The sequence below is a fragment of the Camelina sativa genome, chromosome 4 (genome assembly GCF_030686135.1).
Source record: "Camelina sativa cultivar CO46 ecotype springtype chromosome 4, ASM3068613v1".
NCBI classification, from domain to species: domain Eukaryota; kingdom Viridiplantae; phylum Streptophyta; class Magnoliopsida; order Brassicales; family Brassicaceae; genus Camelina; species Camelina sativa.
The window spans coordinates 18,340,215-18,408,828 of record NC_141883.1 but is presented as its reverse complement, the minus strand read 5'-3'; the positions used below and the strand labels follow the sequence as shown (position 1 = coordinate 18,408,828).

At 38.4% G+C, this 68,614-nt stretch overlaps 10 protein-coding genes, 1 long non-coding RNA gene and 6 pseudogenes across 13 annotated transcripts; 14 read left to right on the top strand and 3 right to left on the bottom strand.

Moving 5' to 3' along the window:
* Nucleotides 1-7,259: 7,259 nt before the first annotated feature.
* LOC104783848 (receptor like protein kinase S.3) lies at nucleotides 7,260-8,557 on the bottom strand. The gene has a single exon (XM_010508950.3). The coding sequence runs from the start codon at nucleotides 8,470-8,472 to the stop codon at nucleotides 7,483-7,485; it is 990 nt and encodes a 329-aa protein (XP_010507252.1). The 5' UTR covers nucleotides 8,473-8,557; the 3' UTR covers nucleotides 7,260-7,482.
* Nucleotides 8,558-8,963: 406 nt separating this feature from the next.
* Nucleotides 8,964-10,745, bottom strand: LOC104780490 (uncharacterized). Its single transcript, XM_010504993.2, has 5 exons — nucleotides 10,581-10,745; nucleotides 10,177-10,497; nucleotides 9,582-10,081; nucleotides 9,290-9,500; nucleotides 8,964-9,196 (listed from the first exon to the last, which is right to left on the bottom strand). The coding sequence occupies exons 1-5, from the start codon at nucleotides 10,681-10,683 to the stop codon at nucleotides 9,153-9,155; spliced, it is 1,179 nt and encodes a 392-aa protein (XP_010503295.1). The 5' UTR covers nucleotides 10,684-10,745; the 3' UTR covers nucleotides 8,964-9,152.
* A 518-nt stretch (nucleotides 10,746-11,263) lies between these two features.
* Nucleotides 11,264-14,890, top strand: LOC104780489 (protein TOC75-3, chloroplastic). The gene is made up of 7 exons (XM_010504992.3): nucleotides 11,264-12,576; nucleotides 12,905-13,126; nucleotides 13,227-13,334; nucleotides 13,462-13,653; nucleotides 13,732-13,980; nucleotides 14,069-14,323; nucleotides 14,424-14,890. The coding sequence occupies exons 1-7, from the start codon at nucleotides 11,377-11,379 to the stop codon at nucleotides 14,661-14,663; spliced, it is 2,466 nt and encodes an 821-aa protein (XP_010503294.2). The 5' UTR covers nucleotides 11,264-11,376; the 3' UTR covers nucleotides 14,664-14,890.
* A 1,230-nt stretch (nucleotides 14,891-16,120) lies between these two features.
* Nucleotides 16,121-19,089, top strand: LOC104780488 (putative disease resistance RPP13-like protein 3 pseudogene; annotated as a pseudogene). Its single transcript, XR_015596823.1, has one exon. The product of XR_015596823.1 is annotated as a putative disease resistance RPP13-like protein 3 pseudogene (transcript).
* Nucleotides 19,090-19,886: 797 nt separating this feature from the next.
* On the top strand, nucleotides 19,887-21,180 carry LOC109132494 (UDP-glycosyltransferase 76E3 pseudogene; annotated as a pseudogene).
* Nucleotides 21,181-32,516: 11,336 nt separating this feature from the next.
* On the top strand, nucleotides 32,517-35,121 carry LOC104780487 (putative disease resistance RPP13-like protein 2 pseudogene; annotated as a pseudogene).
* A 612-nt stretch (nucleotides 35,122-35,733) lies between these two features.
* LOC109124909 (UDP-glycosyltransferase 76E4) lies at nucleotides 35,734-37,482 on the top strand. The gene is made up of 2 exons (XM_010504988.3): nucleotides 35,734-36,402; nucleotides 36,484-37,482. Exons 1-2 carry the CDS (start codon nucleotides 35,925-35,927, stop codon nucleotides 37,338-37,340), a joined length of 1,335 nt encoding a protein of 444 aa, XP_010503290.1. The 5' UTR covers nucleotides 35,734-35,924; the 3' UTR covers nucleotides 37,341-37,482.
* A 1,614-nt stretch (nucleotides 37,483-39,096) lies between these two features.
* LOC104780484 (UDP-glycosyltransferase 76E4) lies at nucleotides 39,097-41,173 on the top strand. Its single transcript, XM_010504989.3, has 2 exons — nucleotides 39,097-40,100; nucleotides 40,172-41,173. Exons 1-2 carry the CDS (start codon nucleotides 39,620-39,622, stop codon nucleotides 40,540-40,542), a joined length of 852 nt encoding a protein of 283 aa, XP_010503291.3. The 5' UTR covers nucleotides 39,097-39,619; the 3' UTR covers nucleotides 40,543-41,173.
* On the top strand, nucleotides 40,546-41,173 carry LOC147945932 (UDP-glycosyltransferase 76E4 pseudogene; annotated as a pseudogene).
* Nucleotides 41,174-41,681: 508 nt separating this feature from the next.
* Nucleotides 41,682-43,273, top strand: LOC104780483 (UDP-glycosyltransferase 76E6). The gene is made up of 2 exons (XM_010504986.3): nucleotides 41,682-42,162; nucleotides 42,240-43,273. The coding sequence occupies exons 1-2, from the start codon at nucleotides 41,682-41,684 to the stop codon at nucleotides 43,112-43,114; spliced, it is 1,356 nt and encodes a 451-aa protein (XP_010503288.1). The 3' UTR covers nucleotides 43,115-43,273.
* LOC104780486 (uncharacterized) lies at nucleotides 42,261-48,676 on the bottom strand. Of its 2 annotated transcripts, XR_002037704.2 has the most exons (4): nucleotides 48,492-48,676; nucleotides 43,268-43,328; nucleotides 42,702-43,119; nucleotides 42,261-42,529 (listed from the first exon to the last, which is right to left on the bottom strand). It is a non-coding gene; the product is annotated as an uncharacterized LOC104780486 (long non-coding RNA). The 2 variants fall into 2 exon arrangements; XR_015596822.1 differs by lacking the exon at nucleotides 42,702-43,119.
* LOC104780485 (UDP-glycosyltransferase 76E4-like) lies at nucleotides 44,386-46,036 on the top strand. Its single transcript, XM_010504990.3, has 2 exons — nucleotides 44,386-44,942; nucleotides 45,019-46,036. The coding sequence occupies exons 1-2, from the start codon at nucleotides 44,465-44,467 to the stop codon at nucleotides 45,894-45,896; spliced, it is 1,356 nt and encodes a 451-aa protein (XP_010503292.1). The 5' UTR covers nucleotides 44,386-44,464; the 3' UTR covers nucleotides 45,897-46,036.
* Nucleotides 46,077-47,929, top strand: LOC109132676 (UDP-glycosyltransferase 76E11-like). The gene is made up of 2 exons (XM_087510295.1): nucleotides 46,077-46,830; nucleotides 46,911-47,929. The coding sequence occupies exons 1-2, from the start codon at nucleotides 46,353-46,355 to the stop codon at nucleotides 47,051-47,053; spliced, it is 621 nt and encodes a 206-aa protein (XP_087366421.1). The 5' UTR covers nucleotides 46,077-46,352; the 3' UTR covers nucleotides 47,054-47,929.
* LOC147945931 (flavonol 3-O-glucosyltransferase UGT76E12 pseudogene) lies at nucleotides 47,422-47,929 on the top strand (annotated as a pseudogene).
* Nucleotides 48,677-53,732: 5,056 nt separating the features above from the next.
* LOC104780482 (UDP-glycosyltransferase 76E6-like) lies at nucleotides 53,733-55,338 on the top strand. Its single transcript, XM_010504985.3, has 2 exons — nucleotides 53,733-54,237; nucleotides 54,328-55,338. The coding sequence occupies exons 1-2, from the start codon at nucleotides 53,766-53,768 to the stop codon at nucleotides 55,209-55,211; spliced, it is 1,356 nt and encodes a 451-aa protein (XP_010503287.1). The 5' UTR covers nucleotides 53,733-53,765; the 3' UTR covers nucleotides 55,212-55,338.
* Nucleotides 55,339-56,551: 1,213 nt separating this feature from the next.
* LOC147945930 (uncharacterized) lies at nucleotides 56,552-57,070 on the top strand. The gene has a single exon (XM_087509413.1). The coding sequence runs from the start codon at nucleotides 56,552-56,554 to the stop codon at nucleotides 57,068-57,070; it is 519 nt and encodes a 172-aa protein (XP_087365539.1).
* Nucleotides 57,071-57,112: 42 nt separating this feature from the next.
* LOC147945929 (uncharacterized) lies at nucleotides 57,113-58,376 on the top strand (annotated as a pseudogene).
* Nucleotides 58,377-68,614: the final 10,238 nt, after the last annotated feature.

Genomic DNA, 68,614 nt, shown 5'->3' with positions numbered 1-68,614 from the left:
GAAACTTTATTACAAAAAGACACAACTTACTAAAATAAAAGTATTAAATGACTACGCATATAATATATAGTAAGCTTCAAATTGTTCATCCCTTTTATAATAAAACGGAAGTACACAACATTGTTTTGTAGACTACATAATTTTAATAAGTTGGTTACAAATAGGTTATACATTAATGATAGATTAATTAGTTACAAATAGGTTATACCGAAAATCTTAAAGAAAATATTCTAAAGAATCATATCATCTAACTTACCATATTAATTTCCTTTATTAAATTATTCATCAAATAAAATCTTTTGATATCTAACTTAACATATTAATTTGTTAATTATCATTATACTTCACCTCTCATTTTTATATATTAGTCTATTTTGTTAAACAAATAAATTATCATATTATTTATTATAATTAAAAAATAGTTTTATTTCTGGATATACCATAAGTTGAATTTTTAAAAACAAATATAAATTGTTCAATCTATAACATATTCAAGCTTTAGTAATATTATTCTTTAAAAATAATATCTATTGAATTCAAAATTTTACTGAGTAATGGTCAAAATTTGAATATTTAAATTCAATTTCATTTTTTTTGTTGAACTTTATAATTTTCTATAATATAATAAACTTGAATTAATTTATTTTGAATTATTTTTAATATATTGAAACTTGATATAAAAGTTAGAAACTATAAACACTCTAAATTGATTTGTTATAGCAATGTCAATAATATGTCACTATAATATGAAAAAATTCCAAGAAACCAAGTATATTAAACAAAAAGTATAACAATATATTAAATTACTCATAATATAATAACTTGCTTTTTAAAAACCAAATTTACAAAATTATGTCTTATAATAACATTTAAGTCATGATGTAGAATATACATTGTTGAAATAACTTCACATATATAACCTAATACAACATATTAAATTTTTATTTTAAAATATAAAATATACAAAATTTTGTATAAATTTTTTTGTCCAGTGTTATAGCACGGAGTAATTATTTAAAATCATTAACAATATAAAACTTACAAAATATGTGTTTTTTTTCAAGCCATCATATTTAGCATATGCTTTTATTGCATAATGTTTTATCCAAAAAAACTTTTAAAAACAATCACGTAAATTATATTTTATATAAAATTACAATATAAATAAAATAAATTTCAACGAACACGGGTCTTAATCTAGTTATGTTAATATTGAATTCACGCAACGTGTGGGACTAAATCTTTCATCCGAGGCCAAAACGTCTGACACTTCAACATGATTCTGCATCTCCATATCTATGTTTGCATTTAGAAGTATCTTGTTTTATTTCGTAATAACATAAAATCTGTAAAGATTCTATAAAGAACTAGAAGACTCTCAAAAAGACACTTTAAATCAATAAAACTTATAAAATAAGAAAAAAAAAACTCAAAAATGATGAAAACATTATATACATCAACACTCTCTCTTAGCACTTGGGGGGATCTTTATGACAATCATCGAGAAGGTGAACCGCATGGTCTCTTAGCTCTCGGTGTTTAAGGAACCTACACATACATTTTTTCTCGAACAAATACGGAATCTGACAACATTGTCTATACATACTATATTGGCTAGTATTCATCAACCTTTCGCATCTTCGAAGGTCTCTGTCACAACTACCCACAAAAGCAACTTTGACCGGTGTTATAAATGATGTCAAGAGTACGAAGAAGGCGAAGGCGATGGACATCAATGTAAGAGCATATGCACCGGCGTATATATGCTCCGTCCTTCAGAATTATTTGATTTTATTTAAATCAAAATGAAACAATTATGTAAGGAACGTTCCTTCATAGGGGACGTTTATTTCTCCGTCCTTCGTTACACGTGGCAGTTTCATCGTCGAAGAAAGGAGCAGATGAAGACGATGCAGAGTCGAAACAGAGGAAGAGATTAAAAATCCTAGCTCTCGATAACCAACTGCTCTCTGATTCTCCGGCGAGCTTTTTTTCTGATTTGTCTTTTCCACTCATCGATGCTGCTTTTGCTTCCATGGTAACGCTCTCGGTTAACTTGATGATTCTCTCTCGAGTACAGAGTTTCTCCGACGACGTAAAGAAGAAACCTCACTGGAAACTCCGATGAAGGTCGTGGCTTTAGTCAGTGGATGCAAAGATAGCTTTATGCTATGATCAAGTGTATTCAATACGGCCACGAGGTCCGTTTTCTTCTCTTACCTTGTCTTAGTTTTTTTAAAAAGTTTATGTGAAATTGCCTCTTCAAAGTTTGATTTTTTCTAAGCTATACCAACTCAAAATCTTGATTTTGTGTTTCCACAGATCGTGGCATTGGCTAATTTGTTACCGGTTGATGATTCAGTCGATGAATTGGACAGCTATATGTATCAAACTGTAAGATTCTGCTGCTTATTCCTTGTCTATCTATCTCTAGTTCTATGTAAGAACAAGGGCTTGAAGAAAGATTGAGCCTTTTCTATCTCATTTATGTGATTTGTTAATCTGGTTGTTGTTCTTGAGAAGAATAAGATTAGATATTTGAGAGTAAGAATGATATTGTGAATCCTAAGTTCTGTTCTTTGATTGGATGCACTCTTTGTTCAGGTAGGCCACCAGTTTATTGTGGGCTACGCAGAGTGTATGAATGTGCCATTGTTCAGAAGAAGAATCCAAGGATCTTCGAGGTGAGAATCGTTAGGCTTTCTTCTGCCTTGAGATTTCAAGGCATGATTTAATGAAATAGTTTTGTTTTACAGGCATCAGAAGCTTAGCTACGAAATGACTCCGGATGATGAAGTGGAAGATATGTTTTTGTTGTTAAGTGAAGTGAAGAGACAGATACCTTCCATCACTGCAGTCTCGTCTGGTGTTATTGCCTCGGATTACCAACGACCGCGGGTGGAGAGTATTTGTTCAAGGTTAGGCCTTGTTTTCTTTGGCATTTTTGTGGAAACAAGATCAGACATTGCTTCTTCGAGAAATGGTAAACTGTTTCAGGATAAGAGAAACCGAAGAATCAGATTCAAGTCTATTTCAATCTCAATTTATGTTCTTTTTCTTCTTCAATTTTTATTTAACTCTTTTCTCGTTTACTTGCAGATAGAAAATGGGATAAAAGCTATTTTACTCAAGGTAACAAGGATTGTTGTTATATTTTCCCTGCTTTTATTAACCTTCAACTTCTTCTTATAATTATGGGTAGTTTCACCTTAACAGGTCGCGGCAATAGATTCTACTTGCCAACGAGATAATGGAGTCGTTGATCTAGTTGAGCACACAAGTAACAGACTTCACATATCAACGACTGAGAAACGCAACACATTCTCCATCTGCTGCTGGTTGGAAGAAGAGTTAGAGGGACCAAAATCAGAGGGACACCAATGTTAATAACAAACTTAAGAAACTCTGAAACTATGAATAAAATAATTGAAGGACCAAAAAATGTCCTTGACCGATGCAGATGCTCTAATGATCTTCATATCTGATATAATAGAAGATGGTGGAAAGTCCCGATCAAAACAAGAACTATTGAATTGTTCTATGTTGTTAGTTATTGTGTTTTACGTGTTTAAAACTTTAAATAGAAAATCGGAAACAGTGATACATACAACGTTGGAATCATGAAAGGTGGAAATCGATTCCTATACACAAGGGAGGACAATAATTCTATTTTTCTTTACAAAGTAAAACAATGGATTCGCTGAAAAGAAAACCAATTCAATAGTCCTTTTGGTAATTAAGTTATTGGCAATAATGCAAAATCAGGTGTCTCCTTAAGCAATTTGAATGCAAGGAAAAAAAAACACTTATAAGTTATAAATTATAAAATGCAAACAACAAGTACTTAAAATAACAATAACAAGCATTCAAATACAAAACCAGAGTTCAACTTGAAACTAAAAACATAAGTTGAAGTTACGGATATTTGCTCGAGCTTTCTTTCAGACACGGTTATCAAGACACCTTCCGCAACCAAACTTCCCGACGCCGCTGAGGCTTTTGCCCACCGGTGTCGGGACAAAATCGATCTATCTCTCGCTCAGCTCCTCTCTGCTTTCTCTAGTGTAGCTCTTTCTAAGTTTTTTTCCCAATTTGTTATCTTTTTTAACCTTTTTCAAACCCTAATAAAATCTATCTCAAATCACACCAGCGAAAACCATTTGTGTCTGCCGATCTGCCACTCATCGGAGAGAACCTCTCCACAAAGTTCAAGCACCAAACATACTCTTTCTTTACCGTGGTTCTTTCAAGCGGAACTAGGATCTAGGTTCCATTGCCGATCCAAACCGAGGTCACCGGCTGTTCCCGCCAATCTTTCAATCACCGGAGTTGCGCTTTGCAGCACAAACCCCTCCATTATTCTCGGGAAGCCGCCACATCTCTGATTCAACTTGGCAATCGGTTCCAAAGTTAGGATTTTCCCCAGTGGACCTAACTACCAATGGCGATTTTTACCACGGATACCGCACAAAGCCCCTGTTCTCTCACTCACCGGAGAAGTCTCCTACACCGCAGATCTCGCTGCAGCTCTCGGACGGCGACCTTCCTCGATAACCTGTGCGGCTCCTCCTGCTGAAACTAGGGTTTTCCCTAGTGGACCTAGTCTTCAGCGTAGGCCCATTAAGCCAAAAAAGCCCTGAAGCCATCCAAACTTATCAAATAGGCATCAATAGCATCTCAAAGCCCAAATCCTCACCGCCTATGAATCGTCATTGTCATGATCTGATCTGCTTCCCGATAACTGATGGTCGAAGACTCCATCGGCGAAAGGTAACACCAGCTTTGCTTTGGCTACTCATACATCCTGTACAGAACCTGGCTTTAGATGTTTTTAGGGGATTGCGGTTTGAGTATAAATCAATATGGTTCCTTAGTTTATGCTTCTCGATCTGTTCTAGCACTAGTGATAAGCTTGGCTTTGAATTCTTTATGTTCATTGACGAGTATCACTTAAGCTAGTCACCTGATGATCCCAAGCATCCTTTGCGCCCCACTCCTACCACTCGGATCCCAGACCAACTAACGTTTAGTGCGAATTATTGATATGATCCAATCCTTATGCTTTGTTTGGTAAAGCAATACTGTCCCGACTACAAAACCATAGTCTCCCAGACCTTCGCTGCACTGTCACTGTGGATACTCTTCCCGGTGGACTCCAAAGCAGCGATTGGTATCTCAACGGCTCAGCGTCTTTTGACCACGACCAACCAACCGTCCATCGAACTTTTCGAGGGTGGCCTATCGACTTGCCATGATCTCACATGTGCTAAGGAGCTTTCACGCTCTGTGCTCACAGCTCTCTTGGAGTTACAGTTGATGTACTATCTTTTTAGTCCTTTGGCATTGGGGAATGCTTTTGTCTGTTTTGCTTTAAACCTTGGAACCTTTTGCTGTTTTTTTGTTCTTGTATTTGTGACTACATTGAATGAATGAAAGCAATTGTTTGACAAAAAAAAAAGTTATAAATTATAATCATACACGTATTTTATTAAATTACTTATTGAATCTGAAAGAATTTAGAATTCTATATATATATATATATATATCAATCTAGTGTTATTCAATTATTTAAAGAAATATATTCTTTTAAATTCTACTATTATTCAAGTTATTGGTTTTAGAATTCTGTTAAATGCAAGTGTTTTTCAATATTAAGATGGGTCTAATAACAATGTGATTTGATTATAATTTAATAGAAAACAAAGACAAAAACGTGAAGAACCAATTCTCACATTTTGTGGTGTGATTTGGATAAAATTTATCAAATACTTTAAATATTTGATTTATCTATTCATTTTAATTCTTTTAATTTCATTCGTTGAATAATTCCTCCTAAAGTACTATGATCCACTTGTAAGAATGATCTAATAAAAATATTTGGAGATATGGATAAATACTATTAGGAAGTTTATTGGTTCATGTATTTTTATTGTTTTAAAATATAAAACAGATGATGTGTTGTTGGATATTTAATTTTAAAATATATGCTGAGAAGACACCAATCACAAAACAATTTGTATTTTTTCGCGTTTTCCAAAAAGAAAAAAAAATATTTGCGGATTGTCCAGTGAATAATAACATATACCACTTTTCAGAACAACAATGGTCTTTAACCAGCGATTTTTGGACCGCACCAGATAAAACTATTATTTTATGATATTTTTATACCTTCTTAAGAGGCAAATAAACAAAGAAAAAAAATATCTATCTTTTGTGTTCTCATTTTTCCTTCCTAACTCACCATTCCATTATTTTTTTTATTACTCTGATGTTTTTTTAAAACACTTTCATAATAGTTTTGTTTAATATATTTTCAAATGATCTAATACAAAAATACACTTTCTAAATGATCTAATAGATATTAAATTATAAAGACTAATTTAAATGCTTAATAAATTCAGTTTCAATGGAAGCATGTTAACACTAGGTTTCACCATATATTTTGATATTATTTTATTGTGTTTTTTTTTATGATTGTATTTTTTTAATTCATTTAGCAATATATATTTTTCATAACAATTTAGGTATCTAAAGTTCATAATTGTATGAAAATGTTTCTTCATTAAAAACAAAACAAAAATAACAATTTATCTATCTATACTCATTATTAATATATTTTCTAACATTTTTATTAATGGTACTCTGCATCGTTTTTTTACCATTCAAATTTTTAATTGTGAATTGCAATATTATTTTTACCAATCCAATTTTAATTTTAAATAAAATTTGGAATTTAAAATTCAGAAATTAAAACTTTATTTATTATTGAAAATGAAAATAAAATAATATGAATTCCGTACCGCAAATTGTTTTTCATCAATCAAACATTATTTTGTATCACTTATTTTGAAATAACCATACTTGTCTTGCAAATATATTTGTCCCGCACGTATCGCAGTTGAACTGTACTGCACTATTAAATTCTTTGTTCCGCACTATTAAATCTGCTGTTACTATTCATACCCTCAATAATTTACTGTTAATGGGTTTGAAAGAAAAAAATAGAAGGGTGTCAAATCCGTGAGTAAACCATGTTATTTAAAATCCATCTGATTTAAATACCATAAGTATTTTAAAAAGAGAAAACTAATTGCTTAGATATGAAACGAGATGATTTACAACAATACTTCCCCTACTGTATGGATGCAATATAGAGAAATAGAGCTGCTTAAAGCTATATTTTGAGAATCTGCTATTGAAAATTACATAACAATCAACTCTCTACTTTGTGACATGATTGTAACCCTTTTGTTAAAAACTTTCATAGCATTATAACATTACAACAAGGTGGCCGGACCATAGGCACGTATTTGATCTTTCAATGTATACATAGTGGACACATGTAAAGTTGGAAAAACTGTTAAAAATTTTGCGAAAACTATACCGTTCTTCCAATGATGTTGTTTCTTGGTTGTGCGCATTTTTGTAGCCTTTTGAGAGAAGTGGGCTGTTCTGCCTTTCGGGGCACTAGACGAAGTGGTGCTACGCAAGAACTTCATTGTACGGTGTTGGAATACTGATCCCGGGTGTGTCTGAAGGCATCTCAGGCAAAACATCATTCCCTTCAAGATAGTTTACCACTTGGGACATACTAGGCCTGTCCTCTGGATTGTATTGTGCACAGAGTAGTCCAAGCTTCAGTACCAACTCTATCTCCTTGCAGACGTAATCTCCTTCCAATCTGGCATCGCGGGCGCCAGCCAAGTTCCCTCTTTTCCAGCATTGACACACCCAGCTGATTAAGTTAAACTCTTCAGGCTTCCCGGGATACTCTATGAACATTCTTCCACACGCAAACTCAAGTAGTAATGCTCCGAATGAATAAACATCTGCTTTGGTTGTTGGCATTCCTGTTATGATTAGCTCTGGTGCCACATACCCTACGCTTCCAAGCATTGGATTCCTGTTTGTGCCGAACCTAGCTAGACCGAAATCTAGCCGCCCGTTTAAATCCTCATCCAAGAGTACATTTGCGGCTTTAACATCTCGGTGGAGAACAATCTGTTCGTGCAAATAGACAAGTGCTGAAGCCACTCCTTTGATGATGTGAAGCCGTTGGGACCAACTAAGGTTAGGCCTTTCGTCGTTAAACAAGAATTCGTCGAGGTTTCCATAAGGCATATAATCATAGACCAAGAGTAATTCACCTTTTCTTCTGCAGTATCCTAAGAGCTGCACAAGGTTCTTGTGCCTTAACTTCCCAATACCAACAATCTGAGAAACCAGGTTCTTGGTATCTTGTTCTGCATCCAAAGAAACTTTCTTTACAGCAATATGTGTATTGGAAGAGAGCTTTCCTTTGTAGACTGTACCGTTTGCCTCTGTACCGATCAGCTCGCTCTCTTTGAACCCTTTGGTGGCTTTGTAGAGAGCTTTGTAAGAAAACCTCTGAGGGCTGTAATCTTCCTCCCATTCTTCTCGGACTTCTTCGTACTTGCTGTTCACATACATTGATCTTAATGCTGCTCCCATTCTCAAAAGATATACTTAATATCTATTGTCAGATTACTGCAGGTTCTCAAGAAAGCTTTTAACTGATTTTGTGAATGCCATTCTTGTGTCTGTTGCAACTTTGTCAAGCCGTATCTGTTATTTGGTGATTTGTGTGTTGTGGGCAATGAGTTGCAGACCACTTACTTTTCAAGAGAATGTCAACTGTTGTATCAGACCGTCCGTTCTTGTTCTTTAATGGTATAATTAATCTCTTAAATTGGTAATTTAATCATACTAGTTGCGTTCAGAAGATTTCAGTATCATTGAATGCAATTTATATTGCAACAACATTGAACATGTTCATCTGTTTGATCACCTGGATAAATTTAATATTCATATATATAATTTTTTTCTTTGCTGAAGATGAAATATTTTTTTCTTATTACAGAAGTCAACTACAGTACAAGAAGGAAGGAAACAAAAACCAAACAAATTTTTTTTGTCTCCTCAACATAGAGTAGTAAAAGAAAGAGCAAAAAAACAAAAAGATGTATTAGAATTTTGAATCTCTTATGTATACAACATACTTCAGCTAATATCAATCTTGGTTTTGGTATGATAACAACATTACTAATAGGGGGAAAGGGGACCTGTATATATAGAAAGCCTCTTTCTTACATAGAGGTTTGAAAAAATGATACAAAGACTGTTATTTTCTTTTAGTTTGGTTGAAGTATCTTCCCATGCTTTTCTTCTTCAACAACTGCAGCAGAACAAATGCATCAGTATAAAAATTTAGGTTTATCAAACTATTATATCAAATTTGTTTTAGTTGCTGCCTAAGATGAGAACTCACTTTCGTTCGTGTTGACTAAAAGGGGGGCTTTGTTGTCTGCTGAATTTGGAGCAGGTAAGGAGGTTGTGGCTGCACCAAAACTAGTAGCCTGAGAAGAATCTTTACGAGGACTGATAGCTTTAGATATCACTCGAGAAAGTTCTCTATCGTCTTCGCCAGGCTCAAACTTCTGGGATATGTACTCCTTCATTGATACTCCTTTGTCCCACACCTGGTCACCACAAACACAAGATGACTGACTGATGCATTTACCCTAAAGGGCACAAGCACATATATAAACAAGTTATATCACCTTAGTATTGAAGCCAGTTGGCTGGTTAGTTCCAGCAGTGTTTATTTCTGAAACATCATTTATCTCTTCTTCTGTCTCTGTCTCTGTTGATTCTGGAAAAGCCATATCCTGAATCTTCTTGGTTATAGCGTTAGTTGCGTCAGAGACTTTGGCATAAGCAGGTGCTAGCTTCTCTGTCACGGTTTCTGTTACGGTTTTGCTTGGACTAATCGGTTCTTGGCTTGTGCACTCTTTCTCTGTCTTCTCAGCCATGGATCCTCCTGTTAACGTTGTTGTGTCTGAATTATCAGGCTTCTCTTGCTTGACATCAGACAAGACATTCTTCTCAGAGATCACAGGATGTTCTGTGTTGGATCCAGTACAGTCTTTTTGCTCTTGCTCAGCGTCGTGTTTGGCTGGGAGAACAGACAAGACATTCGTCTCAGTGATCACAGGGTTTTCCCGGGGATGCTGCATAGCAGTCTTCTTTAACTCTTCAGGTGCCTTCTTTGATTCATACACTGGAAACAACACAAGAAGGTAGATCAGTCTAGAGGAATGTCAAAACAAAGATGGAATCGTTGTTAATTATGAAGCTTTGCTTAATTTGATTTACTTGGGGCTCCAAGATATTCAGGATCTTCTTCTTCTTCAACTTCTCCTCCTCCTTCTTCTCTGATTTTATGGTCTTTCGACTTGTCACCCGGTGAAAGTGATGCATAACCTCCTTCTCTAACTTCATGGTCTTCGAATCTGCTAAAGGGTGACATGGTTGCATCACCTTCTTCATCATGTCTCTTCTTGGTGCTGAGGCTGTGCTGCAGTTTTTTCGCTTTATCCTTCATTTTGGAGAACAAAGATTTCTTGTGGTGGGAATGTTCTCCTTCGTTTTCCTTTCTTGGTGAACCAGAAGGAGACCTCTTTGAAGCTTCACCAGCTGAAAAAACACCAAGATTATTGCGATCAAAAATCAATTGAATCACAAACAAAACGGATCATATCTTGCAGAGAACTACTTACATTGGGAACGCTGGCTAAGTGTTGAGAGGCTGGGATTACCAGAATGATCAACATGTGTTTTTAAGCTTTCTAGCTCAGCGACCGGGTCAAGTTGACGCGACATTTGATAAAAAGGCAAATTAAAAAAAAAATATTTTAGTTCTTCTGTTTGGGAACTCTGATCCTTAGAGAACAGCATAGGATAAATATAAGAAAACAAAAGTTTGTGTGCATGTCCACATTAATCTTTGTTTCTCCGAGGTTCTTGGACAGACCATAAGAAACAATGCTTAAAATAGCCACCTCCTAAGAAATTGGAGACGCCATAATAAATGGAAGCTAGACAAAGCCATGGCCTGAGAAATTGACGTTTTGAGCTTAATAATAGGACTCACATTCATAAAAGTTTTCTACAACGAAAAAAAAAAAATGGAACCAGAAATTACAAAGACAATTTTTATTACTACAAGACTGTTTCTGAACATTTGTGACCACAATTATTACGACTGTCCCAACTGAAACTTAAATAGCTCTAGGTCAGTCCAAAGCTAAAATGCAGCATAGTTGTACACTAATTTTTTTGTGTAAACTTAAAATAGCTCTAGGTCAGTCCAATTGATGCATACTTTTTGCAGCGAAAGAAAACGGCACGCAGTTCTTTTGTTACTATACAAAACGGAATGTAGTGTAAATGAAAGTATCTCTCTTTACCTGCTTAAAACCCAAAAGTAGACTTCTTTCGCCGAAGCCAAAAAGTACACTTACCTTCTTCTTCGTCTCGCTAAAACCTTATCTATCCCTCTTCCTTTCTCCGCCCATGGCCGCCTTCTCCGTCAACGGGCAGCTTATCCCGGCGGCGACTAGCTCTACCAATCCTAATCCTCTCTCTTCTCGCCGGAAATTTCTTTCGCCTTCTACATCTCGTCTTCCTCGCTTCTCCTCACCATCTCCTCGCGTCCCATCGATAAAATGCAGCAGTAGCAGCTTACCTAGCCGAGACACCGAGCCTTCTTCGAAGGATTCTCTCCTTACAAACCTAGCGAAACCTCTAGCCGTAGCCTCAGTCTCGTCCGCTGCTTCCTTGTTTCTATTCCGAATCTCGAATCTTCCGTCGGTTCTGAGCGGTGGTGGTGGAAGTGGAGGTGGAGGAGGAGGAGATGGGGATTTCGGTGGGTTTGGTGGTGGAGGCGGTGATGGAGATGGTGGATTTTGGGGGAAATTGTTTTCTCCGGCTCCGGCGGTTGCTGATGAGGAACAATCATCGGATTGGGATTCTCATGGTTTGCCGGCGAACATCGTTGTGCAATTGAACAAGCTTAGTGGTTTCAAGAAGTATAAGGTCTCTGATATTATGTTCTTTGATCGGCGGAGACAAACCACGATTGGTACTGAAGACTCCTTCTTCGAGATGGTCTCGATTCGTCCCGGCGGTGTTTACACTAAAGCTCAATTGCAGAAGGAGCTTGAAACCCTAGCTACTTGTGGAATGTTCGAGAAGGTTGATTTGGAAGGGAAAACGAAACCTGACGGAACCCTAGGTGTTACCATCTCCTTTGCTGAGAGTACATGGCAATCTGCTGATAGGTTCCGATGTATCAACGTTGGGCTGATGGTTCAATCGAAGCCGATTGAGATGGACTCGGATATGACTGATAAAGAGAAGCTTGAGTATTACAGGAGCTTGGAGAAGGACTACAAGAGGAGAATCGATAGGGCGCGTCCGTGTTTGTTGCCTGCACCTGTGTATGGTGAGGTGATGCAGATGCTCAGGGATCAAGGGAAAGTGAGTGCGAGGCTTTTGCAGAGGATTAGGGACCGTGTTCAGAAATGGTACCATGACGAAGGGTATGCTTGTGCTCAAGTTGTGAATTTTGGGAATTTGAACACTAAGGAGGTTGTTTGTGAAGTTGTGGAAGGTGATATAACTCAGCTGGTGATTCAGTTTCAAGATAAGCTTGGTAATGTTGTTGAAGGGAACACTCAAGTTCCTGTGGTGCGCAGGGAATTGCCTAAGCAGGTATGTTTCACATGTTCTGCTGTGTTAGATGTGTCATTATTTGTGTTTAGTTCGTTGTTAATGTCATTGTGATTCTGTCAGTAAATTTGATGGTCTAGTTTGGTGTAGGATGATGACGAAAGTGTAGTTATGTTATAGACTGATGAAGATCAGGAGAAATTGACTGACTTTTAACTCCAACTTGCTATTTTAAGTTTGATGGTTGTAAAAGGTTTAGCCGCTACAATGAACACATGTTCCGTATTCCAGACATGTTATATGATATATCTCATTTTTTTATGTTCGTTTTGGTGATAGTATCTATGTTTCGTTGATGTTTTGTTGACAGCTCCGCCAAGGCTATGTTTTCAACATTGAAGCTGGGAAACAAGCTCTTAGGAACATCAACTCATTAGGTCTGTTCTCTAATATTGAAGTCAATCCACGCCCAGATGAGAAAAATGAAGGGGGAATTATCGTTGAGATCAAACTGAAAGAGCTAGAGCAGAAGTCAGCTGAAGTCAGTACGGAATGGAGTATCGTTCCTGGGCGCGGAGGAGCTCCCACACTGGTATGAATCCTTCTTACTGGAACAAGTACAGATTGTCAAATTTGGATATTCCACTGAGTTTGATCCACTGAGTTTGATTGTCATTGTTTATATGCATCAGGCTTCATTCCAGCCAGGAGGGTCTGTTACTTTCGAACATCGAAACCTCCAGGGTCTCAATAGGTCTCTCATGGGCTCAGTGACCACTAGCAACTTCTTGAATCCTCAGGTACATTCTATCAGCTTACATAATTGATACATCTATGGCTCAATTATTAGATTGATACCATCTATCTATTTCTGTTGTTATGTGCTATGTACAAACCTTATGTTATTCTTTTTTTTTATTTCTTCAGGATGATCTTTCGTTTAAGCTTGAGTATGTACACCCGTATCTGGATGGTGTTTACAATCCTCGTAACCGTACATTCAAGACGAGCTGCTTCAACAGCCGCAAACTTAGCCCAGTATTCACTGGAGGACCTGGGGTTGAGGAAGTGCCACCAATTTGGGTTGATCGAGCTGGTCTCAAAGCTAATATAACTGAGGTAAGCTTGCCAATACTCAGTGCCATAGTCAACTTGTTTTTTCCTAGAATCACTTAACTGAAACATACTTTCGTGCAGAACTTCACACGTCAGAGTAAGTTTACATATGGACTTGTGATGGAGGAGATAACAACCCGAGATGAAAGCAGTCACATTGCTGCAAATGGTCAGAGACTACTACCTAGCGGTGGAATCAGTGCTGATGGACCTCCAACAACTCTCAGTGGTACCGGTATCGATCGGATGGCTTTCCTACAAGCCAACATCACCCGCGACAATACCAAATTTATTAATGGGGCAGTTGTTGGAGAGAGGACTGTATTTCAGGTTTGCTTAACCAATGATCAAATGAGATTATAATTATGAGTCATGTGTATACTCTGTAAGCTTTACACAATGTATTTGCAAATCACAGGTGGATCAGGGACTGGGTATTGGGAGCAAATTCCCATTCTTCAACCGCCACCAGTTAACCATGACAAAATTCATTCAGCTGCTGCAAGTAGAAGAAGGCGCTGGTAAGCCACCACCACCAGTTCTAGTCCTCCACGGGCATTACGGAGGCTGCGTTGGCGACCTTCCAAGCTACGATGCTTTTGTCCTCGGTGGTCCGTACTCTGTCCGTGGCTACAATATGGGTGAGCTTGGCGCTGCTAGAAACATTGCCGAGGTAATACAGCAAACACATGAAACAAAAACAGTATATTCTTTTTCTTTTTCTAAAACAGAGAAATGTGTGTCTAATTAGTAATTACTTTCACGGATTGCAGGTCAGTGCTGAGATCAGAATACCTGTGAAGAATACGCATGTCTACGCCTTTGTTGAGCACGGAAATGATTTAGGAAGCTCAAAGGACGTGAAGGGAAACCCTACAGCAGTCTACAGGAGAACGGGACAGGGTTCATCCTACGGTGCAGGTGTGAAACTCGGATTGGTCCGGGCGGAGTATGCTGTAGATCACAACAACGGAACCGGTGCTCTGTTCTTCCGGTTTGGAGAGAGGTATTAAGGGTAATGGAGAAGTAAGTTCATGTAATCCACACCTTAGGCTTTCCAATTTCTCTCTTAAGGATGTGCTATTTTTCTCTCTTTTTTTTTTTTTTTTTTTTTCTTGTGGTTTTTTGTTTCTACATCTTGTTTTAATAATTGCTTAATGTTAGTGTTTGCTGACGTTGATGAGTTGTGCTGAGAATCGGGAAAGCTTTTCTGCTTCGTAATATTCATTGTTTCGTAAAATCAGAGACACTGATTTGAGCTTTTATGATTCCTGAAAATGGTTCCTTCTTTGATATTTGAGTTTTCTTGTTTTTTTTGAGTAATGTTGCATAATAAACAATGTTACCCACTAGACAACAACATTTCACTCGGTCCCTCGTTTACTTAAAAAATACGATGTCATGTGTAGATATTTTTTGCGTAAAATTTGAAACTTTCAACAACAAAAAATAACGTATAGTTGACAAATGAAATTTGCTGTCACTTCTGCATCTGAGTTCTATAAAATTACCAACAGGGGATAGTGTCCATAGAATATTATGAGGCGTTAATATTTGATCAAAGGTCAAAAAACAAACAACCACAACCTGTGTCAAAGGCTTTAAGAAAACTTGAAATTGTTGACACTATCTAGGGAAACAAATCTTCAATCTTGTCCATATTTTGAAATCCTTCGACTCTGATTCTTTTGAGATGGTAGATGCTATTACGGGATTCATTGTGGGAAACATCGGCAACTATCTAATAGAAGAAGCATCAATGTTTTGGTGAAGGAGACTCAACGCTTTCTCCTCCGATCGGGAGTGTAAAAAGGAAAAAAAGAAAAAATATCATTTTTATATTAAAAATTACAGTAAATCAACTAATGACACGTATCCAATAAAAGGTCGTTACGAAAAGTTTTTATTTTTATTCTTGTTTTAATCACATTTGGCATAATAACTCATGCTATATCCCTCTAAGTAATCTCTTAATTTGAAATTAATTTGGAAAATTAGTTCTTGATTAAATTTGAGCATATCAACAATCGGATTACTTGGGCTACAAGAAAACGATTTGTGACTTTTTTTTTTTTTTTAACGAATGTTTCTGTGGTGTTTTATGATATCAAGGTTTCATAAATTATTACAACACAACATTTATTAGCAATAATTTATGAATTTATGAAACTGGGATATTTTAAGTGAGGGCGTTTGTGACAAAAGACAATTACTTGATTGCTTCTTGTTCACGTCTCTGAAAGAGGGCATCGGTCACTGCATCGGCTGGCATCGAAATTATCGCATCGGCTGGCGTTGAGAATTCTCAAATACATATGACCAATTCTATGAGTAGATTTTTTTTTATTTAACGAAAAGTTTGAAACTTTCAAAAAAAAAAAGTCGTAAAGTTGACAAAAGAAATTTGGTATCACGTCTTCATCTGAGTTCTTCTATAAAATTACCAACAGGGGATAGTATATCCATAGAATATTATGAGGCGTTAATATTTGATCAAAGGTCCAAAAAACAAACAACCTCAACCTGTGTCAAAAGGCTTTAAGAAAACTTGAAATTGTTGACACTATCTAGGGAAACAAATCTTCAAATCTTGTCCATATTTTGAAATCCTTCGACTCGATTATTCTGAGATGGTAGATGCTATCACGGGGTTCGTTGTGGGAAAGATCGGCAACTATCTCATAGATGAAGCATCGATGTTGATGGGAGTCAAAGACGATCTAGAGTACCTGAAGACGGAGTTGACCTGTATCCAAGGTTATCTCATAGATGTTGAAGCTCGAGAAAGAGAAGATGAAGTCTCGAAAGAGTGGACAAAACTTGTGTTGGACTTAGCATACGATGTTGAAGATGTTTTGGACTCATATATTCTGAAACTCGAAGAAAGATCACAAAGGCGAGGTTTGAGGAGATTGACCAACAAAGTAGGCGAGAAGATGGATGCGTACAACATAGTTGATGATGTTAGAATCCTTAAGAGAAGAATCTTGGATATTACTCGCAAGCGGGAGACTTATGGCATAGGATCCTTCAACGAGTCTCGAGGAGAGTGTTCTACAGATTTGAGGGTGAGGCAGCTTCGACGTACTCCACCTGTTGATCAGGAAGAGCAAGTAGTTGGTTTGGAAGATGATGCTAAGATTCTTTTGGTAAAGCTTCTTGGTGATAATAAAGAGGACAAGAGGCATATCATCTCCATATTTGGTATGGGAGGTCTCGGAAAAACTGCACTTGCTAGGAAGCTTTACAACTCGGTGGAAGTGAAGAGAAGATTTGATTGCCGTGCGTGGACTTACGTTTCCCAAGAGTATAAAACAAGAGATATACTTGTGAGAATTATAAGATCTTTGGGAGTAGTCTCTACGAAAGAAATTGATGAAAAGATCAAGATGTTTGAAGAAGATCAAGATGTTTGAAGAGGATGAGGATATGCGTAGATGATGTATGGGATCCACACGCGTGGGAATGCTTGAAGAGAGCCTTACCATGCAATCATGGAGGAAGTAGAGTCATCATAACTACACGTATTAGAGCGATTGCTGAAGGCGTGGATGGGACAGTCTACGCTCATAAGTTAAGGTTCTTGACATTTGAAGAAAGCTGGAAGTTGTTTGAACAGAAAGCATTCAGGAATATCGAAAAGGTCGATGAGGATCTTCAGAGGACTGGAAAAGAAATGGTTCAAAAGTGCAGTGGACTACCACTTGCTATAGTCGTGCTATCTGGGATTTTGTCTAGGAAGAGGACAAACGAGTGGCACGAGGTTTATGCTAGTTTATGGCGACACCTAAACGATAACTGCATTCATATTTCCACTGTCTTTGATCTAAGCTTCAAGGAGATGCGACACGAGTTGAAACTTTGCTTTCTTTACCTTAGCATCTTCCCTGAGGACTATGAGATTAATGTAGAGAAATTATTGCGTTTACTTGTAGCGGAAGGGTTTATACAGGAGGATGAAGAGATGATGATGGAAGATGTGGCTCGATATTATATCAATGAGCTGATAGATAGAAGTTTACTGAAAGCTGAGAGAATAGAAAGAGGAAAGGTGATGACTTGCAAAATCCATGATCTTCTAAGAGACGTGGCTATCAAGAAAGCTAAAGAGCTTAACTTTTTAGATGTTTACAACGAGAAGCATCATTCTTCTACTATGTGCAGAAGGGAAGTGGTTCACCATCTTATGAAAGACCGTTCCTTGTGTGACAGACGTGTAAACAAACGGATGCGAACCTTTATGTTTTTCGGAGAAAAGACAGGACTCGTGGGGAGTGTCAGAACCTCAAACTTGAAACTGAATCTACTTCGAGTGCTTAATGTGGGAGGACTTTTGCTTTGTGGTAAGCGTTATATCAGAGAATCTTTACCAGATGTGATCGGGGAATTAATTCACTTGAGGTACCTTGGGATTGCTGATACTAATGTCTGTATATTACCAGCTTTTGTCTCTAATTTACGATTTCTACAAACACTTGATGCGTCTGGCAATGCCTCGGACTCCTTCCAGTGCACGACCGATCTAAGTGAGCTCACATCACTAAGGCATGTCATCGGAAAATTCGTGGGAGAATGTCTAATAGACGACACAGCAAACCTTCAGACGTTGAGGTCTATCTCTTCTTACAGCTGGAGCAAGGTGAAACATGAGTTACTCATAAATCTCCGGGACTTGGAGATCTACGATGACTCAAAGTGGGTAGACCAGAGAAGAGTTCCTTTACACATTTCTCACTTCTCTAAACTCAAAAATCTTCGTGTCCTGAAGCTCGAAGTGGGAATCTTTAAGTTATCGTCGAAATCAGAAACCGGGTTAGTGGATGTGATCTTTCCCGGTCTTGAGTCTTTTACACTTGTCGGAACAAATATGGAGGAAGACTCAATGCCTGCTTTACAGAAATTGCCTAGACTGGAAGATCTGGTCTTGAAAGATTGTAAATACACGGGAACTAAGATGAGCATCAGCGCTCAAGGTTTCAGTCGGCTGAGGAATCTTGAATTGTCCATGGTAAGATTAGATGAGTTGCTGATCGAAGAAGAGGCCTTGCCTAGTTTGATTAAAATGAGTGTGAAGAAACAAGGAATATTACCAAAGCTGAAGATTCCAGATCGATTGAAAACGTTTGTTCGACGCTACTAAAATATGTGCTGATGACTGCAGGCCTTTTAACGGTGAGCAGAACTTAAACGCAGTGTATATATATAGAAAATGTATGGAGATCGAATAAGGCATCTGCTTCAAGGTGAAGTGGAAAAAGTAGTAGTCGAGAGAAGACAGAGTGAAAAGATGGTAAACATTACATTACGTAGCAATTCCTAAAGAAATAGTAAAGCTGGTGAACTTCATGTAACATAAAGATTAAAGATGATCAAGCTTAATCTTGCAAAAATTGTTGTGGTTTATTGTCCAAATAAATAACAATTCAACCTTAATTAAAACTCAGTTTCTCTCAAAATGAAATGATCTCTTTCAACAGTTTTGTAGTTAAACATTCCATCTACTAGCCAAAGAAGTCTTACTATAAACATGACCAAACACAAAAAGTTTAATAAACAGAAATGAAAAATTTCTCGCACTTTATACTAAACTCTATATAGTATAAAAGAGCTTTGATTTAAAACTTTTTTTTTTTTTTCTCTGTGCAAAGAAAAAGTTATTTGGAAACAGGAAATTTCCTACTCACTTCCTATAACATTAGCTTTTGTTGGAATGTTACTTTCATCACGTCATGAAAGTTAGAAGTGGTTAGCGTGTGGCACTTAAAGAAGGAAAACGAGGAACACTCACCTCTCATACACGCAAATGCTACTTATTCATACGCCAGCCTATATTTGTATACCAACCAAATATATATATACTCAATGATATGTACACCAGCCAAAAAATAGTTAATAATAAATATACAATTCTTATCTTCACAGTCACAGCCTTCGTCCACTTCATGATTTGAAAATGATTGATACTTAATAAATATACAAATCTTTCCTCGATGTTTGCATGTGTGAGGAACTTCGTTGCCAAGAAAAGAACATTCCGATCACCGAGAGAAAATAAAACCGAACAATGAGGAAAACACATTAGTTACTATTTAAAAATTAAGGTGGTCTTTTGGTAGTTTGTGTAATTCCCAATGCTAGTGGGATTTTAATAATATTTGTCGGTCACAATGATTTCTAGTAGTCTCTTATAAATGAATATATTCGGAATGTTCGAAAAACAAAATCTTTGGAGATCATCTGCGCTAAGAGAGAGAGAGAGAAATGGAGAGAAGTGTGAAGAAGGGAAGGATAGTGTTGGTTCCCCTTCCGTTACATGGACATATCACTCCAATGATGCAACTTGGTAGAGCACTTAGCTTGAAGGGCTTCTCAATTACAGTTGTTCAGGTAGAGTCCAATCGAGTAAGCTCTTGGCAACACTTTTCTAGTTTTCAATTTGTCACCATACCAGAAAGCGTATCAGTTTTTCAAGATGAAGCACTCGAACCAGCCGAGTATATAATAAGGGTCAACAAAACAAACGAGGCAGGATTAAAGGACTGTTTAAATCAGTTGTTGATACAACAAGGTAATGATATTGCATGTATCATCTATGATGAGTTCATGTACGTCTGTGGAGCTGCAGTTAAGGAGTTGAAGCTTCCCAGTCTCATCTTCAGCACCCAAACTGCAATACATAAAGTTTGCTGCTATGTTTTAAGCAAAATCAATGCCAAGAAGTTCTTGAGCGACATGAAAACATAATTTGTTTTTTGACTTTGTAGATCTTGAACTACGAAACAAGGTAGTGGAAGACTTGCATCCATTAACTTACAAAGACCTACCGACTTCAGGATTTGGGCCACTAGAAAGATATTTAGAGCTTACTAGAGAAGTAATCAACAAGAGAACAGCTTCAGCTGTTATTATTAACACGGTTACCTGTCTAGAGAGCTCGTTTTTGACAAGGCTGCAACAAGAAATCAGAATTCCGGTGTATCCATTAGGTCCTCTATACATTATGGCTTCATCGGCGGGACCTAGTTTAAAGGAAGAGGACAGAAGCTGCATGGAATGGCTGAACAAGCAAAAAACGAGGTCAGTCATATACATAAGCTTGGGAAGCATAGTTCAAATGGAAACCAAAGAAGTGTTGGAGATGGCTTGGGGATTATCTAGCAGCAACCAGCCTTTCTTATGGGAAATCCGACCTGGCTCTATCGCAGGCTTTGACTGGATAGATTCATTACAAAAGGAAGTTATTAAGATGGTCTCAGAGAAAGGGTACATTGTGAAATGGGCACCACAGATAGAAGTACTTGGACATCCTGCTGTGGGAGGCTTCTGGAGCCACTGTGGATGGAACTCAATACTCGAGAGCATTGCAGATGTTAGGAATGATATATTCACTTCCATATGTAGATTATCTTGTCAGTATTCGATTGTATATAATCTAATCTCGTTAATTTAGGAGACTTCCCTAATGTGTGGAACCTCTATTGCTATATGTATCGATGTAATTCATTCTGAATAATCAAGGAATCACAAACACTTTCATGGTATCAGAGCTTAGCATCTGATCCGACCTCTTTCAAACTTCTTTTCTTCTCTGTCTCTCTTCTCCCTCTCTTTTTCTTCTTCTCATGGCTGCTGCCAACCCTCTCAACGAACGATGCTTTGGTGTTACCAACATCAAACATCACATTCCTCTTATCCTAGATCTAGAAGATCACAACTATGATGCCTGGAGAGAGTTGTTTCAAACTCATTGTATGACGTTCGACGTCTCTGGCCATATTGATGGCACTCTTCTTCCCACCGGTGCTAATGACGCGGCATGGCACAAACGTGACAGTCTCGTAAAACTATGGATTTACGGCACTCTTGCTCCGCCTTTGTTCCGTTCGTCATTCAAGACCGGTGGCTCTGCTCGCGACATCTGGCTCGAGAACCAGTTCCGTAATAACAAGGAAGCTCGTGCCATCCAACTTGACAATGAGCTCAGAACTATGGAGATTGGTGACCTGACAATTTGCAACTATTGTCAGAAGCTCAAATCTGTTACTGATCTACTTGCTAATGTTGATGCCACTGTCAATGAACGCACACTGGTAATGTATCTCCTCAATGGCCTCAATGCAAAATTCGATAACATCATCTGTTTAAACTTAGACAAGAAGCAGAGATTGTGTTTTGTTGTCTTGATCTTATTCAGGCGATAAAAGCCAGTACTTATACAAGAAGAAGATGAAACCTAATTAAAAGAGCTTACAAAGGAAAAGACCAAAATGGGGCAAATAAATATTGACTAAACCCATTGACTAAACTCTAATCGATGTACGTAAGTAATATAAAGTAGCAATATCTTCAACATCCTCCCTCAAGTTGGAGCATGTACATCAAGAATGCCCAACTTGCCAAGAAAAAACTGAAGTTCTTTTTGCCCTAATGCCTTAGTAAGAATGTCTGCGAGTTGTTGTTGGGAAGAAACATGAGTGGTGGCAATAATACGAGCTAGAATGGCATCCCGAATATAGTGACAATCAACTTCTATATGTTTGGTCCGCTCGTGTTGAACCGGATTAACGCTGAGAGCAATGGCAGATTTACTATCCGAGAATATGCGCATTGGCTGATTATGAGAAACGCCAAGATCGAACAGAACCCGTTTAAGCCAAATGAGTTCTTGAGTGAGAAACGCCATGGCTCGATATTCCGCTTCCACCGAGGAGCGACTGACAGTGGGTTGTTTCTTTGTTTTCCATGATATAGGTGTATCACCAAGCTGCACAAAATAGCCTGTGAGAGAGCGCCGAGTGAGAGGACATGCAGCCCAGTCACTATCACACCAACCATTAAGCTGCAAATTTGAGGTTTTGGAAAGCAAAATGCCTTGACCAGGATTAGACTTTAAGAAACGAACCACCCTTACCGCAGCATCCCAATGATCATGGCGTGGAGACTGCATGAACTGTGCTAGCGTATGAACAGGGTATGACAGCCAAGTAAATCAATCTCCCAACTAAGCGACGATACCTCTCAGGATTAGTAAGCAAAGAGGACTTGGACAAAGAAAGCTTGTGATTCTGTTCCATGGGAAAAGAAGATGGCTTAGTGCCAAGAAGTCCCATCTCTGAAATAATATCAAGAACATACTTCCTTTGTGATAAATAAAAACCTTGATCATTTCTTGCCACTTCAATGCCCAGAAAGTATTTCAGAAAACCAAGGTCTTTCATATGGAAGCATGATTCCAAGTAAGCTTTGAAACGGTCAATGGCAACGGAGCACCTGCCGGAGATAATCAAGTCATCAACATAAATGAGAACATGAACATATGTACCATTTTTGTTATAGCTGAAGAGAGAGTAACCCGACAACGACTGTGTAAAACCATATTGTTTTAAAGCTGTGGAGAGCTTGGAAAACCAACACCGCGAAGCTTGTTTTAAGCCGTAAAGAGATTTATGAAGCCGACATACCTTAGTTGGATCATCACAATGAAAACCTTGAGGTAATTTCATGTAAACCTCCTCTGTCAAATCACCGTGTAAGAAAGCGTTGTGTACATTTATTTGATGTACACACCAATCACGAGCAGCCGCAACACCAAGAAACAAGCGCACAGTACTCATATTTGCAACCGGCGCAAAAGTCTCATCATAGTCGACGCCTTCTTGTTGACGATTACCCAATGCGACTAAACGAGCCTTGTATCTCTCAATTCTTCCATCGGAATGATATTTAATTTTGTAGACCCATTTGTTGCCAATTGCTCTCTTCCCAGGTGGTAAATCCACAATGGAAAACGTTTTATTGACCTCGAGAGAATCAATTTCAGCTGACATCGCATCACGCCACACCTTGTCAACCACAGCTCTGTTATATGTTGTGGGTTCCATTCCAGCAGTCACAGCAGCAAGAAAAGCTTTATGAGATGTGGAGAAACGATGGCAATCAACATAATGCTCAATAGGGTAGAGAGATTTTGAGTTTTCACCCGTCAGATCAGATTGAATACCAACAGTATTGGTAACAAAATTCTTTAGAGTTACCGGTTTTTGTTTCTTGCGATGACCTCGTCCAAGAGCTTCTTTGGTCGCTGCAATTGCCGGTTCAACAATTTTTTCTTGAAGCTCTGTAGATGTCATATCTGGAGGCACATTCGCAGAAGACGAAGATGAAGGCTGAGGAACAATTATTAGATCACTTACTTGAGGTGGATTTAACGGAGTTACTATTGGGCCTGTTTGAGTAGTAACAAGGTTCGGCCCATTAGTGTCTAGGAGCTCAATAATAGTGGTTGTGTTAATTTCTTGGCCCACATACCCCACCTCACGATCATCTTCTTCACGAAGATCACTAGCATAAGGAAAATCTGATTCAGCAAAGATGACATCACGAGAAACAAAGAATTTGTGTTCCTCCAAATCATATAGCCTCCACCCTCTATGACCATGAGGATACCCAACAAATACGCATCTCTTTGATCTTGAATCAAATTTATCTCCCTTATGATTTTGGTTGTGTGCATAGCACAACGATCCGAAAACGCGAAGATGAGCGTAGTTTGGCACCGTCTTGTAAAGCAGCTCATAAGGAGATTTTCCGTGAAGAAGCACTGACGGAGTTCTGTTGATTAGATAAGCCGCAGTCAGAATACATTCTCCCCAAAACTGAATAGGCAAATGTGATTGAAATCTCAAAGCTCTAGCAATATTCAAAATGTGTTGATGTTTTCGTTTGACTCTTCCATTTTGATGTGGAGTTCCAACACATGAAGTTTCATGATGGATTCCGCGTTGAACAAAATAATCCCGCATGCATAAGAACTATGTACCGTTATCACTTCTCACCACCCTGACATGTGTGTGAAACTGACATTCAACTAAAGCAAGAAAACTCCTCAAATGTTTCTGCGTTTCACCTTTGTCAACCATCAAATATATCCACACACCATGTGAGAAATCGTCTACTATTGTCAAGAAGTAGCGAGCACCAGAATGGGACGGGGTTCTATAGGGTCCCCAAACATCACAATGTATAAGATGAAACATTTCTGAGCTTCTATTATCACTGAGAGGAAAAGTTTCACGAGTTTGCTTAGCTCGCATACATGTGTCACATACACTGTCCAAAATCTCTCTATTACTTGACAAAATATGATTAGGTAGCAAGCTAACTACTTTGCTTGATGCGTGTCCCAAACGCCTATGCCAAAGATCCATGGAACCTTTAACGCTGGTGTGTACCGCAGCTACCGACTCCATACTTCTAAACAAAAAACTCCCTTCTTCTCTTTTACCAACTCCAGTCACCATCCTCGTAGTGCGGTCCTGTATCACAAGAAAGTGATCAGCAAGTTGGACAACACAGTGATTTTCATCCATCATCTGCCCAACAGAGATCAAATCCGATGTCAACTCCTTAACATAGAAAACTGATTTCAAAATCAGATGTGAACCTAAACGCACTGTCCCTTCACTAACAGCCACTCTCTTATTTCCATCTGCTAGTATGATCAGAACCGGAGACATGGTGCGTAAATCAGTCAACAAATCCAGCTTTCCGGTCATATGGTGGGAAGCACCTGTATCTAGGATCCAAGAAGGAAATTCAGAACATGTACCTGTCAAAGTCTCATGACCGCTGGTTTTAATATTATTCTCACCGCTTCTTCCTGCGTTTAGGAGTGTAACAACTCCACGCCACTGCTCATCAGTTAGACCGCTCATAGCATCCCTATCACGGTCTGTGATGACCCGGTTCGCACGCTCAAGCGATGTTACTCCAGTTGTTACAGCATTCGCATACGTAGGCATGGTTCTAGTTTGTCCTCCACTGAAACTGGGACCAGAGCGGCCTCTCCCTCGACCAGATTGTCCTCGTGGTCTATCACCACAGCACTCCGGATACCCAATAATAACGAAACAATTATCTGGTGAATGACCTCCTCGGTTGCAATGCTTGCACAATTTTCTGTTTTGAAGCTTCTCGGAGCCTGTATCAAAACGCGGACGAGACTGAGTAGCAAAAGCAGTAACTTCAGATCTTTCTTCTTTAAACGTTCTGTTGTTCAACATATCTTCTTCTTGCCTTACGATGTGATAGACTTCTTCTAGCCCCGGAAGAGGAACACGAGACGTCAAGCTAGATCGAATAGAGTGAAACTTACTTTCATCAAGCCCATAGAGAAATTGGTGAACCATGTCATCCTGTCTATCTTTCTCTTGTTCAGCTTCTAGATTACACACACATCTTCCACATTTACATGTGCGAAGTGGACGATAATTATTGATATTATCCCAAATCTTGTTGAGTTTTCCGTAATAAGCTTCTACCGTCATACCTTCCTGTTTGCAGTTAGCAAGATCGGCTTTCATTTTCTGATTTTTTCGGACCATTCGAAACAGAAAACGCTTACGGATGTGTTCCCACAAGTCTCTCGCCACATCACGGTGGGAGATATTTGTCAAGAGCTCTGAGTCAATCGTCATATTCATCCAAGAGACAAGCAAAGCATTGATCGTTAGCCAATCTTCCAGATCCGGTGAACCCGCTTGTGGTTAAGGAATGGTTCCGTCAAGGAAACCAAACTTCTTTCGTGAACGCAAGGCTGTCTTGAAACCACACGCCCATTCATCATAATTGTTTGTCTTCAAAATCGGATGGGAGATCACAGCTACAGAATTGTCAGCCGCTGTCAAATCATACGGCGAGATCGTCCTTCTCACCTCAGCCACTACCGGAGGCGCTTGAGCTACAGTCACAATTGGAGCTGCTTGAGTTTCAGCCATTACTTGATAGTGAAATTAGCAAAGATAGATTTAGAAAAGAAAACCAGGATTACGCTCTGATACCATGTTAAAACTTAGACAAGAAGCAGAGATTGTGTTTTGTTGTCTTGATCTTATTCAGGCGATAAAAGCCAGTACTTATACAAGAAGAAGATGAAACCTAATTAAAAGAGCTTACAAAGGAAAAGACCAAAATGGGGCAAATAAATATTGACTAAACCCATTGACTAAACTCTAATCGATGTACGTAAGTAATATAAAGTAGCAATATCTTCAACATCATCAATGTTATCAAACACAAAGAATCATTCCTTTCTTTCCATGTCGCTAAGTCAATGCTTGAACTTGAGGAGAACCGCCTCCAGAAGGTGTCTCGCTCCTTTGCTGCTCACAATGACCATGCCTCCTCCACCACGGCACTCACCGTTACTGCTTCACCACACTACCAGTCCGTGTCGACTCGCTCTCGTAACAACAACAACTACAACAACAACAACAAGGGAAAGCGGTTCAAGAACCGCGGCAGAAGAGGTCGCGGTAACCACACCACTCGCCCTTCGTGGGGATCTCCATGGGGGTCTCCGTTGTACTGGTCGTCTCCTCCACCGTACTGGCCTCAGTATCCTCCATGGACTCAGCCACATCCAGGTCGTTTCCAACCGTCGGCTCCTCCTCACCCCCAGCAGCAACCCCAAGCTAATTATGTCGAGTTTCCACAATCCATTCAATCCTATGTGACGGAGGCGCTCAACGATCCTTCCGCCTCTGATTGGTTCATGGACACCGGTGCCACAGCGCATCTCACACCAAATGCAGGTATTCTCAATTCTACTCTTAATCATAACACCAGTAGTTCCGTCATTGTTGGTAATGGTTCATCAATCCCTATCACTTCCTCGGGTAACACAACCATTCCTTCCAAACCAAAACCTTTCTTACTACAAAACGTCCTTGTTGCACCCCAAATTGTCAAAAACCTTATATATGTTCGCCAATTTACTAAAGAAAATTGGTGTTCTGTCGATTTTGATCCTTTTGGTTTTACTGTGAAGGATCTTCCTAGTCGGAAAGTTCTTCTCTGATGTGAGAGCTCTGGTGATCTCTATTCCTTACCTGCATCTTTCAATAAGACATCGACCTCCTGTCCCATCTCTCTACTGGCTTCAACACTTGAGCTTTGGCATAAGAGACTCGACCATGTTCACAATTCTTCTCTTCGTTCTGTTTTGTCTTCAAATCTTTCTCTTTGTACTATAGGACCAATTCTTGTTTCATGTGAACCTTGCATTTTGGGTAAACAAATAAAACAACCATTTTTTGCTTCTCATACCACTGTCACAAACCCTTTGAACTAGTTCACTCTGACTTGTGGACATCACCACTACCAAGCATAAGTGGGATCCGTTACTATGTGTTGTTTCTTGATCATTTCTCTCACTTCCTTTGGGTTTATCCACTTCGACGAAAAAGTGACACCTTTTCCAAATACTTTCAACATCGCCACTCAGTTCAAAGCCAAAATACAAAATTTTCAATGTGATAACGGGGGGGGGAGTACAACGACACAGAGTTTCACAACCATTTTGCCACCCATTGCATCAATGTTCGTTTTTCTTGTCCCCATACCTCTCAACAAAACGGGAAATCCGAAAGAATGATACAAACTATTAACAATGCCATTCGTACTCTCTTATTTCAAGATCGTTTACCACCGTCTTACCGGTATCTCTAAACCAAAACAGGTTCTTTCACTCATTACCAAAACCACATCCCCTCTTCCTAAAAGTCACTTGCAAGCTCTCTCTGATCCGAACTGGAACCCGGCAATGACGGATGAAAATGGTGCTATGATTAAGACTAAGACTTGGGATCTTGTACCGAGACCACCTAATGTTAACATTGTGCGTTCTATGTGGCTCTTTAAGCATAAATATAATGCAGATGGCGTTCTTAATAGGCACAAGGCACGGCTCGTGGCAAACGACAAATCACAAGAAGAGGGCATCGACTATAATGAAACGTTTAGTCTTGTCGTCAAGCCAACAACAATTCGAACCATTCTCAATGTCGGAGTTGCTCTTGAATGGCCCATTCATCAACTTGATGTCCAAAACGCCTTCCTGCAAGGCAACCTTGAAGAAACGGTTTACATGCACCAACCTCCAGGTTTTGTGGACAAAAGCAAGCCCACGCATGTATGCAAGCTAAACAAAGCCATTTACGGCTTAAAACAGGCGCCCCGGGCTTGGAATTCTTGGTTCACGGCTTTTCTTAAGATGATGGGTTTTGTGCAGAGCAAGGCGGATACTTCTCTCTTCATCTTCAAACGTGGTTGTGAGTGTGCTTACTTACTTCTTTATGTTGAAGATATCCTCTTGACAGCTTCTTCCTCTTTGTTACTTTCCAATATAATTGCCAAGTTGAAAACAGAGTTCTCGATGACCGACATGGGCAAACTCCATCACTTCCTCGGCATGAAAGCAGATTTTAACGCCACCAGCCTATTTCTAAGTCAATCTATCTATGCGAAAGACATCATCCATCGTGCTGGTATGATCGATTGCAAACCCATGGCCACACCGGTAGACCTACAGTCCAAGCTCTCGATCGATGATGGCGAACTCATTGACAATCCAACGTATTATCGCAGTCTTGCAGGTGCTCTACAGTATTTAACATTAACGCGTCCAGATATCTCATACGCTGTTCATCAAGTATGCCTCTATATGCACCGCCCTCGACTACCTCATCTTCATGCTCTCAAACGCATTATCCGATACTTGCAAGGCACCATCGACTACGGCATTCAAATGACCAGAGGGCAGATTGACACTCTCACAGCCTACTCCGATGCCGACTGGGCCGGTTGTCCTGATACTCGAAGGTCCATCTCGGGTTATTGCGTTTATCTTGGTCCCAACCTCATCTCCTGGTCCGCAAAACGTCAACCGACACCGTCGCGATCCAGCACAGAGGCTGAATACAAAGGCGTTGCCAACACCGTCGCTGAGCTCACATGGATACAAAATTTGTTGCTTGAGATACATCGCCCCATCAAATCTGCGTCCATAGTTTATTGTGAAAATGTCAGCTCCGTCTATCTCTCCACAAATCCAGTTCAACATCAAAGAACTAAACACATAGAGCTGGACATTCACTTCGTACGAGATAAAGTGGCCATTGGCGAGGTCCGTGTTCTACATGTACCAACATCACTTCAGTATGCTGATATCTTCACAAAGGGACTCCCCACTTCTATTCATCAAGAGTTTCGATCCAGTCTCACCGTTCGCAAATCCAACGATGTGACTGCGGGGGGCTGTTAGGAATGATATATTCACTTCCATATGTAGATTATCTTGTCAATATTCGATTGTATATAATCTCGTTAATTTAGGAGACTTCCCTAATGTGTGGAACCTCCATTGCTATATGTATCGATGTAATTCATTCTGAATAATCAAGGAATCATAAACACTTTCAGCAGAAGGAGTTCCAATGATTTGTAGGCCCTTTCAGGGTGATCAGAAGTTGAACGCTATGTATATAGAAAGTGGTTGGAGTGTAGGGATTCATCTTGAAGGTGAAGTGGAAAGAGGAGGGGTTGAGAGAGCTGTGTAGAGATTGGTTGTGGATGAAGAAGGTGCAAGCATTAGGGCGAGAGCCCTCAGTTTGAAAGAGAAGCTCAAAGCCTCTACTAGATGTGGAGGCTCCTCATACAATGCATTGAATGATCTTGTCAAGCACTTGAGCACAGACTAAAGATGATGAACTTCATGTATAATAAGATAGCTTTGATTAAGACAAACAACTCTCCAGATTGAGGACATGAGATTCAAGGTCAAACTTATTAGGTAAGGTAAAGTTCAAAAGCAAAGATTAACCAGCGGAGTATTAGAAAGCTGAACAATATCCTTTCTCTTCTCTTCTTTTCTTCCCTAGTCTTTTAACCCATCTTTTTTTTATCTTAAATTCTTAATGAACAAAAAATCTTTCTGGATATTTTTGTCATGCTTTTCGATAATAAATAAGACAATAAGTTATAACAAAAGTTATATTTATTTAAGCGAAAATTCGGTAATAACTAAAAACTCTTTGTAGCATATAATTCTAAGGTGTTGATTGGTTCTCCTGTTACTTTACGCAAACGTTATATTTGCGGATGGTAGCAGATCTAACGGTTGCTAGTGATTGGTGTCAATCACACAAACCGCTCCCAACCGCTTGAAACTACTGAATTTTAAAAGCTGCTTTTCGCCGGTTGCGGTTGTGGACGATCGCGATTGGATTTTTAAAAAAAAACAAACAACAAATCAACGATACTGAAATATTTTTTTCTTATATCTTTTACCTAACCATAGTACCCGTTAAGAATGAGAGAAAATGAAGTACGAATACGATCAAGTTGATTAGAAGTAAAACAATGACAAGAAAATAAGATTCCAACCAAGATCTATACTTAAGAAGAAGAAGAGACAATTACAAACATTGTCAAAATAAAAATTCCAACCAAACCTTGGCCAACTTTACATACAAAAATTTGGAAAACTTGATGTAAAGTTAATGGCACATTGCACATTGGTTCAAAAAAGTCTAAATAAAGATAACATTTCATCAGAAATTTAAGAAGATTTTTTGTTAAGAATATGAAAACAAATCACAATTGGCTCTTTTAAGCTCTCGCTTGATCATTCCTACCGATGTAACTGCAGTCCCACATAACTGCATAACAAAACGTTACGTGAGAGTCAAGAAAACTAAAAATATGTCTCTTCCAAACATCAATAGCATTGGTCTTTCATAATTAATTTACCATGGCTTTGAGATTCAATTTGATGAACTTATTAAGTGTGCGACATCTAATAGAGAAGATCTAAAATCTAAAACATATGTTTTGCTATTTATCACATTACTTGATGAAAATTTTGATGAAAACCCAAATGCATAAAGTAATAAGTATTTCAATATGAAATTTATTTGTTTTTTGAATAATTATTTTAAGTACTTTTTAATGATTTTAATTATAAATCAAGTTTAATAAAGGTTTTGGTGTTTTAAAACATTTATATAATTATATATTACATTTATTATGTATTAACCGTTATTGCACCCACTGGTCAGCTAGTCGTAAAACTCCCGCAAACGTACTCATTTTAAAACGCTAGATCAGTCATTCAAAACGTGTAATAACGCTTGAAACCACAACCGCCACTTCCGGAATCTTCTGTAACTGCAACTGCAAAACGAATGTTTCAATTATTTTTTTTGTTCTGTTTAAAGCTTTATAAATACGGTTACATAAATTGACTTTGTCCAGGAAAAAAAACGGTTACATAAATTGATTTTTATTTTATCATGCATTTAAATTTTACTTCCATTCTAAAACTCAATAAAATTTCATAGCACTTTCACTCTATACAATCTCATTTATTTTTATTTTTTTGTTTAATTAAGATTTCTAATAATTATAAAAATATAAATATGCTATAAACTTTTTAAAATATACTTCACTGCAAAAATAATTGTGTTGTTTAGGTGATAGGTTAGGTGACCAATTTAAACCAAGAGAGAACTCCCTATTTTGTTAGTAGAATATATATATATATATATATATATATATATATATTATTTTAAATTTTCAATTCATATTTTCACATTACAAAGTATTATTTATAGTTTTAGCCACGAGTGGTATCTTTCTCTTCCTACCGATGTTTTACATACGTTGTCACGTGAGTTAACAACTTTGAAAATCAAACATTTTATAAAAAAATATTATGTTTTAGATTTTTTCTTTTATGGAAAGATAAAAAAAAATTCACTAGGTGTTTGAAAAAATATTTTGAAACTTTCACAAAATATCGTATAATTACTTGACATACGAGAGAGTTTATATTGGTAGCACGTCTACGTCGAGTTCCTTAAAGTAATTACCAACTGAGGATAGTGCTCATATAATATTATGGATATGATGAGGCCATATATAAAACTTGTTCAAAATATGAAAGACAAAACATCCACAAAAGTCAAGTGTCCATGGCCTTTGATATTTAAAATTAAAAGGTTACACAAGGAAAGAAAACATACATCTTTAATCTTGTCCATACTTTGAGATTTTCAACTCGATCCTGTTGCCATGGTAGATGCAATCACGGAGTTTGTTGTGGGAAAGATAGACAACTATCTCATCGAAGAAGCGTCAATGTTTATGGGAGTCAAAGACGATCTAGAGGAGCTCAAGACGGAGTTGACATGCATCCAAATTTATCTCAAGGATGTTGAAGCTCGTGAGAGAGAAGATGAGATCTCAGAAGCAAAAGAGTGGGCAAAACTTGTTTTAGACATCGCTTATGACGTCGAGGATGTTTTGGACACCTATCTTCTAAAACTAGAAAAAAGACCACAAAGGCTAGGCTTGATGAGATTGACCAACATAAGCGGCGAAAATAACGATGCGTACAACATAGTTGATGATATCAGAAGCCTCAAACGAAGAATGTTCGATGTTACTCGCAAGCGGGAGACGTATGCGATAAGAAACTTTAACGAGCATCGAGCAGTAGCGAGTACGCCAAGGGTGAAGGAGCTTCGTCAAGCTCGATCTGATGATCAGGAAGAGTGTGTAGTTAATTTGGGAAATGATGCTAAGGTTCTTTTGACAAAGCTTCTTGACGATGATGAAGATAACAAGACATTTATGATCTCCATATTCGGTATGGGAGGTCTGGGAAAGACTGCTCTTGCAAGAAAACTTTATAACTCCAGCGATGTGAAGGAAAGATTTGAATATCGCGTATGGACTAATGTTTCTAGAGAATGTAAAACAAGAGATATACTTGTGAGAATCATAAGATCTTTGGGAGAAGAAGCATCTGAAGTAGAGCTTGAAAAGATGGCGGAGGAGGAGCTAGAATGTTACCTTCATGATATTCTACAAGGAAAAAGATATATGGTGGTGGTAGATGATATATGGGAGATAGAAGCATGGGAGAGCTTGAAGAGAGCGTTACCATACAATGATGAAGGAAGTAGAGTCATCATCACTACACGTATTAGAGCCGTGGCTGAAGGCGCAGACCAGAGAGTCTACTCCCATTACCTAAGGTTCTTAACGTTTGTAGAAAGCTAGAACCTGTTTGAGCGGAAGGCATTTAGAGATATTGAAAAAGTCGATCAAGAACTGCAGAACATCGGAAAAGAAATGGTTCAAAAATGCGGTGGGTTACATCTTACTATAGTCGTTCTTGCCGGGCTAATGTCTAGGAAGAGGCCAAACGAGTGGCATGATGTGCGGGACAGTTTGCGTATAAAGGATGACACCATTCATTTCTCCACTTTGTTTGATCTAAGCTTCAAGGAGATGGGAAATCAGTTGAAACACTGTTTTCTTTACCTTAGCGTTTTCCCGGAGGACTATGAGATCGATGTAGAGAGATTGATACAGTTACTTGTAGCAGAAGGTTTTATACAAAAGGATAAAGAGAAAACAATGGAAGATGTGGCTCGTTATTACATCGAAGAGCTGACAGACAGAAGCTTGGTCCAAGCCGTGGAAAGAAAGCGAGAGAAACTGATGTTTTGTAGAATCCATGATCTTATCAGAGAATTGGTTAGTAAGAAAGCCAAAGAGCTTAACTTTGTAAATGTTTACACCGAGCAACATTCTTCTACTACTACTTGCAGAAAGGAAGCGGTTCACCAACTTATGGACAACAACTACTTGTGTGACAGACGAGTGAACAGACATATGCGATCTTTCTTGTTCTTCGGTGAACCGAGGAGGGACATTACTTATGTTGAAACCATTACTTTAAAACTGAAGTTACTTCGAGTGCTTAATCTTGGAGGACTTCATTTCATTTGTCAAGGATATAGCCCCTGGAGTTTACCAGATGTGATTGGTGGTTTAGTCCACTTGAGGTACCTTGGGACCGCCGATACTGTTGTGAATAGTTTACCCGATTTCATCTCCAATTTACGGTTTCTACAGACACTAGATGCATCAGGCAACTGCTTTGAGAAAATGACTGATCTAAGTAAGCTCATATCACTGAGGCACGTCACTGGAAGATTCATCGGAGAATTACTAATAGGCGACGCAGTGAACCTTCAGACCTTGAGGTCTATCTCCACCTACAGCTGGAGCAAACTAAAACATGAGTTACTCATTAATCTTCAGGACTTGGAGATCTACGAGTTCCACATATTGAAGGACCAAAGAAGAGTTCCTTTGGACTTAGTTTGCTTATCCAAACTGAAAAATCTTCGTGTCTTGAAGATTGAAGTAGTGACCTTCAACTTATTTTCAGAAGAAACAGTTCGGTTCGAACTCCTTCTCGAGTTGACATTCTTGCATTGCAGCGTACAAAGACTTCCCATAGACATGGATTTGATCTTTCCCAGTCTTGAGTCCCTAAAACTTATAGTAAATCTCCAAGAAGATCCAATGCCTGCTCTACAGAAACTGCAACGTCTGGAAGATCTGGTTTTGTATTCTTCTGGCTACCCGGGAGCGAAAATTTGCATAAAAGCACAAGGTTTTTGTCGGATGAGGAAACTTGTATTGATCATGAAAAGATTAGATCAGTTGGAGATTAAAGAAGATGCCATGCCAAGTTTGATGGAGCTAAATCTTGACAATAAAGCTGGAGCAACGAAGCTGATGATTCCGGATCGATTGCGAGCATTTGTTTGAGGCTACTACACAGTATCTAAAAAAACGATGGTGGAGCAAAGAAGTTGATGGTTCCAGATCGATTGCGAGCGTTTGTTCTAGAGTATCAACTTTGTTTAATTAGTAAAAACAGTTTGTGATTTTAACGAAAGTGTCTTATGCTAATTGGATGTCACTAGCTTCATAAATATGCAACGACTTTTGTAAGAGCAAATAATCATAAAATTATTGGGAAACAGAAAAAATGTCCAAGCTTTCATTATGTCACAATGTTGTGATGAGATGATTATTGACTAGAAGGCCTGTTGGATTGCTTAGTAGTGAAAGGCACATTATGTTGCACACGTACGTCGTTCATGTATAGCAAGAGGTTAACCTTACATTGTGATGTTAACGTGTAAATCTAATACATTTTTATTAATTCGTGTTTGTGATTATGGAGAAAAAAAAAAAACAGAACATGCACATAATAAGTGGAAAGACAAAAGCTCTTTAAATGCCAGAGAACAGACCTTTCAAGTGGTGAAAACCACAAACTTCAACTCCATGTGTGCCACAGAACAAACGAACAAAAAAAACTTTTGACTTTTCTTACAATGTTACTTCTTTCAGAATCGTGGCTCTCCCGACTCTAAAACAATGGAAGGTTACTAATGTAAAATGGTATATGAGAAGTACTCTTCATTGTGGAAATGGACTTCTTTGGAAGATTGTGAAATCTCCATTTCTAGTGGGATTTTAGTAATCATTGAGTCATTTATTTACAGATTTCTACATTGAGAGATAAGGGAATAAAAACAGAGAGAAAGAGAAGACGTCTAGAAATGGAGAAGGTAGCACATAAGAGAAGGATAGTGCTGGTTCCCCTTCCATTACAAGGACATGTAACCCCAATGATGCATCTTGGGAAAGCCCTTACATTGAAAGGCTTCTCAATCACAGTTGCTCTAGGACAGCTCGATCAAGTAAGCTCTTGGCAGCACTTCCCTGGTTACCAATTTATCACCATACCAGAAAGCTTACCATTGTCTGAAGTCAAGGCACTAGGACCTGTCGAGTTCTTGATAAAGCTCAACAAAACCAGCGAGGCAAGCTTCAAGGACTGTATAAGTCAGTTGTTGATACAACAAGGTAATGATATTGCATGTGTCATCTATGACGATCTCATGTACTTTTGTGAAGCTGCAGCTAAGGAGTTCAAGCTTCCAAGTATCATCTTTAGCACCACTAGTGCTACACATAAAGCTTGTTTCAGTATTTTAAACAAACTCAATCCCAAGAAGTTCTTGATCGACATGGAAGGTATCCAAAACTAGCTTATTACCCGTTCTGCCTACCATCCTTTTGCCTAACATATCTTTATATATTTTTTTTACTTTACAGATCCTGAACTACAGAACAAGGTAGTTGAAAATTTACATCCATTGAGTTACAAAGACCTACCAATTGCAGGATTTGGGCCACTAGAAAGATTTGTGGAGCTTTGTAAGGAAGTAGTCAACAGAAGAACAGCTTCTGGTGTTATCATCAACACGGTGACCTCTCTAGAGAGCTTGTCTTTGACACGACTGCAACAAGAATTTGGAATTCCGGTGTATACGTTGGGCCCTCTTCACATTACAGCTGCTTCAACAACTTATAGTTTACTCGAAGAGGATAGGAGCTGCATTGAATGGCTGAACATGCAGAAACCAAGGTCAGTCATATACATAAGCTTAGGAAGCATATTTGACATGGGAACCAAGGAAGTGTTAGAGATGGCTTGGGGGTTGTGTGATAGTAACCTACCTTTCTTATGGGTTATCCGAGATGGCTCCGAGTCATTGCCAGAGGAAGTCAGTACGATGGTCTCAGAAAGAGGATACATTGTGAAATGGGCACCGCAGATAGAAGTACTTAGACATCCAGCAGTGGGAGGCTTCTGGAGCCACTGTGGATGGAACTCAATACTTGAGAGCATTTCGGAAGGAGTCCCAATGATTTGCAGGCCATTTCAAGGCGAGCAGAAGTTAAATGCAATGCATGTAGAGAGTGTCTGGAGAATAGGGATTCATGTAGGAGGGGAAGTGGAAAGAGGAGGTGTAGAGAGAGCTGTGAAGAGGTTGATGATAGATGAAGAAGGTGCAGACATGAGGGAGAGAGCCCTTGATTTTAAAGAGAAGCTGAAGGCATCTGTGAGAAGTGGAGGCTCTTCATACAATGCACTGAATGAGCTTGTCAACCTCTTGAAGACAGAGTGATCAACACGCTAAACATTACGTAACAATTCCTAAAGACAAAGTAAAACTGGTGAACCTTATATGTAACATAAAAGATTAAGCTTAACCTTGCAAAAGTTTATTATGGTTTATGATCCAAATAAATAACAATTTGACTATAAAACACAGTTTTCTCAAAATGAAATGATCTCTTTTAGCTGTTTTGTGGTAAAAATATTCCATTACTAGCCAAAGAAGTCTTATTACAAAACAAAATTATGCAAGAAACACATATCTTATTTGCAAAAGACCATTTATTTAAAGATTTATTACGCAAAGGAAACATAGCGGATAGAAGCTTGAGGCTTCCAGCTAGTTCCTCCCAGATACTCTTTCTTTAACGTCCCTTATGTTTCATCTTGTTAACACCAAAATACAGTTTCAAACAAAAGGATTAATAAACAGATACTGAACTTTATATTCCTCACAGAGTGAAGATGCTGAATTTCATAGAATATTAAAGAACATTTTTTTGTGAAAATAAAAAGTCATTGGGAACAGAGGAAAGTTCCAAGTTAGTATTCGTATTTGGTATGCCCAATTTATCTATAGAATAAAGAAAAGATAGAGTTTTGGAATAATAATTTCTTACGTACGTTGAAAGGTTCATTAAGGTGGTTGCTCTCCTCAAACACAATGGAAATTATTACTTCAAAAAGATACCATGACCACAACCTAAGTCCTAAAAGATGTAGAGAAGATCACTGAGATGGTCTTCTAATTATACAGCTATATTAATTTGCTCATCATGTCTACAGACTCCGCCATGACTCGGACTTAAACAGAGATGACTCAAAGTAGTTTTTATCAGGTGACGAAAATACTGAACTAAAGAACATCCAATTCACAGTTCCTCCAACCATGAAACTCAAATTTGATTTGTAAAGTCTCTCAGTTAGAGACAGATTCATAAGGTTGTAACTCTCCGAGACAATGGAAAGTTATTTCGATCGACAGAAAATGAGGAACACTTTATAACTGTCTACCTACACTTTGATGCAATAATTGCAACCAAGATTGGAGAACCATGCATTTAGCCATCAAGTAAAAGCTCTTGACATTTTTGTTGTTATCTTAAATCTCAAGACACAACGTACCCAATGTGGCTCAAAACCATCAACTACTATATGTAAGACGAAACAAAAGAAACAGGTTTTTTCTTGGAATTAATGTCATAAATTCTCAGCCAATACAAATGAGGTTTTAAGAATAATTTGGATCACTTATTTAGAACTGTTCAGGAATGATTTCTATACTAATCATGGATGATGAAGATGCAGGTATGAGTGAGCGCGCCCTTGGTTTAAAAAACTGAAGCTGAAACTAGATGATAAGCTTCGCACCAATTCCTAAAGACGAATAAACCTAGTCAACTTCATGTAGATCAGCCTTGAGATATTTATAGTCCAAGCTTGATCTTGCAAAGTAAATGGTTTCTTAGCTTGTTATACCGATGAAAAAAACGAATACAAGTTCAATAAAAGTATCCCCTTTACGCAATTTTCTCAAAACTGAATGATCTCTTTTAATGATAAGTTCCAACAAGATGTAACGATCTTCTCAGTCAAAGCAGGTATGTAATGCAAAGAACTTGTTAATTAAACAAATAAAATTAGAGGACGACTCATCTTTAAATAGAACATTTTACTATCTTAAGTACTAAAACAAATCAAAAACCTTAGCTTCTCTATAAATGTCACTGTCTTTTTTCTGTTAACTAGTCATTGGCGAGTATTACTTCAAATACAATGGAAGGTTATTGCTTAAAATAGTAAAATGATCTGTTGCCTATTAGTGAGTTACAATGAGAGCCTCTTTAGAAAGGGAGATTCTTCACACAACTAGCTAGATGTACTTGTACAATTCATGAGAACCTTGCGAAGCAATTAAAATTACATAATATATGTTCACTGCACCATAACTGCCAGTGGCTCCCCAGCACAAACACAATTTTTGGTTAAAAGAAAGAAAATGAGGAACATTTAATTTTATACTAGTCGAAAAAACTTATATGGTATGAGAGTTACTGATGTAGCATGTGTTCGGATCTTCTTTGACAAGTAAGTGATGTGTCAACCTTTATCTTCACAGCTAAGTAGTTGACTTGTTGGCACTTAAGTTAAAGTAAAGTATATAAAATTGTCTTTTCTGGAAGATCGTGGGAATTTTCTTACACAAGTGGGATTTTAATAATTATTTGGATCACTTATTGCATTGTGAAGAGGAAGAAAAAAAAAAAAGGGAGAGAAGGAGGTCAGCAAATGGAGAACAGGGCAGAGAAGAGAAGGATTCTGTTAGTTCCAGTGGCTGCACAAGGTCATGTAACTCCAATGATGCAACTTGGGAAAGCCCTTCAGTCAAAGGGTTTCTCAATTACAATTGCTCAGAGACAGTTAAAGCAAATAAGCTCTTCACTGCAACATGTTCCTGGTTTTGACTTTGTCACCATACCAGAAAGCTTACCTCAGTTTGAATCTAAGAAACTAGGACCGGCCGAGTTTCTGATGAATCTTAACAGAACCAGCGAGGCAAGCTTCAAAGAGTGTATAAGTCAGTTATTGCTGCAACAAGGCAATGATATCGCATGTATCATCTATGACAAGCTTATGTACTTCTGTGAAGCTGCAGCTAAAGATTTCAACCTTCCTAGTATCATCTTCAGCACCAGCAGTGCTACCATTCAAGTTTGCTACTCTGTGTTAAGTAAACTCAATGCCGAGAAGTTCTTGACCGATATGAAAGGTGCCTAAAAGAGCTTGATGACCCATTTCGCAATCGATCAGTTTACTCATCTTTTATTTCTTACTTTGCAGATCCTGAAATGCAAGACAAGCTGTTGGAAGGTTTGCATCCTTTAAGATATAGAGACCTACCTACTTCAGGATTTGGTCCATTGGAGCCACTTTTGGAGATGTGTAGGGAAGTAGTTAACACAAGAACAGCTTCCGCTATTATCATCAACACGGCGAATTGTCTAGAGAGCTCGTCTCTGTCCTGGCTACAACAAGAACTCGGAATTACAGTGTACTCATTAGGCCCTCTTCACACTACAGCTTCATCGCTGGGACCTAGTTTACTGCAAGAAGACAGGAGCTGCATTGAATGGCTTAACAAGCAGAAACCAAGGTCAGTCATATACATAAGCTTGGGAAGCAAAGCTCACATGGAAACCAAAGAGTTGTGAGAGATGGCTTGGGGATTGGCGAATAGCAACCAACCTTTCTTATGGGTCATCCGAACGGGTTCTATCCTTGGCTCCGATGGGATAGAGTTATTGCCTGAGGATATTAGTAAGATGGTCTCAGAAAGAGGAGGATACATTGTGAAATGGGCACCGCAGATAGAAGTACTTAGACAACCAGCAGTGGGAGGCTTCTGGAGCCACTGTGGATGGAACTCAATACTTGAGAGCATTCTGGAAGGAGTCCCAATGATTTGCAGGCCATTCCAAGGCGAGCAGAAGTTAAATGCAATGTATGTAGAGAGTGTCTGGAGAATAGGGATTCAGGTGGGAGGGGAAGTGGAAAGAGGAAGTGTAGAGAGAGCTGTGAAGAGGTTGATGATGGATGAAGAAGGTGCAGCCATGAGGGAGAGAGCCCTTGATTTGAAAGAGAAGCTTAAAGTCTCTGTGAGAAGAGGAGGCTCTTCATCCAACGCATTGGATGAGCTTGTCGAGTACTTGAACACAGATCAAAGATGCTGAACTTCATGTATTATAAGAACGCTTAATTATACGCACGAACACACCAAAAAAATGTTAACATTCCTTGGAATATTAATTTCCTTTTTATCAATACATTTAAAATTTGAACAAATTTGTTTATAAAATACAATTAAGACAGTCTATCCCCACAAGATATTTTCAATATTTTATATGTAGGGTGACTCTTACATAACATCTATCCACTACACTACCTACGCTAGTTTTAAAATTATCAAATTAGACCTTTCCATGCATCTCCTAATATATATTGTATCAATTATTATAGAGTCTTATGACTTTGTGAGAATTTACGCATCTGATAAAAAAATTATTATATTTGGAGACTACAACTAAAGCTTCTTTAACATTTTAGTTACAAATTGTCTAAACCTCAAAAGGAAAAGCCTACCCAACGTGACTACAACGTCCAACTCTTACATGAGCCAAAACAGAAACAAACAAGAAAAACGCTTTTCTTGGAATAATTGTCACTTTCTTCCGTCTATTATTGGAAGTTTATTATTGCATTAAGAAAGACTAGTTGTCACACGAGAAACACGAGAATCTAGAGTGGGATATAAAGAGAGTCAGAGAGAGAGGAGAGAGATAGACGTTAAGCAATGGAGAAAGCGGAAGCGAAGAGAAGGATAGTGCTAGTTCCAGTTCCAGCACAAGGCCATATAACCCCAATGATGCAACTTGGGAAAGCTCTTAACATAAATGATTTCTCAATTACAGTTGTTGAGGGACAGTTCAATAAAGTAAGTTCTCCTTCTCAACATTTCCCTGATTTTCAGTTTGTTACCATACCAGAGTGCTTACCAGAGTCTGAGCTCGAGAGACTCGGACCACTCGAGTTTCTGTTAAAGCTCAACAAAACAAGCGAGACAAGCTTCACGGACTGTATACGTCAATTATTGTTACAACAAGGTAATAATATAGCATGTATCATCTACGATGAGTTCATGTACTTCTGTGGAGCTGCAGCTAAAGAGTTCAAGATTCCTAGTTTCGTCTTCAGCACTTCAAGTGCTACCAATCAAGTTTCCCGCTACGTTTTAAGCAAACTCAATGCCGAGAAGTTCTTGATCGACATGGAAGGTACCCAAAAGCAGCTTAAAACCAACCACTCGTTTCACAGAAACATGTATATTTATTTTTATTTTTTTACCATGTAGATCCCATAGTGCAAGATAAGATGGTGGAAAATTTGCATCCATTAAGATATAAAGATCTCCCAACTTCAGGAGTTGGGCCACTAGATATATTATTTGAGCTTTGTAGAGAAATAGTCAACAAAAGAACAGCTTCCGGTGTTATCATCAACACGGTGAGCTGCCTAGAGAGGTCATCTTTGACACGGCTACAGAAAGAACTTGGAATTCCGGTGTACCCATTAGGTCCTCTTCACCTTAAATCTTCAGCAATTTCTGGTTTACTAGAAGAGGACAGGAGCTGCATTGAATGGCTGAACAAGCAGAAACCTAGGTCAGTCATTTACATAAGCTTGGGAAGCATAGTTCAAATGGAAACCAAAGAAGTGTTGGAGATGGCTTGGGGATTATCTAGTAGCAACCAGCCTTTCTTATGGGTCATCCGGCCTGGCTCTATCAAAGGATCTAAATGGATAGAGTCATTACCAGAAGAATTTAGTAAGATGGTCTCAGAGAAAGGGTACATTGTGAAATGGGCACCACAGATAGAAGTACTCGGACATCCTGCAGTGGGAGGATTCTGGAGCCACTGTGGATGGAACTCAACGCTTGAGAGCATTGTGGAAGGAGTTCCGATGATCTGCATGCCTTTCGACGGGGAGCAAAAGTTAAACGCACTGTGTTTAGAGAGTGTTTGGGGAATAGGGTTTCAGTTGCAAGGTAAGGTGGAAAGAGGAGGGGTCGAGAGAGCTTTGAAGAGGTTGATTGTAGAAGAAGAAGGTGCAGACATGAGGGAGAGAGCCCTTGTGTTAAAAGAGAAGGTCAAAGCCTCTGTAAGAATTGGAGGCTCCTCATACAAAGCGTTGGAAGATATTGTCAACTACTTGGAGACAGAGTGAAGAAGCTGAAATTACATTATTATAAGAGAGCTTTGAGTTTAGTAGATCAAGCTTGTGCTTAATTTTAAAATGTTGGAGTTTTGTAATTTATCTGCCCTTTTTGGAGGCCATCATGCAAGGAAAATAATTAAAAGATAAAATTTTAAGGCTTACCACAAAGACTCTTTGCCTTTTCTGTGTAGAGGCACAACCTTCCCAGTTCTTGAAGATGTCCCTTGAAAACACCAAATTACAGTTTTAACAAAAATATTAATACACGGATCTAAACTAGTGGGAATCTATGAGTATAAAGAAGATAGATTCACACGTTGCATATGCTAAGTGTTATTTGAACAACCTTCACAAATTAACCTGCAAAATAATAGATTCTGCTATAATATCATACTGACCACAACCTAAGTCTCAAAGACAACATATAACAGAGAATAATAACACAGTGATACAGCAGACGATCTTCTAAAAACAATATGGCAGTGGTGAATGCATTCTTAATTCTCAGAAAAACGTTTCCTAAGCATTTACTTGTGGTATGAATCAAATATGACACAATGAATGATGTCTAGAACTTGGTCTGAGAATGAGGATTCTAAGATGACACGAACCCAAAGTAAAGAATCAGCAACTAACAATCACACTAACACTGCTATTTTCTGAGACTAAAAATAACACAAAGTAACCATGGAACTCATATCTGTTTTTGTTCAAACCATTCAACAACTCTAATGACTGACAATTTCACAAAACTCCAACAATTCTTATAACTCCTAATTTTTCACAAACTCCAACAATCACACTAACACCATGCACCGAAACTAATCGAAATCTAGTTATCTAGCTATATAAGGACAAAAAGAAAAAGAACATTTTACTTTTGTTGAAATGTCTGTCCTTCTTTCTAATGAAAGTTTATACATTGTTCTAACAGCTGTTAGTATAAAACTGTTGCATTTTTCTATGTATAAAGATTATACGGACCTCAACCTATATAGACAAACATATAAACAAGAGGAAATTATCTCATATATTTGAAGACTATAAGCTCTTCAACATTTTAATTATGATCTAAATTCTCGTAATGCAACAACTTCACCGCACGTTAACGTATTAATTCAACAGAAGGAAGACATTCACATTTTCTTTTTGGGGGCACATGTGGTCCTTGGCGTAAGAAAATGACGTAGTTGTCACATGTGAAACACTTGCCTAAACAATCTGGCCTATTTTGGAAGTTTGTGAAAATTTCCCAATAATTGTAGTTCTATTGATAACTTATATTTAGAGTTGTTCTTCAATGAGAGAGAGAGAGAGAGAGAGGGAAACAAAGAAAGAGATATATAGAGAGGTTAAGAAATGGAGAAAAAAGGGAAGAAAAGGATTGTGTTGGTTCCGGTTCCAGCACAAGGGCATATAACCCCAATGATGCAACTTGGGAAAGCCCTTTACTTGAAAGGCTTCTCAATTACAGTTGTTGAGGGACAGTGCAATCGAGTAAGCTCTCCTTCACAACATTTCCCTGGTTTTCAATTTGTTACCATACCGGAGAGCTTACCAGAGTCTGAATTCGAGAGACTCGGGGCATTCGATTTCATACTGGAGACCAACAAAACAAGTGAGGCAAGCTTCAAGAACTGTTTAAGACAGTTGTTGCGGCAGCAAGGCAATGACATAGCATGTATCATCTATGATGAGTTCATGTACTTCTGTGGTACTGTAGCTACGGAATTAAAGCTTCCCAATGTCATTTTGTGCACTCAAAGTGCTACAAACCAGGCTGCACGCTGTATTTTTAGCAAACTCAATCTCGAGAAGTTCTTGGTCGACATGGAAGGTCCCCATTACTAGCTTAATAACCAATCTTGAAACCATTTATTTTCACTTAAAACGGATTTTTTGTTTCTTTGCAGATCCTGAGCTACAAGACAAGGTGGTGGAAAGTTTGTATCCTATAAGAAACAAAGATCTCTTGCCTTACGGACTTGGGCCATTTGAGCCACTTTTAGAGTTCCGTCGGGAAGCAATCAACAAAAGAACAGCTTCAGCTGTCATCTTTAACACGTCGAGATGTCTAGAGAGCTCGTCTATGTCATGGTTGCAACAAGAACTTGGAATTCCAGTGTATCCATTAGGCCCTCTTCACATTACAGCTTCAGCGCCGGGATCTAGTTTAGCGGAAGATGACATGAGCTGCATTGAATGGCTCAACAAGAAGAAACCGAGGTCAGTCATATATGTAAGCGTGGGAACAGTAACTCAAATGGAATCCAAAGAAGTGTTGGAGATCGCTTGGGGGTTGTGTAATAGCAACCAACCGTTTTTATGGGTTTTTCGACCAGGTTCGATCCTTGGCTTCGACGGGATAGATTCATTGCCGGAAGAAGTCAGTAAGATGGTATCAGAAAGAGGATACATTGTGAAACGGGCACCGCAGATAGAAGTACTTGGACATCCTGCAGTGGGAGGCTTCTGGAGTCACTGTGGATGGAACTCGACGCTGGAGAGCATTGTGGAAGGAGTTCCAATGATTTGCAGACCTTTTACCAGCGAGCAGAAGATAAACGCAACGTATTTGGAAAGTGTTTGGCGTATAGGGATTCAACTTGAAGGTGAAGTTTTAAGAGGAGCGGTCGAGAGAGCTGTGAATAGGTTGATTGTGGATGACGAAGGTGCAGAGATGAGGGAGAGAGCCTTGGGTTTGAGAGAGAAGCTCAAAGCCTCTGTAAGATGTGGAGGCTCCTCATACAGCGAATTGGAGGAACTTGTCAAGCACTTAAAGATAGAGTGAAGAAGTTGAACTTCAAGTATTATTAGAGATCATTGTATTGTATGGAACATGTTTGATCTTGCAAATTTTACAAAGTACATGTGTTTTGTTTTATGAAAAATAAAAAGAAATTGGAATCAAATACGAAAATATTTTTGGCAGTTTATTACTCAACAGAATTAATGCGGCAGAAAGTGACAATTTTTTGGTTTGGACCATCTTTTGATATGAAGCCAAAGTCGGCAAGAGAGATATTACAATGTCTAACAAAACATAATACGCTGTTACCTTATCATACTAGCATACACCATCTACCCACAAGCTTCACATGTGAGAATTAACGTCCACAAGTCTGAGAATCTGATATCTATATCAGAAAGAGAGTCCTTTTAATATATCTCATAGAACGGTCACAGTAAAGAAAAAAAAAATTTGAAGGCTAAGCAGTTTTTTAAGTTGTTCTTGTAGGTTTTCGAAATGGAGGAAAAAACGGCGAGGAGAAGGGTAGTTTTGGTTCCAGCACCAGCTCAAGGACATATAACTCCAATGATGCAACTTGCAAAAACCCTTCACTTGAAGGGTTTCTCAATCACAGTTGTTCAGACCAAGTTCAATCACTTTAGCCCTTCAGATGACTTCACTGATTTTCAGTTTGTCACTATTCCAGAAAGTTTACCGGAGTCTGCTTTTAAGGATCTCGGGCCAATAGAGTTTCTGCATAAGCTCAACAAAGAGTGTCAGGTAAGCTTCAAGGAATGCTTGAGTCAATTGCTGCTGCAACAAAGTAAAGAGATCTCATGCGTCATCTACGATGAGTTCATGTACTTTGCTGAAGCTGCAGCCAAAGAGTTTAAGCTTCCAAACGTTATTCTCAGCACAACCAGTGCCACAGCTTTTGTTTGCCGCTCTGTATTCGACAAACTCTATGCAAACAATGTCCTGGCTCCCTTGGATGGTACTTTTGAATTCTCTGTTCCCATTTTTCGCTAGTGTCTATAATCCGTATAACAGCATGGTTCTTGACCTTTTTGGCAGAACCTAAAGGAAAAGAAAACGAGCTAGTGCCAGAGTTTCATCCCCTGAGATACAAAGACTTTCGGGTTTCACGTTTGGCATCAACAGAAAGCATAATGGAGTTGTACAGGAACACGTTGATAAACGGACAGCATCCTCTGTGATAATCAACACAGCGAGCTGTCTAGAGCGCTCATCTCTTTCTTTGCTGCAACAACAGCTTAAAATTCCAGTGTATCCTATAGGCCCTCTTCACATGGTAGCCTCAGCTTCTACGAGTCTACTTGAAGAGAACAAGAGCTGTATCGAATGGTTGAACAAACAAAAAAACAAAATCTGTGATATTTGTAAGCATGGGAAGCGTAGCTTTGATGGAAATCAAAGAGGTGATGGAAACTGCTTTGGGGTTGGATAGTAGCAACCAACAGTTCTTGTGGGTGATTCGGCCTGGGTCAGTACGTGGTTCGGAATGGATAGAGTACTTGCCTAAGGAGTTTAGTGATATAATTATGGGTCGAGGTTACATTGTTAAATGGGCTCCGCAGAAGGAAGTACTTTCTCATCCTGCGGTAGGAGGGTTTGGAGCCATTGTGGATGGAACTCAACGCTAGAAAGCCTCGGCAAAGGAGTTCCCATGATCTGCTGGCCATTTTCGGGTGATCAAAAGGCGAACGCGAGGTACTTGGAGTGTGTTTGGAAAATTGGGATACAAGTGGAGGGTGAACTGGACAAAGGACTGGTCGAGAGAGCTGTGAAGAGGTTAATGGTGGAAGAAGAAGGAGAGGAGATGAGGAAGAGAGCTGTCAGTTTGAAAGAGCAGCTTAGAGCCTCTGTTAAAAGTGGAGATTCTTCACATAACTCGCTAGAGGAGTTTGTACACTTCATGAGGACTCTGTGAAGAATGTTTTCTCTACTAAAACACCCAAAGAATCAAGATTCCTTTTTAACTGAATGATTACTAAGTGATGCTAAATTGTATTCGGATAATAACTGACTGAAAAGTCATGGAGGCCATGAATAAACAAAACACATTTCATTTCTTTAGAGGTTTCACAATCACTCTAGTTTAAGCTAACATCGACCAATAGAATGACCATAAACTCTTGCCTAACTCTAGAAAACTATTAGAATTCATGAACATAAAGGAAAAAAAGAAACGGATCAAGTAAACTCTTGCCTAACTTTAATAAGGTTTGCAGTCTGTTTCATTCTTATCAACTTGTTGGTATTTGAACATCCCTCGAAAACTCACACCAGCAGAAGAATAATAAAGTATAAAAGATTAATACTGACCCCAACCGAAGTGAGTTCTAAAAGATGAAAACATATAAACGAGAATAACAGCAGCAGATTGACCATTATAGCTATATGCAACTCACAGTTCCTCAGGCAATTGGAACTCAAATTGAGTACGCTTAGACTAAGTAAAAGACAAGCCACGAAGGCTCTTCGGCTCTTCAATACATAAACATAACTAAGAACCAATCCACAGATTTTTACATGTTATATGCAATCATCAGTCACTAAGTTCCAATTCCAAGAAAGTTCAAAACTTTGTTCTGACTTTGATTGACTTCATCAAAAACAAACTATAAAGTTTACCTCTTTTATCTCTCTATGCGGGAGTCGTTGACTGAGACTCTCTATCTCTCCGGCTTGTTCTTCTTGCTACGGCGGTTCAAAACCACCGCAAATTGTGGCTGGTGGGTCTGGTTTAGTGCAAAACCGATAAAGGTGGGATTTTGTTTCGGATGAAGGCGATGAGATTCCTCGAACCGCAATGTCCCGTTTTCCTAAACCGCTCCGCTAGATTATTAACCAGTTCCGGTTCGGTTTGTTTAAAAGAAACAAAATGGTTTATTATGAAGGCGATGAGATTCCTCGAAAATGGTTTGATTCGGTTAGAAGAGAACCAATAATTATTTTAATAAAAATTAATAATTAATTAGGATGATAAGGTTAAAATCGGAATTTTGAATTTGTTTTGAAAATGTGAGTATGAAAATAGCAACATTTATATTTTTGAGAATTAATTCGTTGGTTTTAATTAATATAGGTATTTTTCTTCCGATTTAAAAAAATTAGGTATTAAACGTCCAAATAAACACTTATCATAAAGAAAGCAATACTTAAATAGTATACAAAATTGGGCAACAAATTAGGGTTTTACAAATTAATCAATACAACAAAAACACAATAGGTTTCTCTTTAATCCTCACACATTAGTATTTTGGTGAAATATGGAGCTTGTACATCAACTTATTTGTTTACCAATAAAATTATTCAACTTTATTTTTTTACACGTCATCAAATGAAACCTAATTGGATCTTTGCTTGAAATGTAACTTGGATCTTTGAGGAGTCTATACTATAAAAACAGTTGATAAATTATGTTAAAAACTGAATTTGTATATAACTCACAAATGATAAATAATTTTTTTTAAAGCCAATTTATCATTTTTTTTTTTTAAAAGCGTTTATACGCAGTGGACATTTCTGTGTGGCTTTGGATTAGAGACAACTCTCTCTATACACGAGGTGGAACAAATGAAGAAAAAAATGATAAGTATCATTTGGAATTGAGACATGGAGATATATTGGAATTGTTTGTCCATAAAAAAAAGAGAGGATATATTCGACTAGCTACTGATTTATCATTTGTTATCTGTTTTCCTCTACAATAATTAGATAGTTTATTTCTTTTGATACATGACATATGGAGTAGTGTAGTGTATCGGGGAGATTAGCAGGGGACCGTGAGTATAATATCTGCTTTTCCAATTTGTACTGTGAATTAGACTTCATGAAATTTATAACCAATAAGCTTTCTGAATAGTACTGGAATATAATTCTTTTTTGTAGAAATTGCTTAGTTTCAGTTCCATATTGTTAAAACTCTTGAACTTGGTAGGGAGTGGCTGCCAAGAAGTTCCTTGATCAAAATTTCACCGAAGAAGCATAGTTTGCGCTAAAAAAAAGTAAAAAACTTAAGAGAATTTGTTTTTTGAGACATCTTTTTCAAAAATACTTTTTTTTTAATATTTTCATTTTATCTTCTTTTATATAATTACAATATGTTAAATTAATTTTTATAATTTTTTTATGTTTGGTTTTTTATTTTATATTTACGGTATAGTTTTTAGAGATATGGTTTAATATTTGGAATTTAGGGTTTAGAATTTAGTCATTTTATATATTAAAAAGGGTATTTTTGAAAATAAATACCATGAAAGTGATATTTTAAAAAAAGTGACTTAGAAAAAGAAGTATTAATTAAGTTATGTGACTCTAAACAATTATATTAAATTATGATTTAAAAAATGAGAAACAAAATATTATATAAAAGAAAAAATAACTAAAAGCAATCCCGCAATGTAGGACGAGTTGAACTTAGTACATATTAAGTTTAGGATACTAAAGAATTTTTTTTTTTTTCTTTTTTTTTTGCCGTTGAACTCACAATCTATATCGAAAAAGTCTATCTTGAATATCCTTATTGTATAAGTTGTGTCAAATATCGCTAGTTACGTACAAACCGTTATTCACTTAAATACTTAAATCGTATACTGTATACACCATTACCAACCCTTAACTGGATCCAATCATCCAATAATTGCACCCTTAAGTGGAGAACCATACGCAATGTTTTTAAAACCGGACCGGAAGCTGAACCGAAAGTCTTCCGGGTCACTGGGTCAACCAGTTGGACTGGTTGAACCACGGATCAATTAGTTTATTGGTTTATTTACATTTTATGAATATAACATCTATTTTCCTATAAATATATGAACAAAATATACATAATTAAGTACTAAACAACTAAAATTAATCTTTTAAATGATTAGATAAAATAACTAAGTGATTTTTTAATAAATAACAACGTTTATTTACAATATGGTCTAAGTTTGAAGTGTGATAAAATAAAATAGGGATTTTGGCCAATAATGTCATTTTTTGCTTAAAAACTTGTCAAAGACCATTTTTTGGGTTTGGGAGAGATGATTAAAAACGAATTTACCTTCAGCTTAATAGAGGGGAAACATTGGCGGGCAATTCAAACGAAAGGCTCACATTATTGGCGATTGGACATGAATTAATGGGAGTGAAGCTATGGTCCATATGGTGCTTCATAGGTTTAAGAAAGAGATAATGGTAGTTAAGAAAGAGATAATGTTCTGGCATTTAATTTGGGCACCTGCAAATTCCCTTGTCTGTTGTCAAAGAAGGTTTTTTGGTGCAGGAACATTGTCTGTTGGAGATGGCTTTGTGATTGTCTATCGGAATTATAATGTCTATCGGCATTAGATTTTCAATCGGAATTCAAATGTCTATCAACATTAGAATGTATATGGACAAGTCTCATTTTAGAGATGACAATGCAGTAGACAAAAAAATACTGCATTAGTAGTACATTTATATTAAAGATAGACAAAAACAACAAGAATACATGTCCATCGACTATGATAGAGACAGAAGAAAAGAAAGGGTAGATAAAAACTTCTAAGTAACAATTTCCACCGCATGAGACAGAGATACGCGGGGAGGTAGACAAAAACAACAGAAAGACATGTCCATCAGTATTAGAATGTCTATCGCCAGTAGATTGCGTATGGACAAGTTTAATTAAATTGGCTATGATCATATTGTAATAGAGAAGTGACAATAAGGTAGACTAAAAAACACTGCATTAGTTGTACAACTTATTAAAGGTAGACACAAACAATAAGAATACATGTCCATCGACTTGGATAGTGGTAGAAGAAACGGTAGACAAAAACAGCAGATATACAATTTCCACCGCATAAGACAAACATTAAGTGTTGTTTGTACAAAAATAGACTGATAATTATTGTGTGACTTGCGAATGGTCCATCAGCGAGTGGACTTCTACCTTGTCTGCTTGATTTGGTCCACCATGGCCACATCATTGTCAGTGAGTACCCCAACAACATTACTACAGTACGAGAAATGAATATGTTAGTTAATCGATAGACAAAAGGGTTTTGAATAACAAATTTTCACAATCAACAATGGATGACCAAACATATATGAATATGTAAATGTGGACATGGTTGTGATGGACATGAATCATACCTATTTAGTCTAGTCCACCTAAAACGAAGACATAAATAGGCATAAATGGGGGTGGATATACTTTGACTGCTGTAACTGGTCCACCTGATGTATTATAGGTCATGCGCTTTCGTGGTCAGCAGACCTGCATTAGGGACTAGACTGTTGAAACTGGTAAACAGTGGACACCTACTGAGTCCGTTGAATGCTGAAACTGAGGAAACTACATTTCGACAGACCTTGACTGTTGAAACTGGTCCTACGGAGGGAGGATATATCCAGTTCCTGCATGGTCATCAGACATGCATTGGAAACATAATAATGGGGAAAATAAACATTTCCTGCATTGAATTTGGTATACTAAAACATAATAATGAGCGACATAAATAAATTCAGTGGACAAGTATGTGGGGTTAATATTGTGGTCCATCTGCTGAGATAACCTACACAGTGGACAAGTATATATGTTAGACATGGAAAAGTAAATATTATCGAATTTCTTTGAAGAAAATTAACGATACACAAGAACCTCTCTTGGTGGATGTCGTCAACCTCCCTAGCTAACCTGCACAGTAGGTAACTTGTAAGTTACCAAAGACGGAGTGACAAAAAAAGGAATGGCAGACCAAAACCTTTCTGAAGGATGTCTATCAGATAGAAGAACGAAATACTTCTCTTACATACCAAGGGTCGGGTTTGGAACTAGGTTCCCCTATCTCGCCGACCGGAGCTGGTGGAGGCGGAAAACTGGAGGATTTGGCCGTAGAAGTGACTGTAGGAAGAAATTCATCATTACATCCAAAGACGTCGGACTATTCAGGCGGATGTGCGGCGAAGAAGAAGAAACAAAGAAGAAGATGGTAAGACAAGAGAGAGAAAAAGAAACGAAGATTTATGAGGTGAAAAGAAGAAACAAAGAAGAAGATGATAAGACAAGAGAGAGAAGAAGAAACAAAGATTTTTTTTCTTCAATTGTTTAAGTGTCGCGAACGATGGGAGAAGGGCAAAATGGTACTTTTTGGAATCCTCTGTGGCAGGCGGGAAAAGGATTTCACGAAAGTGGCATATGAGAGAAAGATTGGTACTGTTCATGGCATAATTGACATTTACTCAATAAAATATTTTAATTTGACACTGACCCATTGGTCCAAACCGTCGGTTCAACCACCGGTTCACGGATTTTTAGCGGGTTTTTTCCGGTTTTTTCCGGTTTTCATTTGTCTGGTTTTTAGAGATAACCCAGACCAGAATGTCTATTGTGTCGCGGTTGGACCGGTCCGACCGGCCGGCCTAGTCCGGGTTTCAAACCATTGACCATACGTGTAGCTAGCTACTTTAAAAGGAAATATATTGTAATTATGTACCAACTCTTTGGACTTTGTTGGAATAATTGCACCAACTACGGAGAATCACATATGAGGAAATTTTGTTATATTTGGATACTCCTATAAAGTTTAGCCTCATGAGTCATGACATCTTAATTATTATTTAAAACTCCAAAACAATACCTAATTTGGCTAAAAGCCACCAACTCTTAAGTGAGCCAGAACAAAACAACCAACATGTTATTCTTGTAGTAAATGTCACTACTATAAATGTCACATTAACGTCTAGAAAAGTTTAGAAGAGTAGTTGCCACAGGAGGAAGACTTAACAATATAATATGGCATATTTGGAAGATTGCAAAAACTTTTCAAAAGCAATGGGATTTTAATAATAAATTAATAATTTGGATCAATTATTTAGATATGTTCCGCATTTAGATATGACAAGAGAAAAAAGAGGGTAATAAGCAAATAAGCAATGGAGAAAAGGGAAGCCAAGAGAAGGATAGTGCTAGTTCCAATTCCAGCACAAGGTCATGTAACTCCAATGCTGCAACTTGGGAAAGCCCTTTACTCGAAGGGCTTCTTAATTACAGTTGTAGAGGGACACTTCAATCAAGTTAGCTCATCTTCTCAATACTTCCCTGGCTTTCAGTTTGTCACCATTAAAGAAAGCTTACCAGAGTCTGATCAAGGAGGAATCAAGTTTATGATAAAGCTCAACAAAACCAGTGAGGCAAGCTTCAAGGACTGTATAGCTCAGTTGCTACTACAACAAGGCAATGATATTGCTTGTATCATCTACGACGAGTTCATGTACTTCTGTGGAGCTGCAGCTAAGGAGTTCATCCTTCCCAGTGTCATCTTCAGCACTGAAAGTGCTACAAATTACGTTTCACGCTGTGTACTAAGTAAACTCAATGCTGGCAACTTCTCGGTTGACATGGAAGGTGCCCAAAAAAATATTTATAACACACCCGAAAACATTCGTTTCACTTAAACTTTGTATTTATTATTTATTATTTTTTTCTGTTTTGCAGATCCTGGAATGCACGAAAAGATGGTGGAAAATTTGTATCCACCACTACGATACAAAGACCTACCGACTTCAGGATTGGGGCCACTAGAAGACCTTTTTGAGCTATGTAGGGAAGTAGCTAACAAAAGAACAGCTTCCGCTGTTATCATCAACACGGTGAGCTGTCTAGAGAACTCGTCTCTATCATGGTCGGAACAGAAAATTGGAATTCCGATGTACGCTATAGGCCCTCTTCACAATATGACAGCTTCACCGCCTTCTAGTTTACTTGAAGAGGACAGGAGCTGCATTGATTGGCTGAACAAGCAGAAACCGAGGTCAGTGATATACGTAAGCATGGGAACTGTAGTTCAAATGGAAACCAAGGAAGTGCTAGAGATGGCTTGGGGATTGTGTAATAGCAACCAAATTTTTTTGTGGGTCATCCGACCAGGTTCGATCCCTGGCTTCAGTGGGATAGAGTCATTGCCAAAAGAAGTCAGTAAGATGATCTCAGAAAAAGGATACATTGTGAAACGGGCACCGCAGATAGAAGTACTTGGACATCCTGCGGTGGGAGGCTTCTGGACCCACTGTGGATGGAACTCAATACTCGAGAGCATTGCAGAAGGAGTTCCAATGATATGCAGGTCCTTTCATGGCGAGCAGAAGTTGAACGCTATGTATATAGAAAGTGTTTGGGGGATAGGGTTTCAGGTGGAAGGTAGTAAAGTGGATAGAGGAGAGGTTGTGAGAGCTGTGAAGAGGTTGATGGTGGACGATGAAGGAGCCGAGATGCAGGAGAGAGCCCTTGTTCTAAAAGAGAAGCTCAAAGTCTCTGTGATAAGTGGGGGTACCTCATACAACGCTTTTAATGAGCTTGTCAAGTACTTGAAGACAATGTGAAACTGTTCAACTTCATGTATTGTTAAAGACAATTGAATTGTATAGATCAAGCTTGATCTTGCAAAATTTATAAGTGTGTGGTTTTTTTTTATGCAAATTAAAGCAGTATTCGATGTTGGGTTTACAACTCGTATTATGTTTTCCTCTTTGCAGATTTCTCAATGTAGAATTGTTGCATCACAAAAAAAGACGAGGAAAAAAAACATCTTTTCTTTTGTCTTTGATTACTCTCTAACAAGATAAAGAGATCGATGTAACTACTCGCATACACCATCTACTACATGTCACATATGAAGAGACCTAACAAAACATACCAATACGGATGAGCTAGTGTCCACAAGTAAGAACTCTTTTGGTATTTATTTATATAAGAAATACCCTTCTTTGTATAATTCTCATAGACATTCAAAGATGCTGAGGACCAGAGTAACACAAACTCGCAGAGCATGAAGCTGAGAGTGAAGATGTATTGGTTTGTCTGAAGTAGTGTCTGTATGATTCAAGAAATGATACAGGATTGTTGGTGTTTTATGTGTGTGAGAAGTTTCTAGAAGGTTTGAGAAGACAATATCAAAGGACAGTTTGAAGATGAATTGAAAAGGAAAACTACTATTTCTGTGATTAATTAAATTGGAGTTTTAAAAGGAAAAGGAAAATAGCAAAAAAGAAAAACGCATTTTCTTATGAAATTTGGAAATCTTCTCCTATGGTGATTAAGAAGTCTTGATAAGTATATAAGAAGGTGTTGGGCACGTCCTAGAGAGGCAAGAGAGCTGAGAGATAAAGATAATAATCCTAGAGAGCTTTCTCATTGTGTGCGGCTTAGTTTTGCGGTATGGTGCTTGTGTTGTTCAAGCTTCTTTGTTTGTCGGTGTGACGTGTGTGTGAAGATTGATCAAGAGAGTTAAAGATCTGAAGTCTAGGCTCAAGGTAGTTTAGCCCAAGGTTTGGTTATCTTGGTTTGAATCTAGGCTCGGTGTGAGTTTAGTTAAGGGTAGAGATTTATCCTTAAGATTTCATATTATAGAACGGAGCGGTGAATAAGAGGGTTGTGCTTGATTTACGCGTTTGGGAATAGGTTGTATTTGCTTTCTTGTTCTAGTGGAATCGAAATCTAGACATGGTCCTGGGGAGTAGGAAAAACCGAACCTCGTTAACAAAGATCTTGTGTTATTTACTTTCTCCACTTTATTATTGCCTCATCCGCATTCACAAGTGGTATCAGAGCGGGTTCTCGATAGAGATTTAGTCTAGTTTCGGATAGATCAAGGGTGAGGGTATTTTAGGAAGTAAGGCAGAGCTTTGAATCAATTGTGATGAATTACAGAGAAGGCACGTCTATGTCAAGACCACTGTTCCTTGATTTAACGAATTACAGATATTGGAAGGTTTGTATGCAAACGTTTATTAGTAACCTTGATGAAGATTGTTGGAATTCGATTGAGCTTGGTTGGGAGACTCCTAAAGTTGTTGATGATAAAGTAGTTGAGAGTCTTAAGCCAAGAGATAAGTGGATTGCTGCAGAGAAAAAGCTATCAAGTTGTAATTCAAAGGCAAACACAGCGATTTACAATGCTATTGATTCAAGCCACTTCAAGTTAATTTCTCAATGTGTATCAGCTCAGAAAGCGTGGAAGTCATTGGAGAATATGTTTGAAGGTACTTCAAGTGTTAAGAGAACAAAGCTGGATATGTTGGCATCACAATTTGAGAATCTAAGGATGGAAGAAAAAAAAATTGTGGCTGAGTTCAGTGCTAAGTTATATGATATATCTAATGAGGCTTTTGCTCTTGGAAGGCAGTACAAAGACAAAAAGCTTGTGAAGAAGCTGAAGCGATTGTTGCCAGCAAAATTTTAGTCAAAATTTTTTGTAGTTGAAGAAGCTCATAATTTAGATGAGATGACTTTTGATGAGTTTGTTGGGATTCTTAAAGCTTTTAAATTAAGCAAAGCATATGAAGCTGAAGGAGTAAAGAAGAAAGATGATCAAGTTAAGGAAGCAATAAAGAAGGAAGTTGACATTGGAGTAGCTCTTAAGGTATCATCTTGTAAAGATTCAATGGCTATGTTATCAAGACAATTTGCTAAATTTCTGAAGCGTAAGGGCGAAGAGAAGAAAAGTAGAATGGGTGAAGAGATGAAGACTTCATCAAAGAATGTTCAATGTTTTGAATGCAAAGGATACGGTCATGGGTCTGATTGTGCCAATCTACAAAAGTATAAGAAGAAGGCTATGAATGTTGTTACTAGTGATTCTGAAACTGATTCAGATGAAGAAGAAGAACTGAAGAATTTTGTGGCGTTTACCACTTTTGAAGATAGTTCTGAATCAGTGGCTGCATCAGTGTCTGCAACTGCTTCTGAACCTGCAGCAAAACCTACAACTGCATCTGAACATGAATCTGATAGTGATAGTGATGCAGAGGATATGAGTTATGAAAAACTTGGTAAGAGTTATGAGAAGTTGTATGCACATTGGCTTAACGTGATTGAGAATAATTCAATTTTGATTAAGGAAAAGCTTGAGTTAGAGGCTAAAGTCGTTGAAGCAGAGAAATATGCAACATAAAAGGAAGAAGAAGCATCAAAAGCTAAAGTACAACTTCAAGAAACTCAAAAGAGTTTGAGGATGCTTAATAATGGTACAAAGAAGTTGGATCATATTTTGAATATTGGCAAGACAGATAAGTGTGGCCTTGGATATGAAGGAAAAGTGTCAAATTCGGATCCAGTGTTTGTTTCAAGTGGAAAAATTACGTCTGCATCAGGAACTGTGTCAGAGACTGCTTCAAAGACTGTTTCAGAGAACGTATATGTGAAAGAGCATAGTAAAAGGATTTTCGAATTGCAGAGTGCACCTAGACAAGTTTTTCGACCTGTTTGCCATCATTGTGGTGTTGTTGGGCATATTAGGCCAAGATATTTCAGATTGTTGAGAGAGAGGAGCCAAATGGATAATGCTTATGATGTAAGGTTTCAAGGTCCTACATGTTATCATTGTGGAGTTCAAGGACATCTTACGAGGAATTGTTTCAGGTTCATTCAAGAGGTTATATGGAGGTCTAAGGCGCAAGAAGATATGGGTTAGAAAAGATAATTTCAATGGAGGTGGTGTACTAGGCTATCAACCGCGTATTGCAAAGCGGGGAGAATTTTCTAGTTAGTTTTGACCATGTTGTGACTCATTCAGGGGGAGAATGAAGATGTGTCTTGTGATGTTGTTTAGGTGTTTGAACTGATGAGTTCACAAGCATAGTCAAAAAGGGGGAGAATGAACATGTATTGGTTTGTCTGAAGTAGTGTCTTTATGATTCAAGAAGTGATACAGGATTATTGGTGTTTTTTGTGTGAGAAGTTCTAGAAGGTTTGAGAAGGCAATATTGAAGGGCGTTTTGAAGATGAATTGAAGAGGAAAACTACTATTTCTTTGGTTAATTAAATTGGAGTTTTAAAAGGAAAAAGAAAAGGAAAATAACAAAAAGGAAAAAAGCCTTTTCTTATGAAATTTGGAAATATTTTTCTATGCTGATTAGGAAGTCTTGATGGGTATATAAGAAGGTGTTGGGCACGTCCTAGAAAGGCAAAAGAGCTGAGAGGTAAAGATAATAATCCTAGAGAGCTTTCTCATTGTGTGAGGCTTAGTTTCGCGGTTTGGTGCTTGTGTTGTTCAAACTTCTTTGTTCGTCGGTGTGACATGTGTGTGAAGATTTCTCAAGAGAGTTAAAGATCTGAAGTCTACCCTCAGGGGGAGTTTAGCCCAAGGTTAGGTTATCTTGGCTTGAATCTAGACTTAGTGTGAGTTTAGTTAAGGATATAGATTTATCCTTAAGATTTCATGTTATAGAACGGAGCGGTGAATTAAGAGGGTTGTGCTTGATTTACACGTTTGCGAATAGGTTGTATTTTGCTTTCTTGTTCTAGTGGAATCAAAATCTAGACGTGGTCCGGGGAGTAGGAAAAACCGAACCTCGTTAACAAAGATCTTGTGTTATTTAATTTCTGCACTTTATTATTGCCTCATCCGCATTTACAGAGAAGACTATTTCTTAGTTGTTCCTAACATTGGATCAAACTAGAACCAATAACTAATACATTGAAGTATTAAAAAAGCAGGCGAGGAGAAAGTCTGTATGGCTCTAGGACATATATCTCCAATGATGCAACATGTGAAAACACTTCACTTGAAGGAAAAGTGGATAGAGGAGAGGTTAAGAGAGCTGTATAAAGGTGGATCGTGGACAACGAAGGTGCTGGGATGCAGGAGAGAGCCCTTCTTTTAAATCCTTTGTGAAAAGAGGGGATAGGCCCGGCCCTGAGCTAAAGTTACCATAAACTCTTTCATCAAAAACAAACTATAAAGTTACCTCTTTTATCTCTCTATGGGGGAGTCGTTGACTGAGAGTCTGAGACCACTAGATTATTAACCAGTTTCGGTTCGGTTTTTTTTTAAAGAAACAAAATGGTCAAGATCCGAGGCATATTTTCTTAAGTGAGCAGTATACAAAACTGGACAACACTTAATTGTATACAAAACTATACTATCCTTTTACCTTGAATACCACGGAAAAATATTTTATATATTTATATATATTTTTGACAACTATATATTTTTATATATATTCGTAACATAACTAATATTTGTTATTTTTAATAAAATATTAAAATTGTATATATATATATATATATATATATATTTTATTGTATTTACAAATATATAAAATATACGTTATTAAATAAAAAGGTGTTGAATTTGAAAATTTATAAGTATTTATATTTATCAAGAATAACTGAATAAGTAATTTTATTAAATTTTAGTATATACTATTTAATTTTGATTTTAAATAATTTCAGATTAAATGATTAGATCTTTGATGAATATTAGAATATTTATTAATTATCATATTTACTGTTAATGATAGAAATTAGAAATATTAGGATATCCATAAATGGCCATATATAAAAAATTGATAGATGTTTTATGTTATTTTTTATTTTATAAAGAATTTATTTTGTTTTTAAAAGTTTTTGGTGTAATTTTTGTTAACTAGTGTCGAAAAATCGTAAACTTTATGAAAATATCTGTAAACAAAAATGAATTCACTGAATTTATTATTAATTTGTCGCTATATAAAATATTTATCGTGGGAAAGTGGTTGTGCTAGTGTGGGATTCACACGGATCTAAACTGGAGAACTAAAACAAGAGAAAGATTAAAAAAAAAAACAACTTTTTTTTTATTAATCTCGAGCAAAAGCTAATGACATTGCAAAGGATTTTTAATTAGCTTTGGATACAAGTTAGGGTTTTACAAATATTGAGTCTAGGATTCTTAAGAGTTTTTTTTTATAGTCGAACTCGTGGTATCGAGAGAGTCGATCTCGGATAAATCTTTTTCCTTATTTTTCAAATGAAACTATTTTCTTTTTCCCAATTTGTCTTATATTCTTATATATATTCGAATTCGATTCTATCTCTCTTTTAGCGGCCGTACTGATCGGGCTTCGTTTATTCGCTAGGCCGAGCTTTTCCTACTTGAACTATTTTTGGCTACTTTAAAAGAAAATATATTGCTATTATGTACCAACTCTTTTGGACTTTGTTGGACTAATTGCACCAAATTCGGTGAACCACTCCCGAGGAAATTTAGTTATACTTGGATATACTACTATCCATGTTTTGGAAATCACTACGCGCTAGTCGAGTGTTTGGGATGGGCCTAGTGCCTAGCGAAAACCGTAGTTCAAATGAAAACCAAGGAAGTGCTGGAGATGACTTGGGGGTTGTGTTATAGCAAGTAGCAACTAACTTTTTTATGGGTCATCCGACCAGGTTCGATCCCTGGCTTCAATGGGATAGAGTCATTGCCAAAAGAAGTCGGTAAGATGATATCTGAAAGAGGATATATTGTAAAACGGGCACCACAGAGAGAAGTATTTGGACATCCTGTAGCGGGAGGCTTCTGGACCCACTGTGGATGGAACTCAATACTCGAGAGCATAGCAGAAGGAGTTCCAATGATTTGTAGGCCCTTTCATAGCGAGCAGAAGTTGAACGCTATGTATAAAGAGTGTTTGGAGAATAGGGTTTCAGGTGGAAGGTAGTAAAGTGGATAGAGGAGAGGTTGACAGAGCTGTGAAGAGGTTGATGGTGGAAAACGAAGGAGCCGGGATGCAGGAGAGAGCCCTTGGTATAAAACAGAAGCTAAAAGCCTCTGTCAAAAGTGGGGGTACCTCATACAACGCGTTTAATGAGCTTGTCAAGTATCTGAAGACAATGTGAAACTGTTCAACTTCATGTATTTTTAAAGACAATTGAATTGTATTGATCAAGCTGGATCTTGCAACATTTACAAAGTACGTGCTTTTATTTTTTTTGTATGCAAATAAGAAAAATCAATACGAGTGTCAAATACGAATAACAAGTGTCACGTACGGCTTTTGCTTTTTCACTCTGTATTCCACAAAATCTATGCAAACAATGTCATGGCTACCTTTAGTCACATTCGGCTCAAGTATTTCTGCTGGAGAAGAGGACCCATCTTGGTGAGGATTCTCAGTAATATCTCCCACATCCGTAGTAGTATTTCTAACAACCTGTGTCGGTGAAGTCATCTCGTCACTTGTCATAACACCACCGTGTTCAATGCTCCCCCTTACATCTACACTGGGTACATCATCAAAAAATGCACCATCATCATCATACAAAAGTGACTGTGATGGAACCAACTTTAATTAATCAGATCGTGGAGACACCGTTGACTGGAATGGGAACTTGGATTCTTGAAATACTGACATCACGCGATACAATGAATTCTTTTGCTTCCAAGTCAAACACTCGCCAACCTTTCGTCCCAAACGAATATCCCATGAACACACACCGTCGACTTCTCTCACCAAATTTATCTCTATTACGAGTAACCTTCCGAGCAAAACACAAGCTACCAAAAACTCTCAATGAAGTATAATCTGGTTTCACACCATACAGCATCTCATAGGTCGACGAATTTTAATTAATCAAATGACATGCCGTAAGACCACACTCACCCCAAAACTTGATAGGAATACTCGCTTGAATTATCAACGAAGGGTTGATAGGAACACTCGCTTGAATTATCAACGAATGAGGGTTGATAGGAACACTCGCTTGAAACATCAACGAACGAGGCATATACACACATGATGTCTGGTGTAAAATCCCTTCAGCAGCAAAATATGACCTCATAGCCAGAAATTTTCCACCATTATCACTACGCACCACCTTAACCTTTTTATCAAATTGTCGTTCAATCATCTTGATTTTTTTTTTTAAAAACAACAACCCCACTCTTTTCACACAACAAAGAAACCCAAACAGCTGGTGAAAAATCATCAACAATTGTAAAAAAATAAGCAGCCTCGGAAGTAGATAAAACACGATAAGGACCCAACAAATCACAGTGAATTAAGTCAAAATTCCCAGCAGCTTTATTAGAACTCTCCTAAAAATATTCTCGGGTCTGTTCGCCCGTAAGCAAATATCACAAATTGTTTTGGAACTCACTTGTTTCCCAACATCTAAAATACTCGATAAATAAGAAAGAACATGACTCGAAGGGTGACCAATGTGAGATCGGGAAGCGTACTTCTCTTCTCGGAGTGTTTTTGGAGCGGAGGATCTTACCGCCGTATTGGTTCTGATCTAATTAGACTATTGTCGTATTGCAAGATGAAAAACGTATATTATTGCTTGTAAGAATTTTTTTGATCCCCCTTACAATTCCCTTTCCCTCTTATTTATACTTACTATACTATAATCAATGCGGAATCAATGTACCTTGCCAATCACGTTCTTCACTTATTACGATCTTAATAACAAAATATTCGAATAGATCTCTGAGCTCCGAAGTAATTGTCTCTTTGTCTCACTTCGTCCCCGCTTCTCCTTACCGGGTCTTTCCTAGCTTAATGGGCTGGACTTTTGGCCCATATCATTCGGCTCGAGATCAAACATGTAGCCCGGGAACAACTGATCGTGGTACCAACAGTTGCCCTCCAAGTCTCCCGAACTGATTAGTTCGGGGGAATTTTGATCTTCGTCCTACTGCTTCGGAAAACTAAATATATTTTGTATCCTTTCCGTATCCCATGATTTAATTATGGTAATGATCAGATTTATCTTCCCAAACAAGGCCAGGGACCCACCTTCTGACGAACCGCTATAAGAGAAAGAAAAAAATGAACCACGACCTTTCCGCTATAAGAGAAAGAAAAAACTGAACCACGAGCCTTGCAGCCGATTCTTTTAAAAAAATTTCCCAAGACTTCATGCACTTCTCCCCCAAGAATGCATGCAAAACCAGACCTTTCCGCTTCCCCCTTGTCTCGAACATGTCCCATCTTCGTCCCACATACAAACATTTGCTTGTCCGTAGTACACGGTCCCATGTCCGTGTCCGGACCATTTTTCCTCAACGTACCATTTCCTTGACCGTGACAAATGAAATCTTCTCCATCTGGCTTGTACGTTCCACTCGTACTGGATACGTACCGTGACCTTCCCATCCATGATCCCGTGGTATATTGGCCGGTCGGCTGGTACACGACCATTCCATTTTTATGGACCGTTTTACGTTCTTCTCTCCATTTTTCCTTGGCCATCCTTCTCCTTATCTTTCTCTTAAACTTTTTCACCATTGTCTCCCGACATCCAACATCTAAATCTCTTGTTAGCCTACGGTTCACGCTCGTTCTTTCTCCATCTTTCCAAACTCTTTCCGAGTTCTTTCATTGTGTTTTTCTTGTCCGGTTTGTACTCCCTTATACGGGTCACTACACACCCTCCATATATTCTCTCTACGAAAGACACGGTGGAGCTTAGGTTATTGTGCGGAATCCCTTAGGAGATAGAAATCCGGTTCCCGGAGGCTCACGAATCTCTGGAGAACCCTCCACCTGGTTATTGCTGTGCGTTCAAGAAATTCTTCGCCGCATGTGGATTGTCTTGCCCACTCCCAGTACTCATCATTCAGATAATGTTCGAACTGGGTTTTGCGCTCCCTCAAATGTGTCCGAACTTCGTTCGGACTGTTTTCTACCTCTAGACACTAGCGGAGGAGCACGATTACCAACTCTCCCTGGCTGATTTCCTTCACATTTACACCGTGAAGACTGGGCGAACCAAGGGGACTCTGTACGTTAGCCCGCTCTCTGGGCTCAAGTTCTTCGATGACCTTCCCGAAAAGGATTAAAAATGGTGGAAGTTGTTGTTCTTCTTCCCGGTTAACGAGCTTACCTTTGGACATCTCTCAGGTTTATATGTTCCAAAGTGGGCTTCAAAAATTGGTAGCTTAGAGCACTTCGTATGGTACATCAATTTTTTTTTTACTTCGTTTTAACACTGTTATTTTTATTTCAGCCCACTTCGAGTGAGGTCAACTTTCTCATACCTTCGCATAGTACTTTTCCTGAATCTGCGGTGGTCAAATCGTGTGCTATTCCTTCTCGTGTGAACGCATTAGGGAATCTGGAGGGAGACTCAGGAGTCGTTCCTACGTCCGTTCTTCTCCCCCGTGTGTTCGACACTTCCTCGATGGGTTACATAGAGGAGAGAGCTTTCAAGAAAGGTCTCGAGAATGCGGAGAAGCAGACCAAAAGACAAATGTCGATTGTTCTCGCTGAAGGGAAAGCTCGCATTCCTTCGAAAGAGAAAGGTACTGACTCCCCGGCTCCCGAAGGGAGCGAGGTTCCTGCTCTGACTTTCAAACCGTCTGAACCTCCCGTGATTGTTAATTCAGACTCAGCAGATGAATCCAGAGAGAGAAGTTCCCCCCTTGGCTACTGTTGGTAGTCAAATTGTGGGAGGTCCGAATCAACCTGATCAGTCCAAGACTGAAGGCAGTTCGAAGCAGCTTGAGCAATTAAAGAAGAGGAAAGAAGCAATCAAAGAAGAGGAAAGAACATGAAACGTCATCCTCCTCTCGTGAGAAAACCTGTACCTGGACTGGCTCTGTAGGGGATGAGCGGAGCAAAGCAAGCACAAGGGAAGGTGATCCCTCCTCCAAAAAGAAGTCTGGCGACCCTAGCCGCACTAAAGAGTCGGGAAGTTCTTCCAACAAATTCCCTCCGGAAGGGCATCGCCACTCTCCTCGTGGTAAGTATAAGTTTTGCGTATGAAGTGATTATTTTACCTAATGTTGTAACTTAGTTTACTTGTGTAGCACCTCTTGTCTCCCCAGCGGACTTGCTACAGAGCTACGTTATTCGGGGAGTTTGCATCCCGCCTTTTGGGGATATGTTAGAGACCAACCGTGGGTTCGAGCTCAGGCAAAGCCAACACCGGCGCATTAGTCAACATCTCCTTCAGGCTTGCAAAGCCCTGCTCACCAAACAAAAGGAACATCCTTCCCTGTCAACTTAGTCATAAGACGTGCTCTGCTCGCAAACCCCTGCACAAATCTCCTGTAGTAACCTGCCAATCCAAGAAAACTCCTAATATCTGTGGCATTCTGCGGTCTAGGCCAATCTCTGATAGCCTGAATCTTCTCCGGATCTATAGAAACTCCATCTGCAGACACAATATGACCCAAAAAACCCATCTCACGCTGCCAAAAACTGCACTTCCTCAACTTAGCAAACAACTTCTGCTCCCACAGCTTCTCCAGAACTTCCCTCAAATGCACTACATGCTCCTCAGGACTCTTAGAATAAACCAGGATATCGGCGATGAAAATGATGACAGATACATCCAGAAACACACTATTCATCAATCTCATAAATACCGCTGGTGCGTTAGTCAACCCGAAAGGCATCACCACAAACTCATAATGCCCATACCTCATCCTGAATGCATTCTTCCTCACATCTGCCTCATCTATCGGTATCTGATGATAACCCGACGCCAGATCTACCTTAGAAAACCAAGTAGCACCCCTCAACTGATCCAACAACTCATCGATCCTCGGAAGAGGGTACTTGTTCTTCACAGTGACCCGGTTCAAGCCCTGGTAATCAATACACAACCGGAAATTCTCATCCTTCTTCTTGACAAACAACACCGGTTTTCTCCATGGTGATACACTAGGACGGATGAATCCCTTACTCAACAAATCCTCTAACTGCTTCTTCAGCTCTGCCATCTCTGCTGGAACCATTCTGTAAGGAGCCTTGGATAACGACATCGTCCTTGGTTCCAGTTCAATCGTAAAAGGATCAGACTGAGATGATGGTAACCCCTACAACGACTGGAACACATCCTCAAACTCCTCTACAACCGGAATACCGCTAACCATAGACTTTCCCACTGACTCTGGCATAGATATGGTGACCAAATAAGCCTCACGGACCTTCTCGATCATCTTCCCAGCCTGAATGGACGAGATCACGGGACTCCCCGAAGTTGGTCTAATACCCTGAAAAACCAACTTCCCTCTTGGACGCTCAAACTCCACTCTACCCCGATGGCAATCCAAATGCACCATATGCCAATGCAACCAATCCATCCCGAGAATAACATCATACAACTCCACTAGACTGATAAGCAAATCTGCTGACCACGACTCTCCTATGATCTGAATATCAGCTCCTCTAGCTCGCCTAATAACTCTCAGGAATTTGCCTCCCGCAAGTCTGACAACTCATGTACGCTCCCCAGAATCTCCTCTGATATCCGCACTCTCCACACACTCCGGTGTAATGAAGCTATGAGTAGCTCCAAAATCAAACATAATGTGGCACATAAACCCGCCCACCAACAAGATAACAGGCAAACATAAACTCTGAACTTCTAAGAATTCACAAAGACATAGTACCAGAAATTATACATGTGATCGCCCCGACACTGGTTCCACCAGTCGTGTAAACCCGCGACGCCTGCTCAATTCGTGCCACCTGCTGCCCTCCCGGCTGCACCTGCTGCAATGATGCCAATGCCACCGACTGCAACTTGGGGCACAAGGGCCTGATGTGCCCTGGCTCCCTGCAATGATAACATACACGAACCACTGTCGTCGGAGCACTCCTCTTGGGACAGCTAGCAACCTTGTGATCCTTGCTCCCACAATCGAAGCAACTCATATAACTCGGCCTCTGCATAGCCTCCCACCACCTCTTGGTTCCCTGCGCAGGCTTGCCGCCCTTGCTAGAACCTCCATGATGCTGAGCCTTACTAGGCTGAACTGCTGGAGTAACCGCCACTGACTGTGTGATCAAAGGTCAATTAATAACCTAATGTGTACTCCACCACGATCTAGTGGTATTGTTGTAACACTTTAGGATCGAATCCTCAGAGACCAAACAATTGCACTATGAAACTATGAAGATCAAATATCGCTAAGACAAAAGAGAAAGTTTGTGAAGAAAGTAATAGTTAAAAACGGAAAGTAAATAAATAGTATCTAAATCAAAAAGGAAATATTGGGTGCAAGGAATCTATGGGGAATATAATCTCGGACTAAGGTGGTTAGATGGGGATGCATTACACACCGTTCCAGAACTCAAATCACGGTTGTAAAGCTAACCTACTTTTGCAGTGTTAACTATCTATGCAATGAATTCACTAAACCCTAAACCGTCGTTTGGATCTAGCAAACCAAGCAAGCAATAAAAGTTCAAGTTTGATCTGTTCACAAGGTACCTCAACTTCAACTTTCGTTGGCGAAGGTCCACCTTGCTCACCTCAGTTATTTTCCAGCAACTCAACAACACTTTTGGTGCCCCGATGAATTAAACCTATAATCAGAAACTAGGTAGCTAATCTAGGTTAAGCATTAAGAACAACAATAGATGAAGAACAAAATAGATCAACCCCAAATCTAACAACCTAAGTTTAGAAAATCATAATTCCCCTTTGAAACCCGAAACCCAATAGATAAACTACTCGGACATGGAGATAAAAGAACAGCAAATCAAAGATGAAGAAAACATAATTGAATAGCAAAATAAAGAAAATAGGGTTTAGAAATCTTCTCCAAAGTGTCAAGAAGGATTAGAGATCTTCTCCCCCAGCTCTCAATACAGAATAGTCTCAAAAAAATAAAGCTTATGCCTTTGGAGGCCGAGCCTCTAACTTAAATAGTAAAATATAACCCTAAAAGTCGGTTTAAAACAAGAAAGGAAAGGTTTCTTCGGGTACAGGATCAATCGATCCCGAATGTGGATAAGCCGATCCTAGATGCTTTTATGTGTTTGCTCCATCTCCTTGCTATTTCGATCATTCTTCACCAAATTGGCTTCAGATGCTTGTCTTCATCCCCAAAACACTCAATTTCCTTCCAAAGTATCCTAGAACCTATACAGACTCACAAAAGACTAAAAATACTCTAAAAGCACATTTGGACCTAACAAAAGACTCAAAACAAACCTAAAAACTATGGTTAAAAAACCTATAAAATACAGACACATCACTGTGCCCGGATATCCTCCTCGAT

Bases quoted from the DNA above. Each gene is read 5' to 3' on its own strand.
- LOC104780489 (XM_010504992.3), top strand. From the start codon at position 11,377: ATGGCCGCCTTCTCCGTCAACGGGCAGCTTATCCCGGCGGCGACTAGC. The intron at 12,577-12,904 runs GTATGTTTCACA...TTTTGTTGACAG, and splicing joins GCAGGGAATTGCCTAAGCAG to CTCCGCCAAGGCTATGTTTT. The intron at 13,335-13,461 runs GTACATTCTATC...TTATTTCTTCAG, and splicing joins GCAACTTCTTGAATCCTCAG to GATGATCTTTCGTTTAAGCT.
- LOC104783848 (XM_010508950.3), bottom strand. From the start codon at position 8,472: ATGGGAGCAGCATTAAGATCAATGTATGTGAACAGCAAGTACGAAGAA.
- LOC104780485 (XM_010504990.3), top strand. From the start codon at position 44,465: ATGGAGAAAAAAGGGAAGAAAAGGATTGTGTTGGTTCCGGTTCCAGCA. The intron at 44,943-45,018 runs GTCCCCATTACT...GTTTCTTTGCAG, and splicing joins GTTCTTGGTCGACATGGAAG to ATCCTGAGCTACAAGACAAG.
- LOC104780483 (XM_010504986.3), top strand. From the start codon at position 41,682: ATGGAGAAAGCGGAAGCGAAGAGAAGGATAGTGCTAGTTCCAGTTCCA. The intron at 42,163-42,239 runs GTACCCAAAAGC...TTTACCATGTAG, and splicing joins GTTCTTGATCGACATGGAAG to ATCCCATAGTGCAAGATAAG.
- LOC109124909 (XM_010504988.3), top strand. From the start codon at position 35,925: ATGGAGAAGGTAGCACATAAGAGAAGGATAGTGCTGGTTCCCCTTCCA. The intron at 36,403-36,483 runs GTATCCAAAACT...TTTACTTTACAG, and splicing joins GTTCTTGATCGACATGGAAG to ATCCTGAACTACAGAACAAG.
- LOC147945930 (XM_087509413.1), top strand. From the start codon at position 56,552: ATGTCAAGACCACTGTTCCTTGATTTAACGAATTACAGATATTGGAAG.
- LOC109132676 (XM_087510295.1), top strand. From the start codon at position 46,353: ATGGAGGAAAAAACGGCGAGGAGAAGGGTAGTTTTGGTTCCAGCACCA. The intron at 46,831-46,910 runs GTACTTTTGAAT...CCTTTTTGGCAG, and splicing joins TGTCCTGGCTCCCTTGGATG to AACCTAAAGGAAAAGAAAAC.
- LOC104780484 (XM_010504989.3), top strand. From the start codon at position 39,620: ATGGAGAACAGGGCAGAGAAGAGAAGGATTCTGTTAGTTCCAGTGGCT. The intron at 40,101-40,171 runs GTGCCTAAAAGA...CTTACTTTGCAG, and splicing joins GTTCTTGACCGATATGAAAG to ATCCTGAAATGCAAGACAAG.
- LOC104780482 (XM_010504985.3), top strand. From the start codon at position 53,766: ATGGAGAAAAGGGAAGCCAAGAGAAGGATAGTGCTAGTTCCAATTCCA. The intron at 54,238-54,327 runs GTGCCCAAAAAA...TCTGTTTTGCAG, and splicing joins CTTCTCGGTTGACATGGAAG to ATCCTGGAATGCACGAAAAG.
- LOC104780490 (XM_010504993.2), bottom strand. From the start codon at position 10,683: ATGTCGCGTCAACTTGACCCGGTCGCTGAGCTAGAAAGCTTAAAAACA. The intron at 9,501-9,581 runs GTGATATAACTT...TGTGGTGACCAG, and splicing joins CAACTGGCTTCAATACTAAG to GTGTGGGACAAAGGAGTATC. The intron at 9,197-9,289 runs GTGAGTTCTCAT...GTTCTGCTGCAG, and splicing joins TTTAGTCAACACGAACGAAA to TTGTTGAAGAAGAAAAGCAT.